The following is a 72,089-nucleotide window of genomic DNA, read 5'->3' on the forward strand; positions in this document are numbered from 1 at the left end:
GTTGGGTTGGTATGTTTGGTTATGTCATGGGCCAATTGGAGCCAGTGGTTAACTAGTAAGGATGACTTTAGTGTTGGACATGTGCGAAGCTTTAGTACTCAAGGAGCTATCGGGTGTTTCACCTTATACTGGATTAGGGTTGAGGGCTTTGTAACCGTTGTGTAAGTTTCGGCTAGCTCCTGCTATTACTGGTGTTGGTACTTGGTTGAGTTGATCGAATAAAAGGGATAATCGTGCGAATGGTTAGAGGTGTTCTGGTTCAACAATTGGGATGTTCGAAGCGGTAAATCAATGATGAGATTTGAATTAATTCGAGTTGTGGAGAACATTTCAGAATTTGATTTAAGGGAATTTGAGCAAAGGCACCTTGGTGGAGATATGTAGGGGCATTAGTAGGACTGTGTATGTGATACGCTGGATTTAAAAAATAATCAGTTTTAGAGTTGAGCGAGTTAAGGGAACTCTAGGGTGTAGAGTATGCGGCATACTACTGAGTGGGTTTGAGTAATGGTCAGATAATGGCAGTGTATGTGAACCGATAGAAATTAAGGAATTGAAGAGTCAAGAAATGGTATAGTTGATTGAGAATCGATAAGAATGAGGTACATCTTCGGGATTACTTAGGTCAGTATGGATTGTGGTGTTGTTTTCTTGCATATTTCAGATGGGGTGTGATTGTTAAGTACGCTTAAAGACGGAAGTCTACAGAAATGGACTAAGTGATATGACAGAGTTCGGTAAGGTTTTGTGATCAATGACTAGTGAGAAGCAAATTTCAGGTAATCAACATGTTAAGGTTTATGGAAGTGGCTTGTGTGGTACACAGTTGGAAAATTTTGTAACACTCTTTAGTGGATGAGTTAGTATGGTTTAAGGGAAATGAATTATGGAAATCCCTATTATGTGAAGGCTACAGTTATATCTTCGAGAGGAGACCATATGCGTGGTAGTGTATTATGTTGCAAGTAATATTGACTCGATAGCTTGGGTGAGCACTTTAGATATTAAGGACTTGGGAGTAGTTGCGTGAGGTTTAGAGCAGTAGTTGTAAGATTTGATACTTTTGGAATTGTTATGGGCATATGGGGGTGTTACAACGGGAGATTCTATGGTTAAAGGGGTATTATATGAGGCTACAAGTTTTGCGTCGAAAAGTTCGGGGTTGTATCGGATTTGCATATCGGGTAAAGGTTGAGAAACATGAAGATTGCAATCATAAGGTGTAGTTCTTCAGTACTAAGTTGACAACTTGGATAGGACTCAGTTTTTGGAGTCGAGAGTGACATACATGATTAATTGTGCGTGAGAAAAAGATTAGAATTGGCCGCTATAGATGTGTGATAGGACTGTGATTGGTTTCGGAAAGTTGGAGTCAATTCGAGTGACTATCGGTGGTATTCAGGGGTTGTGCATTCATTTCGGGTCAGGATTGTTAGGTTAGAGCTTGACGGACTATGTTTATATTCCCAGAAGGACATATGGGTTTCCTAGTAAATCACCCTCATAGATTCGATGAGTTTCTATTCAGATTTGAGGTATGACAGGTTTTACCGAGCTTTATCAGGGTTTTCCAAGTGGACTTGATGATAATTTACCGAGAGCAACTACTCAGACAGATGTAATGGTTTACGTCGGTACTTGGTAATGATTTTAGAAGGTACCAAGGTTACGAGAGGTCTTTAGAGTGATCAGATAGTTCCCTACGAACTTGGCTCGGCAAGGTATTCAGTGGTATGCTTCCTGTATTGTTATTTGAAGGTCTAAAAGACTTGAAACTAGCGAAGTCGGCTATGAGTAATATCAATTTGATGGAATTTCTTAGAGTTTCTCCGATAAAGCAAGAATTCTGTACTGACAAGAGTAAGTTATAGTTTTGGGCTTGTGTTTATGTGTTTCGAAGAACGGCTGTAGATGGGTGAAATAAAGGTTAGCATAATCATAATATTTTACCGGTTCAAAGTGGGCTATGATTGTGTCTATATCTAAAGGTTTGTGTTGTTTTGAGGAACGTTTGTGGGACCTATCAATCACGTGCAGAGGTATGGTTATATCGAATCAGAGAATTCCAGCAAAACCAGTTCTTATATGGGAATCATCGGTGAAAGAAATTTCGAGTATGGGAAATATGAAAAATTGGGTCTTTTAGCTAAGTTAGAGTAAGTTTTGAGTGATAAGATGAGCGGGCAGTGATTTTGGCGTACTTCGTGCTATGGAGGCTTCCTTGTTGTTATTTTAGAGATTCCTTGGTTGCCGTCAGCTTTCGTACTCTTCTTTATCGTTCGAAGACGAACGATTGTTTAATTCGTATCTGATGCAACGACCCGGTCGGTCGTTTAGAGAGCTGGTGCTTTAGTTTGCGTGTCTTCTATTCCAGAAGCTCCGTTATAATTATTTTGACTTGCTAGCCAAATTTAAAGTCAAACGAATATCATTTGGTTCACTTTGGGAGAAGGTTTCACTTTGTAAATTTCGGCATTCAATTATTTGAATAAATTGTTTATTGTGGGAAAAGGTGCTTTGATTGGCGATCTGGAGATTTCGTTAGATATGGAATATTATTTATGACCTTTAAAATTTGACGGAGCTAATTTTAGAGTTCGTCTGGTTGGTTTTGACAATTAAGTAGGGTTTAATATTTAATATGCCTATTTATGGTGAAAAGATGGTCAAGGGAAGAAATAAGACCTAGATATGAGATTTGTTGTTTATGTTAGCTTTGTTTTGATGTTTATGATTATGGGGATGGGTGGCGCCATTCCCGAGGTGATCGGATGAGAATTGAAGAAGAAAATCTAAGTTTTGAAATTTTGAAGGCTTAAGTTTGAGAAGTTTGATCAAAAGTTGACTTTTGGATAAATGTGCCCATAATAGAATTTTGACAGCTCCTTTAGGTCCAGGATGTGATTTATGACTTAGTCGAGTCGTTGGTTCGATTCCCGAGAGGTTCGGGTGTTTGGTTGAGAAACTAGCTTTTGAGATGATTTAGAGTTGAGCACGGTCAAAATCGGGTCAAGACGGTCCCGTTTGTGATGTTTTGAGAGTTCGAGCAGGTTCGTATGATGATTTTGGACTTGTCCACAAATTATGGTTAGATTCCAATGAGTTTCGGATGTGTTTGGGTTTCATGATGTTTGTTTTTTGTTTCGATGCTGTTTTAGCAAAAAGGGTACCATAATGTGGAAACGACCTTTATTTTGTGTTTCGATTGAACCGTTAGATCCGTATCGTAATTTCAGAGCTAGAGCAACAAGACTCATCGCATTTCGCCATCGTATGAGGGAGATATGGCCATTTTACTAAAGAAATTCATTGCTGATTTTCTGGTGTAATTTTGCTGAAAATTACGATTTTTCCCCTAAGTTCGCCCTTAAATATTCTGCATTCTTTCCACAACTTAAAAGCATCATATCTCTATCATTTTAAGGCCAAATGGGGTGATTCAAAAGGCTATCTTGAGTGGAATTTAGCGAGGATTTTATTTGGATTGTCAAAAGTGAGCTTCGTGATTATCTAGAACCTATTTTTGACGAAAACAACTGCTTTTTTTTTTTTTTTTTTTTTAATTTCCACTTGTTTCGGGATTTAGTTACTTTTCTCACAAGTTCTAGAGTTCGGTTTGGAGAGTTTCGAAGGGGTTTTTCTCATCTAAGCTTGGAGAAGTTAATTGTTCCAAGGCTCTCCGAAGAAGAAAGGCACGACTCAAGCGAATTTGTTCGAGGCTCCTGTTCGGCATTCTAGAGTTTGAGACAGGTTCCATTTCCACTCCTCAAGACTGATTTTCGAGGCCTGGCTTGCGAGTATCGAGGGTCAGTATCTAACGATTTACTGCCCGGAGGCTCATCTATCCTGTCCTTATATTCGATCATTCAGAAAACGTTTTATTTCACTTTCAGACTTGCAAGTTTAGACATTTACGTAGTTTCTCTTGTACGAGTCAGACTAGTTCCTGGGGGTTGTATTTATATTCCACACTTATGATTATGTATGATTCAGACTTCTACTTATTTTGCTTTAGTTACTTTATTGTGGTTGAATTTATGAATTAGGAAAAAGGTTGGCTCGCGCGACTTAACTGAATTTGGGTCATGACACTATCACTGGACTTCTGGTGGCCTACGGTGTAGTAAAACATACCAACCAATTCATGTGGCCTTAATATTCACTTCATAAACAGAGTAGCCTCATTCAATGACAGCTTAATGGATTCATCTGACTTCTAACACCATAACCTTTGAGGATGCCATGCTAGTGTCACTCATCATCCTTACACATCAAACAACTATAGTATATTCCACAAAATCATCAAGTTCTTGGCCCTAAAGGACCCCCTTTTGTTTCCATCTTCGAACTATCAAGTGAATCGGCAACACGCCTTTTACGGAAGGATTACAATCGCCTATTCCCATATGATTCAATTTCCATGGGTAACTTCCTCCACTTGGCCTAAATCCTATTGTCATTTCCTCAAAGAACCCCCAAATCAATCATTCTTATTCCACCACCACAATGCCATCATTTCGACACTCAAATTAATCTTTCATACTCCTACACAATGTTAGACTTAGAAAACTTTGTGTATCTCATTAACACCTTACCATCATGACTGTCGTGTCACCAATCTTAAACTACTCAAATTCTCTTCAGTGCACCTCAACTATATAGGACAGAAAGATAACTCTTCATACGAATCCTGTATCGAGTCCTGCCACCTTAGACCTCATCGCTAAGGATCACTTTTCATGTCTTTGTCCTTCCTCAACTCCTTCTTATAGTGTTACCATGGTCGCTACCTTCTCATCTGGTCAATCAATTTTTCCCAAGCTTGAACCTGTCTTCAAAATATCAACATATGTACCATTCCATTACTGAATTGTTGACTTGTCATTGGTACACTCATGTCATAAGATCATTGTAATAAATATGGACGACGTTGAAGCATTTCCATTTCTATCAGACCTCGAGTAAACCCTCCTTGCTATACAATAAATTCATTTCCTTAACTTCCGAGCAACTGACAGTTGAAAACATGGCGATCATGCAGTCCTTCGCACCATTACTCTTATTTCCTAGGGATATCATCGAACTAAAGAGTCTAAATCACAACCACACTCAACAGAGCCCTCAAGTCATAGCTTCAATCTGAACTTGGTCACACATCTTTATTACGGTAACACTTCTCATGCCATACTGCACAACGTCAATCTAATTGCTCGTGTGCGAACCCAAGAACAAGTCCTCACCATCAATGAGAGATTGAAAAAGAAGTTTAGACTTTAAACTGGATCACATACACTCGATAAGGAATGAACGAAATAATTTTTTTTAAATGTCCTATAGCATCTCGAAGATAGGCATGGAGCTCATCGTAGTGACCCGCAGACTGTACTAGACTTTGCTCTTGTACTCACGAGACCGAGGAACCTAGGGATTATCATGACCCATAATTCCATTAGTCATGATGGCACCTCTTCCAACCCAATAGGTCAGCCAAAAATAAAAAACAACCAATTCATATATTAAGTTAATCAAGCGGGAAATAAATGATACACAATAATAACCAAAGCGAAGTCTTTTATAAGAAGCAAGTGCGGAAATTAAAATCCAAGGCTGGTGTCATGTGTACAGAGCTACTAAGAGTACTACTTCAAGTCTGAATCGACCAAATACACTGTCTGAAATATAAAAGAGACAGAAATAAATAAAGTAGAAGGGGACTGACGCTGTATCAACCTGTTTCTTCAACCAGTTCCAAACATTCACAGCGAACGTAAATTTAATCACGTTAGAATATAAGTCATAAGGTGGTTAGCACAGTTCAATCTTCCCCTTTTTGGCATCATTAAAAAGTTAATCCCCAGATTATGGTTAGTAATATTTATTCAATATTCAACTCATGTCCACTGGGGCTATCACATATACACATATAAGAACATTTACTTGTTTAAGTCAAGAAAACATTCATGTCATATTTAGGCATAAATTAGTAAGATATGTAATAGTTTTTTGTCATTGATGTCAACAAGTAGGAATCTAGTCCCTTGGTTACAACCATATACAATAGATCAATGGAACTAGACTTCTAAGGTTTGTTTAAGGATAGGTTTTAGGGAGAGACTAATCACTTCAAGGTGAGTGTGACCAATGTGGAGGTCCTAATCCTATGGAGTTCTAGCTTAGGGGGTGGCTTCAGTTGGGAGGATATCTCTTCGTCGTCTCTTTTTCCTTCCCCTGGATAGATCTTCTTCTACGTCCACCTTTTTCCCTCAAGAGGACCCACCATCTTTTTCCACCGGTTTTTCTCATGAGGTCTAAGATCCGAAATGTTGTTCATTTCTTGATGGTGAGGGGTTCTTTCTCTAATTCAACCTTTCATACTTATCCTGAACCCTTATATCTCCATAGCTCATGTTCCGTAATAGTTCAGATAAATCCTTTTTAGATGAGCTTAGGGTATCAACCAACTTATTTTCTTGAAAAGTTGTTGTACCACTGGTTTCCTTCATTCTATCCCCTGTTTTGTGATTTTCACATATTCCCCCTATTTATGAGCTCCACTAAATTTTCTTTCCCCCTTCATCTTTCCAGTCGATAATATTATTTGGTCATCAGGGAAAGGTGTGTTTGTGTGGGTGATTTGAAGTATATTTTCTAATTTTGAGGGATCAAGGGAGTGTGAGGAGGTGGGAAATTGATCAGAATTTGTGAGTGAACCAAACAATTTTATTTCTTCATATTACTCTGAAGTGTAAGAGAGAGACGAGATGAAATTTGTGAGATGAGGATGAGTCTATATCGGTTTATGTAGTGGGTAGCAGAAAAGTCCCTTTTTGGGAAGAGCATGATTTGATTGTGGGTGTTTTTCAAGGCTATCATCATGACTCACTTTTTCTCCTCTCAATACACTCTTTAAGGCGGCTAGACATGACTAGGGTAGGTAAAATAGGTTGTCTAACATGTTCCATGATTTGAGTATACGATTGACTGTAGAGAAAAGAAAACATACCTGAAGCATATTTGCAACTTTGATCTGAGGCCTGCTTCTGTAACAATCATCATGTTTAGACTTTATAAGATCATAAACCTACCTTGTATAGGATGTACAAATTAATGTACAAGATTGATTGAAATATTTTAATTAATCTGTATACCATATAGGTCGTGACAACCTTTCTAGGCAATTTTGAGGGATACATGTGCAACTTTAATCGTTCCCAGTGCTAGCATAATCTTCCTTTGATACGCCCGGTGGGAACCCTTCTTTAATGTAGCACATATGCACGTTTTCATATGTTTTTTTTGTCATGAACCCGTCCTCCGGTTTTACTTCATGAATTTTAGCACTTGATCTCAGGAGTGTACAACACCTGTTCCTGTTTGACGGTCTGCTTTTAATAGAAGAAACAGGTTCTTGAACCTGTTTATCCTAGTTCCCCTTGTTTAATTGCCTTTTTGTTTGGATTAATTTCTTTTTGCAGTATCTTCTTCCTTCTATTTTGGAGTTAGCAGAATTATCAATGTTTTCTCTCTTCGTATCATGAGCAAGCACTATTCGTATATCATTATATCTTGCTCTTCTACTCCTCTTTCCTGCAAAAAAGTCAAGGGTTAGTTCTGGGAACCCATGCAAGCTTGGGTACCTTTCCTTCAATCATGGGATGTATCAATTCCCTTTTTGTCCATTCGGGCAGTGTCCACATGAACCTATTTCCAAAACCTATAGCTTTCTTCTTAACTGACTTGGTGTTCTTCTTTGCAATCTTTAGGTTCTCCATCTTATAGCTCATGTTCACTGGGCATTCAATTCTGCAATGCCCCATCTTTCCACACAAAGTGCACAATACCTCTTCTGACACTTTATGTTCAGTTGTTCTGTCAAATCCTAATCTTGTGGTTTTGTTGTGCATTTGACTTGTGAGATTTGCTAGTAGTTATGAGGCCTAAGTCCATCAATTATCTCTCTCAAGTTCATGCTCTGTTTTAAGCAGTTTTGAGCTAATATCTTTGGATTTTTCTCTTTCTAAGAAGAGCTCTCTTCTTACCCTTTTCAATTCAGACTCCGTCTCTAGTTGCTCATCATTTGCCTCATGCTTTCCCGATTTGAGTATCTACTTTAGAACTTCAGATTGAAGACCCAAAATGGATGAACCAAGTTGAGCAACCTGTTCTTTCAGTAACTGATTTTCCTTCTTCGTGTTGACTCTGCTTTCTTCACTCTTCAGTAGTTGATCCTCCACGCTTGTAACTTCAATGAGCGATTCATCTTTTCTTGGGCTCATCTTTTCATATTCATCAATCAGGTCTTCCATCAAGGATATTATTTTTTCTTTTGACAGCACATCCAATTTGTCCTTGAGCCTATATGTGCTTACCTTGATGTTTTGTTCCATGTCTGATTCTGAGTGGTCATCAGCCATGAGTGCAGTGTGGTCAGCCTCGTCTTCGGAGTCATCATCAAAGCACCAGGCTGCTACCATAGCCCTGGTTGTCTCCTTGTTCTAGCTTGCTTCTTCTTTCTCCTTTTCTATCATTCTCTTCTTCCATTCTATTTCCCATAGTGGGCAATCCTTGATCATGTGATCTATTTTATCACACTTAAAACCTCCACCAACTTGTCCTCTATCAAAATTCCTTCCTTTTTCAGAGTTTTTCCCCAACTGATTTTCCCTTCTGAGGAATTTTATAAAATTTCTTATAATTAGAGCCATGTCATTTTCATCTTCTTCGTCTGAGGATTTTAGTGCTAAAGACCTTCCTGAGCTTGCCTTTTCTACTCTAGCATTTTCCATATCTATCTCATAGGTCTTTAGGTTTCCCACTGACTCATCTAGGGAAATCTCCTCTATGTCATTTACTTCCCTGTTTGCTATGACTTTCATATGTAATTCTTTTGGCAGGATTCGCAATATCTTGTCTACTGAATCCTCCGCGGAGATAAATTTTCCAAGTGAGGTTAGTTCATTAACAATAGAGGTGTACCTGATAAACATCTCAACAATTGTCTCTCCTGGTTTCATTATGAAGTTTTCATTGTCGGTGGAGAGCATTGCTTTTTTGAACTTCCTTACTTGATTGGTTCCTTCATGCGCTCTCTTCAAGGTATCCCAGATCTACTTGGCTGTAGTGCACCCTGATATTCTATTATACTTTTCAGGTCTAAGACCACGGATTAACATATTCTTGTCCTTTGCATTCTTTTCCAGAATCTTGTAATCACTTTCTATGTACTAAGCCTTTTCTTTTCTTACTTCAGTCCCATCCTCAGCATTCTTCTTAGGATATTTAGGTCCTTTGATCACCCTGTCGCATAACTCATAATCTTCTACTTACAATAATATTCCATTCACGCCTTGCACCATTGGTAGTATTTCATTGAATAATGGTGGCCTTCTGGTGGACTGACCCTCCGAGTATCTTGTAGGAGCTGCAGCATTCATCATTATCTTCTCTAAGGTGTTAAACCTTTGAGGAGAACCTGGCTCTGATACCACTTATTAGCTTTGCACGACCTAGGTGTCTGTCCCCAAGTATACTTACTTCTCGCCTATGGATAGAATACGTTACCTAACCTGTTCTATGAACATGTTTGCAGAATAAAAACAAACAGGAATACAAAGGACATAGTATTTTTACCTGGAACCACCCGGCTCACAAGAGAGATAAAAACCTCCACCGATAGACCTGCAGGATTTACCCAAAACTCCACTACAACTGTGAGCCAACTGCAAATTAAGTTACAAATTCTGCAACCTAATTCCTAACTTCATCCTTGCTACCCAAACTCTGACTAGCAAGCTAACTTCAAGTAGCAAACTTCTACTTGAAGTTACAATGTTTTGTATCTACTTTTGTGCTTCTTAATAAGCTGATATAGATACAACTCGATAGCACAAACCTAATACAAGATTCTAGAGTTACGAACTAGAAAACATTATTCAGTAGATTAGCTCCCTCAATCCGTTTTCTTGCACTAGGGACACAACCCTGGATTCTTGAATATTCTGGATATGACTTTTCCCCGCTCAATATTCTGAAATTTCTTTTTTGGGTGTGCAAACTTCTTCTTGGTAAGACCTGGGTAATTATAACAATTGTAGCTCCGCAGGTCGGTGACAAAACCTTCTCATTGTTAGACCATAATAACCCGTAATAAGGTTTTGTGTTGTACTTGGATTCTTGCCTTGTTGAGTCGACTCCTTTTTCTTGTAGAAGGCTTACTAATCTCGACAAATATAGCAAGAAATCTTTCATACTTGACCGCCAAGCCTTTACCATAATTCTTCTACAAATCCTTGTTGCTGCAGGATTTGTTTGGAACATGTTCACAAATTTGTTTGATTCACCTGGTTCGTCCATCTCTGAAAATCTGCATTGTTGAGCTAGAACATGTTCATATACCTGTTCCACTAATCTCTTTCATCTGCATCTGCTTTTGAACTGCTTTTGAGATATTAGCTGGAACATGTTGTCAGACCTGTTTCATATATTTGTATGTCTACAACTGGTCATTCATCCACTGCACTTGATGAACTGTGATCATTCCTCCTCTGCATCTAAGACTCCTTCATATAGAACATGTCTGCATACTTGTTCTATTTCTTCATTGAACTGCTTCTTTCACTGTGTCTGCATGCGCATATAGATTCATTCATGCTATACACTGAACAACTCTGTGGCCAAGTCACATCATTCTCTCTCCATTTGGACTGTCCTTGTCTGTATCTGAGGGAACATGTTTGTAGACCTGATTCATGCGCATTGCTTGCAACTTTCTCTTTGCAATAGATCAGGTCGTTGGACTAGTTCCATGTGAATTGCATTCTTGCTCATTCTTTGTTTTGAACTTCTGCTAAATTCAACCAGATGTCTAGCTTTGTTCAGTTCATTCTTGTGCACTCTCACATGTATCTAGACCTGGTTTTTCTTCTTCATAGTATCAATCATTGTTCGTCTTTTGTTTATTATGAAACTTTTCCAATCATCAAAACTCACATACGCATTAGTCTAGCTAATGCCAACACCGTCCCAAACCCCGAAGATCAAAATGGTAATTTGTCACGAATTCGAGTCAACAAGGTCAAAATAACACTCTACGGGGTCAAACGAATCCAACAATACCCGTATTTCTATACTTTAGTCCAATATCCAAACCTGAGCCCCAAGGGAAAAACTGGAAATTAAACTTAAATTCATCTTACCCATAGTCTAGATACTCTAAATTAATCTTACCCATAGTCTAGATAATCCATAACCCAGAAATTAAATCATGAATTCTAATCCCAATTGAGCCTTTAATTTCACAAATCATGAATTCTAATCCCAATTGAGCCTTTAAATTAATCTTACCCATAGTCTAGATAATCCTCGGGAGCCGAACCAACTATCCTACCAAGTCAAAAATTTCATTTCGGACTTAACGAAACTATCATAATTCGATTCCTGACACGTTTACCCAATAGTCAACTATTGATCAAAGCTTTTCCCAAAACCAAACTTAAGAACTCAAAAGTAGGATTTTTTCTTTCCGATACTAATCCAATTGCCTTGATCACCGTGCCACCCATCCTTGCAAGTCAAAAACTCCAAACTAAAACTAAGGGAAAGGTCGTTTGGGACAAAATAGGGATCACCAATATGACCTAATAGGTAGTTACGTCTTCGTAATTGCGACCCCTAGATAGCATGCAAGCATCGAAAATGAAAAGTACCCGGACTACAGCCCCCATCGCAAATGTGATTAGTACTTTTCAAATGCGAGCCTCGCAATTGCGACCAAATCAACGCAAATGCGATGACACCAGATATAAGCTGAAGCCAAAAGCTCTCTGACATCTTGATTTTCGTATTTAACCCTCTGAATTCATTTGAAACCTTCAAGACTCAAACTAAATATGCATTTCAATCATAAAACACACTATGAACCTTTTGGCACACTCGAACAATGATCTGTGGTTGTCTTGACCAAATGTTGACCGTTGTCATTTCTAACTCATTAACTTAACTAGTTTCTCAATCAAAGGTCCAAATCACCCCTTATCCCATTAGGATTCATACTATCCACTCGAGTAAGTCATAAATCGTGACCTTATGGAATCGACGAAAATTCGATACGAGTTCGTTAACCTTCGATATTATTTGGTCAAACTTCCCTATTTCCTCAAGAACTTTTGAATTTATTAATTCTTCTCCGATACTCCCCTGATTGTCTCAAGAACCGCGCCACCTATCCCCACCTATCGAAAATATCATTTTAAAGCTACAGGAATGGTCTTATAGGGAAAACGAGCCCAAAATCTTAAAACGACCTTGCGGGTCTTTACATAATAAAGTCTCTCCTTTCTGGAGTGCCTCCTAACTTTCCCAACTTCTATCCAAGTGAAGCTTAAGTCTTCCCAAAGCTCTACCGCATCTGAATTTGATAAACGAGTTCAATCTAGTTAAAATATTACTCTATGAGGTTAAACAAGTCCAATGATACCCATATTGCTAAATAAAATAATTCTAACTAAAATGTCAAATAAAAAAGTAAACCCCGAGACCCAAGGTCTAAAAATCGGGTTACTAATTCCTTAGGGAACCAATATCTATGATTTCATCCTAAAATAACTTCAAAGAGACCTCCAATTCATAAATTTCACTTTCTCAACTTTAGTTCTCAAAACCCTAATTTTTCCCATCCAAAACATTGATAAAACGCTAAATAAATGATGCGAGTCATGGGGAAATACCAAAATAAAGATTAGAATCTCACCCCTAGGTCGAAATGAGAAGAATGCCGCGAAAATTGCCCACATTCGAGCTTTAGAACTCTTAAAATCGTGAAAATACACTTTTGGAAAAATGTCAATTTTATAATTGACTGGGTTGCTTTTGCGACAACCCTTCACGGTCGTGACGAAAGGCATCCACGGTCGTGAAATTTTTTTGCAGTCATGATGAAATGTCACGACCCAAAACGAGTGTCGAGCCGGCACCCACACACTTCCCCCAGTGGGCGAACCTTCCCTTGCCCAACATTCAATCTATCAATATGGAAGAATAATATAAATGCTAATAAGTCTCAAATATCATATAAAAGTAATAATTGTTGAAATACATAAACTACCCAAGGAATCTTGTCTGAATCATACAAGAGCTTCTAAGTATACAACTTGAATAAAAGTTACAACCACAACCTGAATACAACTTCTGTTTAGAAAAAGAATTTAATAGAAAAGTCTAGATGAACTCCGTGAGATCCTTGAAGGCTAACTGAATCTCACCAAGTACCTGGAAAAATTCTACACCCCAAAAAGGATGTAACAGGAGTAGTATCATTAGAAACAACACGTACTGGTAGGCATTATAGGCCGACAACAATTAGCTAACATATATAAAAGAAAGAAACTGAAAGATAGGCAGATAAGCAGTCCAAATGCAGTCACTAAGCTCAACTATGTAAATCTTGCAATAATGTAAACCGCACTAGATCACACTAGTCTACAGTCATAGCTTAGGCGTAACATCTAGCCCTCGAATCCATCAAGTGTCTAGGTAAGTTTTTTATAAGCACGCAACATCTCAAATAAATCAACAACCAAGTAATCATGGCTAAAACGCACCATGCAATACAACAAATGCAACAACCAGAATCAGAGATGTGAATGGATGTAATATGAATGTGTGTGCAGTGCAATGCAATACACTGGTGTCACGACCCAACTAGAGGGCCATGACGGGTACCCGGAGCTAGCTTATCGAGCACCACCTGCCAAACTTATCATCAAACTCAACCTGAACATACACCGTTCTCAACACAAAGCTTATTACGAAACGATCTTCGTTTACTCCTCAAACACATAAACATAGGCCCACAAGGCTGCAAAATGATGTACATCATACACACTAAAGAGATCACATAACATCTACTACCCACACATAAGTATCTACGAGCCTCTAACTGGAGTACTGAAATCATAAGGACGGGGAAGGACCCCGCCATGCCCCAAATATGTACACAAAAGAATATACCAATAAGCGGCAACTCCGGAGTAGTGGAGTGCTTCTGCAGATGTGCTGAGAAAGCGCCTAGGTGTCCGGACCGTCACTCTGTCTACCTGCGGCCATGAACGCAGCGTTCACAACAGAAAGGACGTCAGTTGAACAATGTACTGAGTATGTAAGGCATGCATAATAACATAATAAAGAAACAAGAGAGCATAAGATGAAGGATAACCTGTAACTGATTGCCTCTTAAGGCGGAGTCATGCATGCTACTTTTATTAAAAAAAAATCATATCATATATTCACACACACACACACAACATTAGCCCGCGTCCGGGGTAATCATCTCACGCCTCCCACTAGTTGCGATTGCTCGGTCAACTAGGCCCGATGTAATCATCATCATAAGCCGCCCACTACGCCTACCGTAGTGGTGTCTGCCCGGCCAACTAGGCCCTGTATAATATTACATATGCATAATATAAAGCATGCATAAGAGCTCAATTAAAAGCTACAACTCTATCGGAGTAACGTAAGGTCGGTAACCTCCGATTATATTATGGAACAATCTCCGTCGCTATATCTCACCTTGAAGGAACAAATATCATGAGGTGAGACTAAAACAAGAAATAACATCTATGAAATCATGAAATAAGATTGCCAACTCATAATAGCATCATCTCATAAGCTTCGGAATCTCTAGAAATAGTATCATCATCACCATCATTATTATAGAGCATAGCTTATCTCTAGCTCATAAGGAACTCTTAACATTCTTAGACTTTTAACTTTGGAATGTAAAAATATCATGAGAACATACATAGGAAATGGTTATAAGAGTCATGCCTTTTAAAAGAAAGGGACTAGCCTTACATACCTTTACGTCGTCTTAACGACTAACGTTCTTCTCCCAAGCTCACGATTCTACATTCAAGAGCATTCGTACCATGGTTAGGTCATTGGAAACATACTTAAGTTTGAACTAAAACAACTAAGAGCTTAACGAAAATTGGGCAGCATTTCCTTTGCTCCATCAACTTTCTCCATATAACTAAACAACTCCCAATATAAAAAATAACACCCATAATACTGTAATCAATAGACTTCTTCAAATTAAGCATTGATTAGTCCCCAAAATTCCTCTTCAAAGTCATCCATAACCATAGCTACAACATAATACCATATTCTTTCACATATAATACTTCTTCAACGCCTTAAGTATCATTCATAACAAAATTATACTAATAGCACACTAAGAATCATGATTTAAGTTAATTTACCACTCAAAATGTCATTATTTCCACATAAGCTTCATATTCTACTTTCTTCTCTCATCCATGTCATTTAACCACTCAAATACTCTTAATAACGAGAAATAATGTGAAACTCACCTTTGATCACGTAAGGATGAACTTTGGATGTATATACTTCACTTGAGAGAAATCCCAACTTCAATTCCAAAGGAAATCTTGCCTACCATAAACCTTAGTGAACTTCTCTACACTTGATTCTCTTGATTCTTGGTGTGTAATCTTTGATTTCTCTTGGATTTGTGTTGATATGGCGTGAAGAAATTTCTAGAACTCTGAAGAAGTGTGGAGAAGATGGGAAATGAGAAATAAGAGCTTGGGTCATCTATTTATAAGTGGAGAAAAATCTGACCCGATTGAGTTATACGGACACTTATACGGTCCGTATAATTTTATACGGTCCGTATAAGTGACCGTATAATACTACCAGGGACTGACCTTCTCTGGAAAGGTTATACGGACCCTTATACGGACCGTATAAAGTTATACGGACCATATAAGTGGTCGTATAACTCCTTTCTTTCGAAATTGATCTCATCGATTCATTTGATCTCAAATCCTTATGGAACCTTCTTTGCACTTGTATAACACTCCATTAACCATCTAAAGAGCCCTATAGCTTCGTCTCCAGACATTACTAAGTAGTCATTAGTTCGATAATTGCTAAACCTTCCCGAACACTTGTATTTCACTTCCTTCAACGAACTTAGTTTCACCGATTCATATGACTTCAAAATCTTGTAGTATACAATTAAAACTACCAATTACTCTCCTTCATGTCATAAGGATTTCATGTTCACCTTAAGCTTGCGTTAGTCTATTCACAGCACAACAAACTCGAAATTTCCGAGGTGTAGCAGCTGGCCAACTATCTCATCGTACACACATGTTACGGATGGAAGACCTCCATGTCTCGATAGTCATGACCGGCAGGGGACCCATGGCGTCCATGTATCACTCTCTCCAGAACAGACCTCGGATCACGGATTCATATCATACTTTCATCAAAAGTGTTATATTTTCTTTCATAGTTACCATAAATCTTTCATCAATCATTTCCGAACCATTTCCATCATGTATGAGTGAATGAATGCAATAATGCTTAATCAATGTAGGATGAAATACATGTATGAATGCCAATTTCAACAATAATCATGAGGGTGAATAAGCATAACAACCTCCGTAAATCAATTACCAATATGAACTTATTCCCTAATTTGTACAATGCCACGTCTGAAACAATTTCCCTTCGGACTACATAGGTAACACTAAATATATATGCAAGCGAGGCCATACGAAATATGCCTATAGCAAACACCATAATAAGAAGCCTCGGATGTTTTACTTTCCCTCTTAACATTATTAGTATCAAATCACAGCTCATGTCAATGAATCGTATAGAATATGTATAATTGATATGCATGTATAGATCTCAAGTGTAAATCACAATCACATCTCAATCGTGCCACACATGGACACATGTTATAATATCAATATCAAGTCAAGTCCTTTCCTCTATCCATGTTAATGTCAAGATGAATGGTAGCCAATCGTATCATAATCACATATGGCAACTAAGTACAAGTCTAAATACACACATGGTAACAAGCCAATAAACCACAAAGAGGCAACAAGCCCAAAAATCAGTCAACAATACTAATCCTAAGAATATCTATCCCAACTTCATACATGAAGGTTTAACATGCTTTCTTCGTCAATAACTAACTTCTACGTATGCTTCACTAACTGGAGACTAACCAAAAAGGTAAGCCGTAACCTACCTCGCTGCCCAGGTGCCACAAACTAATCCAGTTGAGCCTTGCCTTCCCTCTTCGGGGAGCTTCAGTACGATTAACATCTATCAAATATGAATTCTACATTAGAGAACTTACCCTTTCGAGAAATCTGCTTGAAACCTCTTCAAGGACTCTTAGAAATAATAAATGTAGGGATAGGAAATGAAGGGTTTTAACTAGGCATTAAATAGGATTCTGATCCACGTCGTTCGCTGCAGTGGTTGAGTGTCCGCTACAGCGGAATCGCGCCTGCAGTTCTACACCCGCCACAGCGAGTCCAGTATAGCGGAACCCTGTCCGCTGTAGCGCCACACTATAAATCCACATAACTCATCATAGCGGACGAGGCCTCGCCGAGGCGAGTCCGCTATAACGAAAAGGATGCCACTACAGCGGGTACCAGGCCCTTGAAAAATACTGGGTTTTCACTAACTCAATCCCAAAAACCGACAATCACTCGAGACCTTCCAGATACAAACTAGACATGTACTCATACATAACAATGCGCCACAGACTCACTCGTGGTCTTGGAATTCCCAATGGAGGTCTATTTGACCGGGTCAATACCCAATGGCCAAAGATCGACTTTGCAACCAATAGCCCAAGATGCTCCTATGTGCTTGGGGAACCGAACTGAATATCCTACCAAGTCATAATTGACCATCCGGACCCCTCGAAGTCGAAGGATTCCTGGAAAAGGTCCGTTTACCCAAAAGTCGACTATTGGTCCAACGTTTTTCAGTTTAAGGCTCTATTTCACAAAAGTCATCATAAATCTCCCCCATTACCTTAGGGACTGTGCCACCCATCCCTGGTGGTCAAAATCGTACTAATAGGCCTCGGGGAAGGGTTAACGAGGGTAAATGGGTCAAAAGTGTTATAACAATCAAATGGATCATTACATCAGATACCAATTAAACAATCGTTCAACCTCGAACGCAGAAAGAGAGTATGAAAGTTAACAGTTTTAATATAACAACATGGAAGTCTCCACGGCATGAAGTACGCCAAAACCACTGCCCGCGCATCTTATCAGTCAAATCTTCTTCTAATTTAGCTAAAAGACCCAATTTCCATATTTCCATGCTCGAGTTTCTGTCACAACTGATCCCCGAAATAAAGAACTTTTTTTTGCTAGAATTCTCTGATTCGATAAGACCATACCTCTATACGCAATCGATGGGTCCCACAAATATTTTCGAAAGAAACACAAACCTTTAGATATGGACACAACCATATCCCACTCTGAACCGGGAAGATATTCTGATTCCCTTAACCTTTCTTTCACACCTTCTAAGGTCGTTCTTTGCTCCATGATTTCTTAGAAAAATATATGTACAGGCCTGAAACCAAGACTTACTCTTTCCAGAAAAGAATCCTTGTTTTATCAGAGCAACTCTAAGTAATTCCATCAAACTGATCTTACTCACAGCCGACTTCGCTAGTCCCAAGTCTTCTTAAACCTTCAAATCACAACACAGGCATACCACTGCGTACCTCACCGGGCCAAGTCCATAGAAAACTATATAATCACTCTAAAGACCTCTCGCAACCATGGTGCCTCCTCAAATCATTACTAAGTATCAATGTAAACCATTATACCTGTTCGAATAGCTGCTCTCGGTAAAATATCATCAACTCCACTCGCAAACCCTGATAAAGCTCGGTACACCTGTTATACCTCAAATTTGAATTGAACTCATCTAATCCGTGAATGTGATTTACTGGGAACCCATAAGTCCTCTGGAAATATATCCATTGTCCATCAAGCTTTAATTGAACAATTCTGACCTTGAATCAATGCACAACCCCTGAATACCACCAATATTCACTCGAACTGACTCCAACTTTTCGAAACCAATCACAGTGATACCATCACGACCAATTCTAATCTTTTCATCATGCAAAATCGATCATGTGTGTTACCTTCGACTCCAAAAGATGAGTCCTATCCAAGCTGTCAACTTAGTACCGAAGAACTATACCTTATGATTGCAATCTTCATGTTTCTCAACCTTTACCCGATACGCAAATCTGATGCGATCCGAACATTTCAACGGAAAACCTGTAGCCTCATAAAATACCCATTTAACCATCAAATCTCCCATTGTAACACCTCGATACGTCTATCACCTTTCTGAAAGCATCAATCTCGCAATATCTTGGGCCAACCTCACATAACTATTCCCAAGCCCTTAATATCCAAAAGTGCTCACCCAAGCTATCCAGTCAATATTACTTACATCATAATACACTACCACGAATACGGTCTCATCTCGAAAATATAACTCTAGCCCTCACATAATAGGGTTTTTCATCATTCCTTTCCCTTAAACCACACTAAATCATCCGCTGAAGAGTGTTATGAAATTACCCAACTGTGTGCCACACAAGCCACTTCCATAAGCTTTAACATGTTGGTTACCTAAATTTTTCTCACTAGTCGCTAATCACGACACCTCATGGAACTTTGTCATATCACTTAATACATTATATCATTGAGTCCTTTTCTATAGACTCCCTTCTTTAAGCGTACTCACGATCACACCTCTTCTGATCTATGTAAGACAATATCTCCACAACCTATACTGACCCAAGTAATCCCAATGATGTACTTTTTTACTGATTCTCGATCAACTACACTTTCTACTGACTCTTCAATTCCCCAATTCCAATAAAATATCAATCATCATCACCGTTTAACCATTTATCGAACCACTTAATAGAATATCGCATAATCATAAGTTTTTCAAACTAGTCGAGTCAATCCTAGAGATAGAAGTATACCACACACTCTACACACTAGAGTTCCCTTAACTCACTCAACTCTAAAATTGAATACTCTCTAAATCCAGCGTATCACATACACATTCCTACTAATATCCCCACGTACCTCTACCAAGGTGACTTTGCTCAAATTTCCTTAACTCAAATTTTGAGATATTCTCCACAACTCGAATTAATTCAAACCTCATCATTGATTTACCACTTTGAACATCCCAATTGTCAAACCAGAACACCTCTAACAATTCGCACGATTATCCCTTTTATTCGATCAACTTAATCGAGTAGTAAGACTAGTAATAGCAGGAGCTAGCCGAAACTAACACAACCGGTACAAGCTCTCAACCTTAATCCAATATTATATGCAACATTCGATAGCTCCTTGAGTGCAAAATCTTTATACTTGTCCAACACTAGAGTCATTTCTATTGGTCAACCACTGGTTCCTATTGGCCCATAAGATAACCCCTCATACCAACTCAACACAGATCCTTTATATCTATTCTACCATGTATGATCGCATCATAACTCTCAAATGCACTAGCTCTTGATTCCACGATATCCTTACCATTCCTCTAAAAACAAAAACCCGATGAACACACCCTATAATGAAGGACCAGGACCACCATTGCCCAATATCTTAAATCTCTGCTCGTCCCAAGTAGCATTGCTTTCCGACCTAGGATTGATAACCACTTTCCTGAAAGAACCCACAACCATTACCATATAGTCACGTCGAAGTCTAACTTAACTTTTTACGACCGAAGATGAAATCCACTCTAGCACCAATTGCAACCTTATCCCTACAAAACACGTCAGATACCAATTTTTCCCTTCCTAAGAGCGGAGGTTAATCTATCCAAATCCTTTTCCTTAATCCCCCGTTCCATTAATACGAAGAGCACTCATACCACAATACCCTAAGACATCTTATTTCGCTACACATTTTCCACAAAAGTCGTTCTTCATGTCCATATTCTCAGCTTCTCTTCTTTATTACACGCGTTCACTACACTTTTTCCAAATCTGATGATCTTTACCAAACTTACACTTGTCCTCGCATATCAACATCTAATACCCTGCCGCTGATGAATTGTTGACCTGCTATTGATACACCCGTGCCACACACACCATCATAATGCCTTGACGAAGTTGAAACGTTTCCCAAAACTAATCATATCATCGAACAAATCACTCATGTTAAGCCACCAGTGTACTTTTGCCCTTTCCAAGCAACCCAACGCTGAAAATATGGAGATAATATAGCCCTATGTACCATATTTCCATTTCTCAAGAAAAAAACCCATAATAAATGAATCTTAACCACTATCCTACACAACTGAATCCTCAAGCCATAGCTAGAAACTGAACTTGGTCACGCATCCGAATCAGGATGACATATATCGTACCATGCTGCAACATGTCATATCAAAACAGTTTGCATAAGAATTTAAGGGTGAGTTTCCACTATTCATCATAGAATAAGACAAATATATTCAACTACCAATTGGATTCGACTAGATACCAATTCGAATGAAGTAGCACGAAGGAATGAAATAATTGGAAGTTTCCTAAATATCCTATAACCTCTCGCAGGTACGTACGGAGCTCATTGTACCGATCCACAAGACTTTACTAGACATGCTCTTATACTTATAGACTTGGTAACCGACGTGCCGTGAAGTTATGACACATTCGATATCTTTTTACGAGAAGTTTTACTTGTTTTTAAGTAAGTATGTGTCGTTTCGATGTATTTTGTTGTGTTTCAAGTAATCGAGGAGTTAAGGGACAAGAGCACGAAAATTGCATTATTTGGAACTGATATAAAGTTATACAGACCGTAGGTAACCCTAGTCTTAATCAGTGAAGAAGAGAAGTAGAATGTTGAAGTTGGAGGATGCTGTTATACGGGCAACGTTCATGGATTGTATAATATTACACATGCCCTATAGTTGATCGTATTTAGTGGAATTAACCGAGACAGAAACCTGAGTTTGAAGATGAAGTTCCACATTTAAGTTTCACGGACCGCATAAGTTTGTACGGGCCGTATAAGGCGATCGTGATTCCCTCTGAAGACTTGAAGAAATCTTAGTCGTATAAGGTGATACGGGGACCGTAACATGTGCCTTCAGGGACTTAATTGCAAATTTGTAATTTTATGTTTTTGGAACCTTATAAATAGTTCCTTGTAGGGTTTTATTTATTATCAGTTGTCAGTTTTAAACTATTATTCCCTAGCATTGAATACCAATAATTTTTGAAGCTTTTTGGAGAACAAACAATTGCAATTACTTTATTCAATTCCAATCAATCGAAAGTAAGCATTATGATTTCTATTATCTCTTCTAGTTCTTCTTCCACTTTGAGTAGCTGATTTATCTACTAAGGTTATGAACCCTAGGATGGGTGTTTTGTGATTGGGGATTGGCATTGATATACACATAATGGATTTTTAGGGTTTATTTATTCTTTGTTCTTAATTCATAATTGATGGTTGCAAACATTGAATAAAGCCATAAACTTTGCTTAACTTGGGAAAGTGAGTAGGGTTTGGTAGGAACAAATAACAAGAAATCAAGGCGTTAACCCTTGTTTAATAAATTCACTTTGGAATAAGAGGAATTTACTTGGCATGAATTAACTATTTTTCATATACACTCTTTTATATTTGGGAAAATCATAAAGAGAAATAATCTTTAACTGTTGGGAAACATTAGGGATTCAATTAGAGGTTAAGTGCATTCTAATAACGATCCTTTAGAAGTATATCATGATCAATTGCCATAGCATACACTTTATCTGAAGGGGGACACAACCTAGGGTTCTTTTACCATATATTACAATCCAAAGAAAATTAGTGACAATTAGTTATAAACAACCAATCTTCTATAAACTCAGTGGAATAAGAAATTAGACCTTAAGAAAGTACTCTACGACTTTAGTAACCTTTTCACACCATATTTCCTGTGGGATTCGACCCCAACCTAGTTAGGTTACTATATTTGACATCATCTGCTTTACATCATTTAATAGGTTTAATTTGAGTGTATCAAATTTTTGTGTCGTTGCCGGAGAAACAGTTTTGAAATTACTAAATAGTTTGTGCTTTGCTTAAAGTCTTGTTCTATTCCATCACACCGTGTTTGTTGTATACTGTGAACCAGGTGATCATGTAGAACAACAATAACAATAACAGACGTGGAGCTGCTGGTAATAACAAGGTGCACGAGGTTAATCAAGATCAACCACCAATCGAGGTTGAGAACCCATTTGATGATATGTTAGATGAGATGGAATATGCTTCTGCTATTGTTGCACCTCGGGTTACTGTGGTAAACTGCAAGATTGACTCAACCATTTACCAATTTCTCAAGCTTGACGGCCAATATCGGAACTCCACCGAGGATGACCCTCACCAATATTTGAAGAATTTTGTGGGCGTGTGTGCCCAACATATGCAGAATGCTGTGTCCGATTATGCTATTTGGCTAAGAGTTTTCAAATACTCTTTAGCCGGTGAAGCTAAAGTTTTGTTTGAAAAGCTATCCCATAACACTATTCATATACATGGGTAGAGCCGATTTCTGTGTTTCTTAAAAAGTGGTTCTTTCCGAGCAAGAGAACAGAAATTAGTGACAAGATTAATGACTTTAAGTAGCTACTGGCGGAACAACTATTTGAAGTATGTTAGAGGTTTAAAGAATATTTGCATAAGTATCCAAACCACGGTTTTTCGTATAATATATTGATGGAGAAGTTCTACAGAGGGCTAGATCCAATGACACAAGCTGTGGCTAACAGTGCAGCTAATGGGTGTTTTATGGACAGGACTTATGCTGGTATCACTCAATTTCTTGATAAGCTTACTACTCACAATCAGGCATGGTACTCGAGTGGTATTTGTGTGGCTTATGTAGATTCGGTGATCCAGAATTTTGTGAAGGAGAATCATGAGACTCAGCAGACTTTAGCTCAGATAGCGACCAATATTTCTTTGCTGACCAAGATACTTGATGAAAAAGAAGAAAAAAAGGTTAATTTTGTTGAAAAAATTTCGGGAATGCCCAAGGGAATGTACCAAGTTCAAGAGGGTCCATATCAAGAAAGGCCTCCTATGTAGTATGAGGATGCTAACTATGTCAATAACTCTCAAGGGGGTTATCAGTGGTAGAATTACCAAGAAGTCTATCAGAATCAGTATTAGAATCAATGGAGACCTCAATAGGGAAAAGGAAATTACAACAACTATGGTGGCTTAAACCAGGGAAACTACAACAATAATAATAGCTTTGGAAATAGGAGTTCCAATCCCTATATTCCACCAAAGGGTAGTTGAATAAACAAGAGAGTTCTAGGGTGGAGAGCATGCTTGAAAAGGTGCTAGCCAACCAAGACAAAACAGATAGAACATTGAAGAGGCTGACAGAAACAGTGGGATCTCACACGACTTCCATTCAGAAGCTCGAGTCGTAGATGCGAGATATTTTCAAAGAACAACACCCTCCACAGAAGGGAGGACTTCCTAGTGTGTCACGACCCAACCGGAGGGCCATGAAGGGTACCTGGTGCTAACCCACCCGGACACCTCTCATCGTACTCTCATATTCACATCTAGGTGAGCCACATGGCTTACTTATAATTTATATGCATCAATAGTACCAATCTCGTTAGGCAACAACACATTTATATCATTATCAGTATTAATGCCCACATCCATATACACAAGCCGACGAGGCTATCAAAATGACGTACAAAATATGAGCCGACAAGGCTAAGGATATCTAATCATATACAACTGTCTACGAGCCTCTAAAGAGAGTATTTCACATCATATAGGTGGGACAAGACCCCCCTTTCCCATGGGTATGTACACAAAAAAATAATACCAAAAGTTGTAGCTCCGGAATGAAATGGAGCTTCTCTATGTAGTCCCTGAGTTAGAAGTCTATGGATCAGTCCTGTCTCCCTGTCCACCTGCGTGCATGAAGCAGCGTCCACAAACAAAAGGACGTCAGTACGAATAATGTAATGAGTATGTAAAACATAATCAACATCATAATATGAGCATAAAAGACAGCACAAGAAATAGCATAGGATGGGGGAATCGGGGAGTAGTAAAGCCATCATCATAATTACTTACTTGTCTTTCATAGGGACCTTCCATTTCTAGTGCGTGCTCATGTACATACATATATACATATACAAATATCCATATCCGTATCCGTATACATATTCATATACATATTCGCATCCATATTCATATACATATTCGTATCCATAGCGTACCCGACCATGACAAGGCTCGGTGTCATACGTACCTGGCCCTACCAAGGCTCATTGTTATCCGTACCCAACTGCAGTGGTGTGCACGCGATAGGTGTCATACTCGGCCATATAAGCTCGGTGTTACATAATAGTCATACATACTTAAATACATATATATAGGAGTTCATGAGTATCATCGTCATCATTGACATCATCATTTTCGTTATATTTATCCTTAGAGGATCAACTATCATATAAAAGAGGCAATAGAATCGTAAGCTTTGGAAACCTTAGAGATAGAGTCATTTGGAGGACATTATGGAACTCATGAAAGGATACATATAGTAAGGGAACCATGCCTTAATGAAAGAAGGGTTAGCCTTACATACCTCTTTGTTTCCTTAACTATTTAACGTTCCCCGTTGAAGCTTGAATAATCTACATTTGGAAGGATTCATAACATGGTTAAGCCTTAATGAAACTCTTCAATCCAAACTAGGGTAATTCATGTCCTAATGAAAATTGGGCAGCATTTCCCCTATTTCGTCAACTTCCACTATATCACAAAACAACTCCCAAACAACCACAATAATATACACAATATCATAATCAAGTATTCACATTCGATTTAGCCTTCAAAACTCATCCTTGTGTTCAACTTATGCTAGCAACTTCATACCCATTTTAGCACATTTCATATAATGCTTCTTCATCACCATTATTACTTTCCATAGCAATATTATACCCATATTATACTAAGAATCATAACTCAAGTTAGCTTACTACTCAAAAGCCTTATAAAAACTACATTTAGAACTCATCTTCCACTTTTTCCTTCTACCTAAGTTGTTCAACAAATAAAAATTCTTGATAATACGTAATAAGTATGAAAACTAACCTTTTATCTCATAAGAATGAGCTTTGGAGCAAGCTATCAACTTATATGAAAACCCTAGCTTCAATATCCAAAAGATTCTTGGAGTTTATTAACCCTAGCAAGACCTCTAGCACATGGGTATCTTGATTCTTTCTTATTGATATTTAATCTCTCTTAGATTTTGGCTTTGATTAGTTTATGGAGTGGAAGAGAGGGTTTTTAGAGAGCCTTTGGATCTGGTTTGGTAAAATAATATGTCCAAATGAAGTGGAACGAAATATATAAAGCGGAACTTAAACTCTCGCCGGGCAATTCTGCGCCCATTTTGACGGGCTGTATAAATTCCTACGGACCGTCAAAATGGTCCGTAGAACTGCCCAGTCAAATATGGGTCACTGTGACCATTTGACGCTAGGCTGTGTCAATTTGACGGACCGCAGAATTTTCTGCGGGGCGTCAAAATTCCCGCGGGTCGTCAAATGGTCCGCAAACAATTTCTGCTCAGACAGTCTGTCGTAAAACATGCATAACGTTTTACTCAGACGTCACATTGACGAACGGTTTGTTGCGTTGGAAACTAGACTCGATGAAATTTAATTTGGAAAAAATAAACACACCAAAACTCCTCATATTCTAGGAGATATGCCCTCACCAATTTGGACCAAATTCTGTCCGAAAATTTTGCCAAGTTTTACCAAAGTTCCCACAAACTCAATTCCTTTATTTGTTTGTTCTTAAATCCTTCCATAGCTCATTTCATGGGCTTAAACCCTCCATAGCCATAATATGAGAAAATGTAATCTCATATAGCCTAATATAACTCCCATTTCCACGATTAGGACAACTAACGCCTAGCGAATCTCAACGGATGAAACTACGAGATAGAACATAGTGACACTACTTCAAATTCGAAGAGTGGGGGAGGTGGTGCTGACCGTGTATATGCTATCAGTACTCAGAGTGGTAAAATAGTCCAAAGTGCTGAAAAGAAGGTAATAAATCTCGAGCCAGTTGCTGAAGAAGAAGAGGCACAATCTGATGTGCCAACAATCGTTGATGAGGTCCAGAAAGAAGTTCCTATTGTTAAGCAGGTTGATGATGTTCTAGAAAGTTCTGAAAAGAAGAAGGGCAACAATGACACTAGTAAGTCAATGGTAAAATGGGATTTTCATCCTTTGACTCAATTATTTAAAGCCACACCTCCTTTTCCTTAAAGGTTGGCAAAGAAGACCGAAGATGCTAAATGTCTAAAGTTCTATGATCAGTTGAAGCAGCTTTCCATGAACATCCCTTTTATGGATGTTGTCAAAGAGATGCTCGGATATGCAAAGTATTTGAAAGATTTGCTGACAAAGAAGAGGTCTGTGAAGCATAACACTCTGAGTGTGATTCACCGCGTTAGTTCTATTATATCCACCACCAATGTTCAAAAAAAGGAATATACAAGGGCCTTCACTATTCTTTGTTCGGTTGGTCCGCATGATTTTGCTCGCGCTTTATGTGATAATAGGGCTAGCATAAATTTAATGCCACTTGCTATTTATAAGCAATTGGGATTGGGGATACCTAGACCGATGACTATGCGATTACAGATGGCTGAAAAATCTATTAAGATGTTGTTCTTGTGTGGGTTGGTGATTTTCTGTTACCCGCAGATTTTGGGAGTCTTGATTCTGCTGTTGATCTAGACATTCCTATTATTTTAGGGAGACCTTTCCTTGCTACGAGAAGGGCTCTTATGGATTCAGAAAAGAATGAAATAAAATTTTGAGTCAATGATAAGGAGGTGACTTTCCAGGTAAATAAAGCGATGAAGCTACCGAGTGCTTATGAGAGTATTTCGATGAATGATTCTTTTGATGTTGTTGATGAAGCAGTGGAATTCAAAATGGAAGATGAATGTTTAGGAGAGGCTCTTGCTGTTATTGTGGTAGATTTTGATACTGATGACATAGAGGGCTATGTAGAGACTGTGAATTCACTTGTGGGGTAGGGTTCTTATTCCTACCACCCAAAAAAGATAGATCTTGATCTTGAAAATAGAACGACCCCTCCAGCAAAACCATCCATTGTTGATATACCTAAGCTTGAGCTTAAGCAGCTGTCGGCACATCTGAAGTATGAGATTCTTGGCCCGGACAATATTTTGCCAGTTATTGTGTCTACATTGCTGAATAAAGAGTAGAAAAAGAAATTGTTGGAGATACTGAGAGAGTATAGGCGTGCTATAGGCTGGACTATCGTAGATATTCGGGGGATTCCCTCCAGCATATGTGAGCACAAAATTCAGCTTGAGGAAGATAGTTCACCAAGTGTTGAGCACTAACGGAGATTGAGAATTAAATGGTTAGATGCTGGAGTTGTATATCCTATAGCAGACAACATATGGGTAAGCTCGGTACGATGCGTTCCAAAGAAGGGAGGTATCACAGTGGTGCCTAATGCTGAAAATGAGTTAATTCTGACTCCTACTGTTACTGGGTTGCGTTTTTGCATGGAATATAGGAAGCTGAATTCTGCCACTTGCAAGGACCATTTCCTCATGCCTGTTATTGATCAGATGCTTGATCAGCTGGCTAGAAGGTCTTACTATTGCTCCCTAGATGGGTATTCTGGTTACAATCAAATTAATATTGCTCTTGAAGACTAGGAGAAAATGATATTCACTTGTCCTTATGGGATGCTCACTTTCAACAGGATGCCATTTGGTCTTTGCAATACACCGGCTACATTTCAGAGGTGCATGATGTTGATTTTCTCAGATATGACTGTGGGCTTCTTGGAGGTCTGCATGGATGATTTTTTTGTAGTTGGTGATTCGTTTGATGATTGTGTTGACCATCTGGGTTGAGTTTTGAAAAGATGCGTGGAGACCAATCTTGTGCTGAATTGGGAGAAGTGCCATTTTATGGTGAAGGAAGGGATCGTTCTCGGTCATAAAATTTCTGAAAAAGGGATTGAGGTCGATCAGGCTAAAATTAATGTGATTGCAAAGCTTCCTCTACCCATCTCAGCTAAAGGTGTCCGGAGTTTCTTGGGACATGCTGGTTTCTACCAGCGTTTTATTAAGGATTTCTACAAAATTACCGATTCCATGTGCAAGTTTCTTAACAAAGAGGCTAAGTTCGAGTTTGATGAGAAATGTCTGCAGGCGTTTGAAGAGTTAAAGAAGCGCCTTACTTCTGCTCCTATTATTTGATTTACTAGATTGGTCACTCCTTTTTGAGCTGATGTCTGATGCAAGTGGTTTTTGAATACTAATAGTTTTCGAAGCTTTTTGGAGAACAAACAATTGCAGTTACTTTATTTCAATTCCAATCAATCAAAAGTAGGCATCATGATTTCTGTTAGCTCTTCTTGTTCCTCTTCCACTATGAGTAGCTAATTTTTCTACTAAGGTTGTGAACCCTAGGATGGGTGTTTCGTGATTGAGGATTGGGATTGATATACGCATAACAAATTTTTAGGGTTTATTTATTCTTTGTTCTTAATATAATTGATGGTTGCAAATATTGATTAAAGCCATAAATTTTTCTTAAATTGGGAAAGTGAGTAGGGTTTGGTAGGAATAAATAACAAGAAGGCGTTAACCTTGTTTAATAAATTCACTTAGGAATAAGAGGGATTTACTTGGCACGAATTAATCATTTTTCATATACACTCTTTTATATTTGAGAAAATCATAAAGAGAAATAATCTTTAACTGTTGGGAAACATTAGGGATTCAATTAGAGGTTAAGTGCATTCTAATAACAATCCTTTAGAAGTATATCATGATCAATTACCATAGCATACACTTTATCTAAAGGGGGACACAACCTATGTTTTTTTTTACCATATATTACAATCCTAAGCAAATTAGTGACAATTAGTTATAAACAACCAATCTTCTATAAACACAGGGGAATAAGAAATTAGACCTTAAGAAAGTACTCTACGACTTTAGTAACCTTTTCACACCTTGTTTCCTGTGGGATTTGACCCCAACCTAGTTATGTTACTATATTTGACATCGTCTGCTTTACATCATTTAATAGGTTTAATTTGAGCGTATCAAATTTTGGCGCCATTGCCGGAGAATACAGTTTTGAAATGACTAAATAGTTTGTGCTTTGCTTAAAGTCTTATTCTATTCCATCATACCTTGTTTGTCGTATACTGTGAACCAGGTGATCATGCAGAACAACATTAACAATAACAAATGTGGAGCTGCTAGTAATAACAAGGTGCACGAAGTTAATCAAGATCAACCACTGGTCGAGGTAGAGAACCCGTTTGCTGATATGTTAGATGAGATGGAATATACTTCTACTATTGTTCCATCTCGGGTTACTGTGGTAAATTGCTAGATTGACTCAACCATTTACCAATTTCTCAAGCTTGAGGCCACTATCAGAACTCCACCAATGATGACCCTCACCAACATTTGAAGAATTTTGTGGGCGTGTGTGCCCAACATACGCAGAATGTTGTATCCGATGATGCTATTCAGCTAAGAGTTTTCAAATACTCTTTAACTGGTGAAGCTAAAGTTTTGTTTGAAAAGCTGTCCTATAACACTATTCATATACATGGGCAGAGCTGTTTTCTGTGTTTCTTAAAAAGTGGTTCTTTCCAAGCAAGAGAGCGGAAATTAGTGACAAGATTTATAACTTCAAGCAACTACCGATGGAACAACTATTTGAAGTATGGTAGAGGTTTAAAGACTATTTGCATAAGTATCCAAACCATGGTTTTTCAGATAATTTATTGATGGAGAAGTTCTACAGAGGGCTAGATCCAATGACACAAGTTGTGGCTAACAGTGCAGCTAATGGATGTTTTATGGAGAAGACTTATGCTGGTATCACTCAATTGTTTGATAAGCTTACTACTCACAATCAGGCATGTCACTCGAGTGGTACTGGTGTGGCTTATGTAGCTTCAATGATCTAGAATTTTGTGAAGGAGAATCAAGAGACTAAGTAGACTTTAGCTCAGATAGTGACCAATATTTATTTTTTGCCAAGAGACTTGATGAAAAAGAAGAGAAAAAGGTTCATGTTGAAGAAATTCCGGGAATGCCCAAGGGAATTTACCAAGTTCAAGAGGGTCCATATCAAGAAGGGCCTCATATGTAGTATGAGGATGCTAACAATGTCAATAACTCTCAAGGGGGTTATCAGCGGCAGAATTACCAGAGAGGCTATCATAATCAGTATCAGAATCAATGGAGACCTCAATAGGGAAAAGGAAATTACAACAACAACTATGGTGGCTCAAACCAAGGAAACTACAATAATAATAATAATAATAATAATAGCTTTGGAAATAGGAGTTCCAATCCCTATATTGCACCAAAGGGTAGTCGACGAAACAAGAGAGTTCTAGGGTGGAGAGCATGCTGGAAAAGGTGCTAGGCAACCAAGACAAAGCAGATAGAACATTGAAAGGGCTGACAGAAACAGTGGGATCTCACACGGCTTCTATTCAGAAGCTCGAGTGGCAGATGCGAGATATTTCCAGAGAACAACACCCTCCACAGAAGGGAGGACTTCCTAGTGACACTATTCTGAATCCGAAGAATGGAGAAGGTGGTTTAGACCGTGTATATGCCATCAATACTCGGAGTGGTAAAATAATCCAAAGTGCTGAAAAGAAGGTGATAAATCTTGAGCCAGTTGCTGAAGAAGAAGAGGCACAATATGATTTGCCAACAATCGTTGATGAGGTCCAGATAGAAGTTCCTATTATTAAGCAGGTTGATGATGTTCCAGAAAGTTTTGAAAAGCAGAAGTACAGCCATGACACTAGGAAGTCAATGGTAAAAGGGGATTTTCATCCTTTGACTCAGTTATTTAAAGCCACACCTCCCTTTCCTTAAAGGTTGTCAAAGAATACCGAAGATGCTAAATGTCAGAAGTTCTATGATCAGTTGAATTAGATTTCCATGAATATCCCTTTTATTGATGCTATCAAAGAGATGCCTAGATTTTCAAAGTATTTGAAAGATTTGCTGACAAAGAAGAGGTCTGTGAAGCATGAAACCATGAGTGTGACTCACCGTGTTAGTTCTATTATATCCATCACCAATGTTCAAAAGAAGGAAGATCTGGGGGCCTTCACTTTTCCTTTTTTGGTTGGTCAGCATGATTTTGCTCGCGCTTTATGTGGTAATGGGGCTAGCATAAATTTAATGCCACTTGCTATTTATAAGAAATCGGGATTGGGGATGCCTAGCCCAACGACTATGCGATTACAGATGGCTGACAACTCTATTAAGAGGCTGCTTGGTATGGTAGATGCTGTTCTTGTGCGGGTTGGTGATTTTTTGTTACCCGCGAATTTTGTGATTCTTGACTATGCTGTTGATCGGGACATTCCCATTATTTTGGCGAGACATTTCCTTGCTGCAGGAAGGGCTTTTATGGATTTGGAAAAGAATGAAATAAAATTCCGAGTCAATGATAAGGAGGTGAATTTCCAGGCAAGTAAAGGGATGAAGCTACCGAGTGCTTATGAGAGCATTTCGGTGATTGATTCTTTTGATGTTGTTGATAAAGCTGTGGAATTCAAAATAGAAGATAGATGTTTGGGAGAGGCTCTTGCTGTTATTGTGGTAGATTTTGATACTGATAATATGGAGGGCTATGTGGAGACTGTGAATTCACTTGTGGGGTTGGTACTTAATTTTAGCACCCAAAGAAGCTAGATCTTGATCTTGAAAATAGAACAACCCCTCTAGCAAAACCATCCATTGTTGATCTACCTAAGCTTGAGCTTAAGCAGCTGCCTGCACATTTAAAGTACGAGATTATTGGCCCCGCTAACATTTTGCAAGTTATTGTGTTTGCATTGCTGAATAAAGAGTAGACAAATAAATTGTTGGAGATATTGAGAGAGTGCCGGCGTGCTATAGGCTGGACTATTGAAGATATTCGGGGGATTCCCTCCGGCATATGTGAGCACAAAATTCAGCTTGAGAAAGATAGTTCACCAAGTATAGAGCACCAGCGGAGATTGAGAAATAAATGGTTAAATGTTGGCATTGTATATCCTATAGCAGACAACAAGTGGGTAAGCCCGGTATAATGCGTTCCAAAGAAGGGCGGTATCACAGTGGTGCCTAATGCTGAAAATGAGTTAATTCTGACTCGTACTGTTACTGGGTTGCGTGTTTGCATGGAATATAGGAAGCTGAATTCTGCCACTTGCAAGGACCATTTCCCCATGGGTATTGATCAGATGCTTGATCGGTTGGCTGGAAGGTCTTACTATTGCTCCCTAGATGGGTATTCTGGCTATAATTCAATTAATATTGCTCTTGAAGACCAGGAGAAGACGATATTCACTTGTCCTTATGGGACGCTCGCTTTCAGCAGGATGTCATTTGGTCTTTGCAATGCACCGACTACATTTCAGAGATGCATGATGTTGATTTCTCCGATATGATTGTGGACTTCTTGGAGGTCTTTATGGATGATTTTTTTGATGATTGTGTTGACCATCTGGGTTGAGTTTTGAAAAGATTTGAGAAGACCAATCTTATGCTAAATTGGGGAAAGTGCCATTTCATGGTGAAGAAAGGGATCGTTCTCTGTCAAAAAATCTCTGAAAAGGGGATTGAGGTCGATCAGGCTAAAATTGATGAGATTGCAAAGTTTCCTCCACCTATCTCAGCTAAAGGTGTCCGGAGTTTCTTTAGACATGATGGTTTCTATCGGCGTTTTATTAAGGATTTCTGCAAAATTGTGAATCCCATGTGCAAGTTTCTTGAAAAAAAGGCTAAGTTCGAGTTTGATGAGAAATGCCTGTAGGCGTTTGAAGAGTTGAAGAAGCGCCTTACTTCTGCTCCTATTATTTGGTTCACTAGATTGGTCACTCCCTTTTGAGCTGATGTGTGATGCGAGTGGTTTTGCTATTAGCGTTGTGCTTGGTCAGAGGCATAATAAGATCATGTACCAGATTTACTATGCCAGCAGGACACTCAATGGGGCACAGATGAATTACACTGTTACTGAGCAAGAGTTGTTTGCTATAGTATTTAAGTTCGAGAAATTCAGGGTCTATCTGTTAGGGTCCAAGGCAGTGGTATACACCGATCATGCAGCATTGAGGTATTTGATAGCGAAGAAAGATGCAAAACCACGATCGATTAGATGGGTCCTGCTGTTGCAAGAATTCGACTTCGAGGTGAAAGATCGCAAAGGGTCCGAAAATCAGGTAGTAGATCATCTTTCATGACTTGAGGGAGCTGGAAGACTGTCAGAGGATCTTGATATAGATGTTGTTTTCCCAGATGAGAGGGTTCTAGTGATGTCTTCTGAGATGGTACCATGGTATGCAGGCATCGCCAACTTTTTGGTGACAGGCATTATTCTAGAGGAAATCAAAGCATATCAAAAAAAAAAAAAAAATCTTGAGGGACTCTCATCAGTATTACTGGATGAACCATACCTATTTTTGGACATACACTGACAATATCATTTGGCATTGTGATTCGGAATTGGAAGTGATGGATATTCTGAAGGCTTGGCATGACTCTCCTGTTAGGGATCATCATAGTGGAAACCAGACTGCAATCAAAGTGCTTGAATGTGGATATTACTGGCCAACACTTTATCATGATGCTAACCTGATGGTGAAATCCTGTGATGAAGGCCAACGACAAGGGGCTATCTCTAAGAGGCATGAGATTCCTATGAACTATGTGATAGAAGTTTACCTCTTTAATGTGTGGGGCATTGACTTCATGAGGGTCTTTGTGAGTTCTGGAGGCATGAAATACATTCTAGTAGTTGCAGATTATATCTCGAAATGGGTAGAAGCAGTGGCTTTACCCAATAATGAAGGGAAGAGTGTCGTTAACTTTCTCAAGAAGAACATATTCACCCGATTTGGCACCCCAAGAGCTATTATTAGTGATGGCGGTTCGCAATTCTGCAACAAGGCGTTTGCAACACTTCTTGAAAAATATAGTGTTTATCACCGGGTGGCCACTCCTTATCATCTGCAAATGAGTGGCCTGGTGGAAGTCTCTAATCGGGAGATAAAGAGTATCTTGGCCAAGACGGTCAATATAAACAAAATAGACTGGGCTAGGAAACTTGATGATTTTATGTGGACGTACAGAACTGCATCTAAAACGCCCATTGGGACTTCTCCTTATAAGCTGGTTTTTGGAAAGGCGTGTCATCTGCTAGTGGAACTGGAACATAAAGCCTTATGGGCTCTAAAAAAGTTGAACATGGACTGGGAAGAAGCAACCAAGCTGAGGTTGTTTCGGATGAATAAAATGGATGAATTCCAGTTCCATGCCAATGAGAGTGCGGGTTTGTACAAGGAAAAGATGAAGTACTATCATGATGTCAAGATTCTCGAGCGGGATTTTCAGAAAGGTGACTCTGTTCTGCTGTATAATTCCCGGCTGAAGCTTTTTTGGGGGTAAGTTAAAATCCAGGTGGTCCAGACTTTTCGAATTGGTGAGTGTTTCACCCAATATCTCGATTGAATTGAAAACCATGGATGAATCTCGAACATTTTGGGCTAATGGCCAGAGGGTGAATCATTACCATTGGTGCACTAGTGGAGATATAATCGGGATAGGCACAGGCTAAAGCATGGATACACTCCTAACCCGGAGTAAAACGGTACCACCGTCGTGCCGCGACATTAAATCAAGCGCTTCTTGGGAGGCAACCCAAGTTTATTTTCATGTATTTTTGGTTTTTAGAGTAGTTTGATGTTTGCTTTGGTGTAGGATGAGAATGCAGGAAAAATTTAGGTTGAGAAGCAGAATACGGACCGTACTTTTTAATCGTAAAAGTGTTGCACAAAAGTAATCACTCACTGTTGGTGATATGCTTAAATATGATCGGGAAGCATGGGCCGTATTTCAAAATACAAACCGTATCTCCAGGCATGAAAGGTAAGGAAAATTTAAAGTGAACTCTATTTTGTTACATGCTTAAATACGGACCACATTCACGGACCGTATAAAATTTTACGGGTCGTGTAGTTGATCGTATTTAAGAAGGAAACCAAAACATTGAATCACCTAAAAAATAAAGTGATAAAATACGGCCAAAAAATACGGCCCGTATCTTTATTTCAAAAAAAATATATAAAAGAGACGAGTAGAGGGTTTTAAACAAAACCCCCATACGCTCCTTTTCTTCTTCCATTTCACACCCCACTGCAACACTACACACCCATGATCCCCACCATCAATCCACCATTATTCCACCTTCAACCTCTATAAAAACCTCACAATATTGGCCCTAATTCCCCAAAAATCCCCATTCCTTCACTCGACTACCCTTTGCTCCAATTTTAAAAAATTTTGCTTGCTTATTTTCTTCATCTCATCAAGTGTAGTCACGAATTCTTCATCACAATAGGTATGACTGCAAAACACTCAATAAAGAGAGGTACCGAGCCAAGAGGCTGAGGTCGAGGTCGTGACTGGGAGGATGTCACACATGAACTACATGACTCCCCCTCCCAGTCTGAAGAGAAGAAGGAGGTCATGCCTCAGAAGAAGTTTCAGGAGGGGGGGGGGGGGGGGCACAACATCCAACCCCAAACCATGACACCGTCTGATTCTAACTCCTCCCAGTCTGAAAAGGGGGAGGAAGGATCCTCTACATCTGCTTCAGGAGATACAGAAACTGAGGGTACTGAACAAGGCAGTGGAGCCGAAATCAAGGGAACTGAACAAGTGAGTGGCTCAAGCGAGGCTTTCTCTGACCCCTCTAGTCCTGCGGTTCCAGATAATAAAGCTGAAGACAGAAGGTTGGAGATCCGAACTAAGCAAATGGAGAAGGATAAATTGTTATTCCCAATCACGAGAGCAAAAAGACTATATGAGCAGGGGATTGTTCCAACAAAGAAAGGGGGCAAGCCCAAGAGAAGCATCTGAGAAAAGAGGCGACTGAACTTTGATGGCTTAGAAGCCTTTCCCGACACTACTGGGGCACTCTGGCTATATCGGCTTGCAGTTTTTGGTTACTCTAGGGGTGAGTATTGTCCAGTGCTTGTGCGAGAATTTTATGCCAACTATGGGGCCGCTTTGCATTTGATAAAATGACCTAGCGTGCCTACGCACATATTGCCATTCCTTGAAACTGTCACGGTCCGTAGTGCCAAGGTGGACATTTCCAGCAAGGCTATTAACAGGGTCTATTTTGATAATGACTTGGTGGAGCCGACCAATGAGACATAATTTATGGACAAACGTGACAGGAAAAATGAGAGGTCGGGGCTACAGTGGGATACTATTGTAATAGCTCGTGGTACTCCACCTTGGGCAACACAGCCGAATCAGAAAATTTTCAAAAATTCTATCACATTGCAAGCCAAGTTTTGGTGAAGTTTGATCCGATACAGGTTGTTCACTACGCAGAATGACAATACCCTTACGAATGCCTAGGCTATGATAGTTGCAGTAATGATGTCTCGATGTACAATAAATGTGGGTGATTGCGGAGGAGATTAGAATCAGAGCACTGCAACCACAGACCACCCTCATTTTTCCATGCATCATTACAGAGTTGTGTCGGAGAGCCCATGTGACGGGCATTCCTGAGTCGGGTCTTGGGGCCACGGGAGATGCCACTGAGGGGCTTGCCATTTTTATGTCGGTAACTGCTGACACTACTCAGGTACCGCTTCAACTGATGCTACTGTTCTGTAATGACCCATTTGGTCTTTATAGTATTTTGACCCATTTAACCTTGTTGACCCTTTCCCCGAGTCTTGTTAGTACGACCTATGACTTAGTGAAGCCATGGTTTGGGTCCCAAGGCATCCGGGGATGTTTTGAGTCTCGAGTGAAGGCTTAATTTCATAGTGTTGGGGTTGACTTGGTCAACATAGAGTTAAAATGATCTCTTTTGGGAATTTGGAGATCACGGTTGAGTCCGTAACGTTGTTTACAATCAAAACACATATATAGTTTGTGTTCGGGAGGTTCCGGATGAATTTCGAGGGCTAAAACGAAGTTTTGAATAAATTAGAAAATTGGACACCCGCTATAGCGGCACGGGCACACGCTATAGCGAAGGGTACATCCACTATAGCAAAGGGGGCACACGCTGCAGCGGGTGCACTGGGCAAAATTCCGTTTTAAGTGGTGTTTTTCAAGTCTTTCCCCTCATAAACCCAAAAACACTTCCCTAGAACATAAGGGGCTATTTTCCTAGGGCTAGATGAAGTTCCTCCTTGAAGGTAAGTGCAAACCCTTATGTGATTCATTATCGTTACTTCTTCAAATCCCATGACAAGCTTAAGCTCCATTAATGGTGGGTGAAAGATTAATACCCAAGAATTGATGAAACCTTCAATAGTTGGAGGGTTGGGAGATAACAATGGAAAAACATTCACAAGCACTTTGGGGTAAGATTCTAACCTAGTATTCTTTATTTATTTATCGATTATCATCATCTCATAGTCATCCCACACACTAATTGTAAAGAACTAATGGGTTAAGAACCCTAGGGCTAAAAATAGAAAAGATGAATTTGAATATCTTGTGATGAATAAAATTCCATAAAATTAAGACTGAGGGTTAACTAGATGATGGGTAACATAATTGTGCACGAAATTTCCCGTTTTACCCTCATGAACTCGGATTAACATTGTAGGGGTATTTTGGGTATTTTTCTAAAAGTATAGCAATATGGGTATCGTTGGACTCGTTTAGACTCGTAGAGTACTATTTTGACTATATTGTATCTGAATTGTTACACCTCAGAAAAAAATTCCTGCGTCATGTGCGTTGTGAGTAAACTAACGTAAGCTCGAAGAGGTCATGGAACCCTTATAAGGTTAATGAATACTCTTAACAAGTGTTAAGAAAACGTCTAAAGGTTTCAGAATCAAGCAAATCGAAGAAAATAAGTTTGTGAAAAATTTGGAAAAAGTTGACAGAATTTTGGGTCAACTTTGGAGGGGTATATCCCCTAGTATATTGGAGTTTTAAGGTGTTTCAAAAGCCTAAAGTGAAGTTCGTCAAGTCTAGTTTCCAACGCAACAACCGCTCATCGATACAACATCGGAGTAGAGAATTATGGACGTTACAAGTCAGGCTGACAGAGCAGAAACGCGTGCTACAGTAACTGCTACAGTACCGACGTGCTAAGTACTGCTACAGTAGTCGGTGTGAACAGTAAAAATCATAAAATTTAAAAACAAAAATCTGATTTTTCTCTCATTTTCTACCACCTTCTCTCCCTAAATTCTCTCTACACTTCTCCAAAACTCTTTCTACCAAATCCATGGAAGGTAATTGTTCTTGTTTCTTTTCAAGGTGGTGATGAACTTGGTCTTAGAAAGAGGTGAATAAAGTGAAGTTCTGCTACTATAAGGTATGTTCTTCCTATTATTTACATGATTGAGATGATGTAAAGGTTTAGCAATTCTTGGAGAGGAAAGAATCATAGGAGAAAAATCATGAAGTGTTGAATTGAGGTTGATGGGCATGAGGTGAATCTGAAAGGAGATTTTGGACTAATTTGAGATTAAATTAAATATAATTCCTTGATTATGGTATAGTGGATATGGTTATGGTTAGTTGAGAAATTTGGAAAACATCGTGTGGGATGTTTTATGGAACCTATTGGTGTTGATAATATTGCGGTTGATGTTGGTATTGTTATTATTGTTGTTGGTTGCTGGATTATAATTTCGGGCTAGGCATATAAACAGGGGAGATGCTGTCGAAATTTCGGCAGATTCTAGAAAGAGTTAGTTTGAGGGCTTAAGACAGGCCTACGAAGATGAGTCTAACAATAGTATAAATTTTCTTGAATATAGATTTACGAGCCTGGGAGGCCAAGCATTGAGTAGTTAAAGTTAAGGCGACCAAAAAGGTATGTTAAGGCTTTCCCTTTCTTTCTTTTTGGCATGATCCTATGATACAAGCAAACAACGAGTAATCAAGTCTCCATATTACTCTACGCTCAGGAGTATTAGGAGTATCTCAGTTCTTTATGATCCTGTACCCCTCTATTATGATTATTCCTTCTGTTCATGGGTCCTAATCGTTATATCATAATAATATTAGTTTATGTTTATGCATTACATTCATTTGCATACATGCATATTGACCCGTGACCAGAAGGCGTTATATACGCGTATATTATGTATATTATATATATATATGTATGGGGAATGGGAAAAGGGCGAGGTGTTATATACGCATTACCACCTGATCAGCTGGTGCACAGTGATGATGATTATGCCCGAAGGGGCCATTATGCTATTATGCCCGAAGGGGCCTATATGGGATAGGGATCGAGCTGAACGTTCCTCAGCACTATGACCTATGCATCACATATCATACGCCTTCAGAGGCATTTTTAGTAAGCAGAGATATACAGATATGTTCAGATAGTAAGACATACAGATGAATTCATACAGACATGTTCAGATAGTTAGACATACAGATGCATTCATACTGATGTATTCAGTTAGTCAGTTTAGTTTATGATTCTCAGATTTTCTTCATGACTCCTATGTGTATGTTACTCTTCTGCCTTACATACTCAGTACATTATCTGTACTGACTCTTCTATTGTGCAGGGGGGCTGCGTTCATGCCCGCAGGTTCAGATAGCCAGGAAGACAGGTCACATCCTTAGGCTGCTCCTTCAGCTTGATAGTGGAGCACTCCTCTCTAGTCGGAGTTTCCATCTAGATCGGGTATGTGTCCTGATGTTATGGGTAGGACGGAGGCCCTGTCCCGTCCGCAGCATGTCCAGTATGTCAGTAGAGGCTCGTAGACGCTTATATTCAGTCAGACAGTGTGGCCCGCTCAGCACATGTTTGGTTACATAGTTTTATCGGGTATCCTTGTTGGCTTGTACCCCGGTTCAGTTTAGTGATGCATGTATATATCCAAGTTCAGTTTCCAGTTGTGACTTGAAGTTTGGTTCTATTGAGTCCATTTGGGGGGGTGACGTAGGAAATTATACCTCCGTTGGGAATTCCGCGGCCATAGGTGAGTCTGTATGGTGTTTTTACATTAATATGCATGTTTTGGTTGTGTGTGTGAAGCCTCAGATGAAGTATTGGGTGATAAAGTGGAAAACTGGGCAAAAGTCGAGCTCACTGCCCAAATGGCACTGCTGCGACGACAGCTGTACTGCTGCAGCGGTACGGCTGTAGCGGTGGGTTCACCGCCGCCAGCGGTCTGCCATGATCCGTGTGTCCGCTATAGCGGGCCATGTACCACTATGGCAGTATCGCTATAGCGAAACATGGGCCGCCATAGAGATGATCAAGTTTCCATTGCAGCGGTGTTTAACCGCCGCAGCGGTCGACGGAAAACAGTAAACCGTGCTTTTAACTTGAATTTGTTTCTCCTGTGGGTGAGTTTACCTTGCCTTATCTTATGATTATCTATTCTCTTAGGATTGAATTAATGGTGCAAATGTATGGGGACTAGTGGATAAGATAAATTTCTACCTTAGCATTGAGAATTGAATAATAGCCTTTAAATATTAGTTTAATTGGTGAGTCTTGCCTCTAGTAAGATGGGATTTCATGAAGTAGTAAATCATAAGCTTGAATCTCTAATCTAGACTAAGATTGATTAAGGATAAAAAGGGGGAATCGTTCGAAACAAGAGCTAATAATTTGAGAGTTATGTTGAGGTTGTACAATGTGAAGTCAACTAGAGGGTATGTACGAATTAGTAAGTTCCAGTATGTCATAGGCTATAGGGGACATTGGTTGGGTAACAGAAATGGAGACTCTAGTGGTTATTGTGCTACTTATGGCTAGTGAGAGATGATATTATTTATTGTACTATATTTTCATATTTACATATGTGGTTATTGAGCGTACATATATGTTTGTTGGTTGGTGTTCCCGAGTTGTACGGCATCTTGCTAAGGTAAGGCTTAGTTCCAAAATCTCTGAGTTAAGTTCCGTCGTATTAAAGTAGTGGTGATCTAGTTAAATTAGTTGTCTAAGTCAGAAAAGGGTTAAGCATGAACTTAGTGAAGTAGGTGCCTGAGTCTTGGTAGTTGAGATATGTCTAAGAGTTGATATACTGTTGTGATTTCCTGATAAATAGTAAATTTTTTCATAATGTGAGAAATATAGGGATGTTAAACAGTTTCGATAGGAAGAGATGTTATGATAAGTGTCCTAATGAATTAGTCTCAAGGAAAAAGGATAAATGAGTTGGTAGAATAGATAAGGTTGTTGGGTTTCACGTGGTCCTTTTGTAGTATTAAGTGATAGAAACAGAGTGGTTCAGGTAAGTCCGTGATAAACTGTTACTTGGTTGAATGGTTGTTAGGTAAAAGGTTGACATAGTAGTATTAAACAAAGCGTGTCAAAATATGAAATCTTAGTTCACTGATCTAAGAAAGATTTGTTGTTTGCGATGGTGATCATAAGGTTCGAGAGAAGTTGTAACCGTTAGAAGTATAAATTGGGATTAGGATGATCAGACTTCAATGTATTAGATGACGACTATATGTTGTAGCAATTCCTGTGGTAGGTTCGAGTACGGAAATAAGGAAATTGGGTCTTTGAGCTAAAGTTAGAAAAAGCTTTGACTAATAAGATGAAACGAATAGTGATTAGTGCGCACTTCGTGTCGCTGAGTTTTCCGTGTGGTTATAATGCATGTCCTTGGGTTGTCGACAACCTTCGTACTCTCCTTCTTCGTTCGAGGACGAACAATGGGTAAATTGGTATCTGAGGTAACGATCCATTTGGTTGTTATGGTGTTTTGACCTATTTAACCTTGTTGACCCTTGTTATATCCCGTATTTTTGAACGTCAGATTATTTGCTGAGGTGGGACCCACACATCGAGATTTTTTTGGGACATCTGAAAATTCATATGAATCACATATGAGAAGTTAAACACGACTCAAGAAGGACCCTTGGGCCAAATCAAAGTGGAAGTCCTCCAAACGAATAATTTTAAGAACACGTTTTCGGGTGATCTGACTTCAAGGGGCAAAAACGGTATTATAAGTTTGGAATTTGGAAAAGTAACAAGAAATAGAAGTTGTAGATAATTGAATTAGCTTTCCAACCATAGGTCGTGGGTGCCCAGGTAACGTCGGTACAAGGAGATATGAACGTTTTAAGGTCGAAAGGTCAGTGGGCTAGGCCCAACTCGGGACCAAACCGAGTTGGCCCAAAAAAATCAAAAAAAATAATAAGGCCCAAATTTGTGAGGCCCAACCGGCCATGGTTATGGCCCAAGCCCATATTAAATAAAATTTGGTCAATAAATAAGATGACTAAGTCATCTTTATCACACAACCTCTAGAATATTCAAGAAGTTGAAGAACAAGAAAGAGAAGGAGAAAAGTTGAAGGCCATTTCGGCCAAGGGTAAATTTCGAAGGAAAAATTGATAAAAATTCTTCCAAAATCAATCCCTACCAAGTAAAGGGTGCTTAACAAGGTGGAGTTGTTGTTGGAGCAAGAAAGATTCAAAATCATACAAATTGCCAAGTTGTAGTCAAGTGAGAAGTTGAAGAAGAAAGGTGAGTTTTGATCTTTCTTTATGTGTTATGAATGGTTTATATGTGTTGTAGTATGTTAAAATGGATGAAATTCATGAAAGAGATAAAAATAGGGGTGTGGCCGTGAGGTATGGAACATGTATATGTGTGTAGAAATTGTGTTTTAATTAATTTATCTAGTGTTTGGTTGTTATTGTTGTGAATGATATGTGGAAAATGGAAGTGGAATAAATTTGGAGAGGTTGTAGTGTGTATGCTTGATGTTGGTCGTGTAGTTGTAGGGTAATATGGAAGAAAAGGAGTCAATTCTATTTAATGTTTTGGTTATAGTTGAATTGTGGATGCTAGATTGCTAATGAATGCATAATAATCTTGTGAAGTTGAAGTAGGTGGAGGTTTGTTTTAGAAGTTATGTGAATTGAATGTAATGTTCTTGCATGCATGGAAGGTAATGTGGTTAGTATGATGTTGTTGGAATATAGATCATGAGGTTGTGATTGTTTTCATTAAAGTTAGAAAGTTTTTGGAAGAAGTAGTAAGTTGATTGAATATGGAAGTTGTTAGTATTGTTGTTGTTGGAATTGTGGTTGATATTTTGGCCGGGTTTGAATTCCCGGGATTGTTGTTGATTGAAATTAGCCAAGTTGAACTTGGTGGGATGGAGTATTTATAGGGGAAGTGCTGCCGAAATTTCGGTAGCCAAATGTTTCCTTAAGAATTCAACTCTAAGTATCCTAATAAGAGTTTTGGTAAACATGACCAATTTGCAGATTTTGACGAGATTGCAACGTGAATTCGGAATAGCAAAAGAAGCGGAAAGAGGTATGTAAGGTTTCACCCTTCTTTCTATGGCATGTCTTAGACGGAATAAGTTGGGTACGCGCCTCGGGGACAACTCTCTTCACCGGAATCCGCATCCAAAGTTTTTCACTTTTTGTTCAATAGAATTGAACTAGAAAGTGTGCAAATGATGGAAAGACCTCTTAAACCCCTAGAACTTGCATAAGTGGGACCCGATTACCCTAGGACCCTCACAAGTAATGACATGACACGTAATATATGTAAATCATATACGTCACCCCATCCGGCCCGAGGTGGGCCCGCTACTCTCGGATTTTTCCTTACAGTCTTGCTTGACTTACTTGAAGTGAATCCAAAGGGAACCTTTGATCCCGATTTCGTTACCAAATGATAAATACTATGACTCCTCTAACGAGGGCACTTCCATGACAATAATGATAACAATGATGTTAGATAAGAGAATATGCCTATGATACGTACTACCGGAACGATTCTATGACTAAGATGACTAAGCTAAGTATCTTATGTAAACATGAAAATGATAAACTAATTTTTGAATCTTATTTATATTTCCTAGCTATGACTTTATTTTCTAAAAGATTTCAAAGTCTATGAACTGTCATCTATGATGCCCCGATTTCATTCTACGTTTACTTTAATATTATTCCCCGTTGGTAGTCTCACCTTAAAATACTCGTTCCTTCAAGGTGAGACAAAGCGATCACGAGTATTCTATAATATAATTGGAGGTCACCGACCTTACGTCACTCCGATGACTACATGATTCTTCTTTGGGCTTTCCTGCGTGCCTATGAGACATATGTATATAGGATACGTAAATGCATATAAGACATGTAAATGTATGTAAGAAATGTGTATATATTTTTAAAACATGCACATGACGAAAGAGCTAAAGCGCTATAGACGCTGATGTACCTACACGACACACGTATATGTATATGATAAAAGAGCTAGAGCACTATAGACGCTGATATATGTACATGATATATGCATGTGTATACGGGGAAAATGGAGGTAAGGGCAGAGCGTTATGAACGCATATCCACCTGATCAGTTGGCATTACATGATATGATATCGTCCCGGACGCGGGATGCCCGAACGCGGGATGTGTATATTTATGGTTAAATGGATCGGCTGCCGACGCCTCGGCAATATGAGATGTCCTATTTTATATGTATATGTATATGAACAAGGAAAGTTTCTTAAAGGAAAGCTAAGTACGCATAGCACCTGCCAAGGGTATATATATATACAGGTTATGTTTCTACCTCAGGACATGTGCTATTATTCTCTTATGTCGTTATTTCCGTTTTATACTTTCCGTATGCTACTATTCATGCCTTACATACTCGGTACACTATTCGTACTGACGTCCCTTCTTGTGGACGCTGCGTTTCATGCCGCGCAGGTCAGCAGACAGGCGGATTTGATCCTTAGAAGCTCTACCAGCAGTGTTGACAGTGCTCCAGTTATTCCGGAGCCTCACTTCCTTGGTACTATTTTGTGTATATATATTCGGGCACGGCAGTACTCAGCCCTTTCTATGTATAAACGTACTATGTCTAGAGGCTCGTAGACAGATATGTACAGTCAGTTAAGTATAGTTAGGTATATGGTGTTTTGGCATGCTAATGTTAATGTTCAAAAAAATAATGGCTCTGTTTACATGGCTTGCTAAGAGGTAAAGGTAAAACGATAGACAAGGGGTGCTCGGTACAAGTATCGGGTACTCGTCACGGCCCCTAGACGGGTCGTGACAACCCTTTCCTCGAGTCTCGTTAGTATGACCTATGACTTAGTGAAGAGTTTGGTTTGGGTCTCAAGGCATCCGGGGATGTTTTGAGTCTCGAGTAAAGGCTTAATTTCATAGTGTTGGGGTTGACTTGGTCAACACCGAGTTAAAATAATCTCTTTTTGGAATTATGAGGTCACGGTTGCGTCCGTAACATGGTTTACAATCAAAACGCATATATGGTTTGTGTTCGGGAGGTTCCAGATGAGTTGTGGGGGCTAAAACGAAGTTTTGAACAAATCAGAAAATTGGGCACCCGCTATAGCGACGCGAGCACCCGTTATAGCAGCACTGGGTAGAATTCCATTTTTTAAGTGGTTTTTTTCAAGTCTTTCCCCTCATAAACCCAAAAACACTTCCCTAGAATATAAGGGGCTATTTTCCTAGGGCTAGGATGAAGTTCCTCCTTGAAGGTAAGTGCAAACCCTTATGTGATTCATTATCATTCCTTCTTCAAATCCCATGACAAACTTAAGCTCCATTAATGGTAGGTGAAAGATTAATACCTAAGAATTGATGAAACCTTCAATAGTTGGAGGGTTGGGAGATAACTGTCACACCCTAATCTCGCTAGGGTGTGATGGGCACCCGACCCTTACTTAGGGCCGAGGGAACCCTCTGACTCTTATTACATACATAACCTTTTGGACTCCTTGACTCAAACAAAAATGAAATACATAGTAAGGCTTTCAGAAACTTTCTTCTTATCGTTCTCAAATCAAACAAAGTCTGTGATCATATGGAATCTGTAACATAATATATAAGGACACATCGGCTGGTGAAGCCGCTTACAAGACTGACATTCTATACCCACGACTCTGTCTGCAAAGTCTCTAACATTAATCAGAAATCATAACATATGTGCTCTGACTCGGCAACACTCCGAAAGGAAGTGGAGCTCGCCAATCCAGCAGAAGCATCTTCTAGCAATGTCCTTTACTCATCTGGGTTTACCTGCGTGGCATGAAACGCAGCGTCCACAAGAAGGGACGTCAGTACGAGTAATGTACCGAGTATGTAAGGCATGAATAATAACATACGAGGGATACATAGCATGAATAAAGACACGAAGGAAATGTAGAGCATATCGTGAGGTAAAAGAGCAACCTGTACATATGAGTGCCTTTTTGGCGGGTACCATGCATGCTTAGTGCTGTGGAACGTGCAGCCCGATATATATATATATATATATATATATATATATATATATATATATATATATATATATATATATATATATATATATATATATTATATTGCTGCGGAACGTGCAGCCCGATCCATTTATATATTATATTGCTACGGAACGTGCAGCCCGATCTATTTATCCAATTATCCCGCGTCCGGGCATCCCACGTCCGGGACGATATCATATTATACCAACTGATCAGGTGGCTATGCGTCTATAGAGCCTCACCTTTCCCCTTACCCCATATACATATACATATATCATGTTCATGTATCATATACATATATCATGTAAGCAGCATGCAGGAGAGCCCAAAGAATGTTATGTCTCTGTCGGAGTGACGTAAGGTCGGTAACCTCCGAATATATTATGGAATAATCATCATGGCTTTGTCTCACCTTGAAGGAGCAATTATTATAAGTTGAGACTAGCAACGAATAACAGCGTTAATATAACATAGAATAAGATCATAAATCTCATAAGGCATCGCTTCATATACATATGCACATAGAACAAATTTTTAAGACTCGATGGGTACGTACATAAATCGACACTTGAGAGTCATAAACACGTTTCAAGTCAATCCGAGTTAGTATGAAAAAGTTATGGATGTTTTAGTACAGAACCTTCTACGAACGTTTCAGAAGCCATTTTTGGAAAATCAAGGCAACAATCATGGTAGGTACCTTTCGAATATCGTTATGGATCAAATCAAATAGAGCTTTTGGAACCATATGTACGTATCAAAATATATCAAAGACTCAATGGAATAATCAAACGTGCTATCATTTGAAAATCAAGACATTAGTCATATCAATTATCTCTTGAATGCCCTTCGGAAACATATCAAATAGATCTTCGGACATCATAGATACGCATCAAAACCATATGAAATAGCTTATGCAAGTCAAGAATATTAGCCATCCTAGTGGCTCTAAGAATAGGAGTTTCTTTGAAATCATACATATACTTTGTCATGTTGGTTTCATAAAGATCATGCCAAAAGAAAGAAAGGGTAAGCCTTACATACCTGCTCCACGTCCTATTAGCTACGCTTAATTGTCCAAGCTCGCTATCGCTAGTCTACATTCAAGAAGGTTGACACAATCATTAGACTCATTATCATATACTTGTCTTAATCCTTCAAATGAGTTCATTTATAATCTGCCGAAATTTCGGCAGCATTTCCCCTGTAAATACACCATTCCCGAGAATCTAACTCGGCCAATTTATCAACAACAAACCCCAGAATGCAACTCGGCCAATTTATCAACAATAATCCGAGAATTCCACTCGGCCACATTATCAACAATAATCCGAAATCTTCCAAACTTAATAAGGACAACAACAACACATTGTTTTCTTCCAAATTCATGAACTACACCAACAATCTACACATTAACAACTTCATCAATCAATTCAAAATACATTCTAGCGTTAGTAATTTCTTTTACATAATTCGACAACATTTTACTTATGTTCAATTCAATCACAACAACCAACTTACAATCTTCCAAACTCAATAAAATCAACACATTTCTCACCTCCAAATTCATGCATTATATCTACAACCACACGTTGACAACATTATCTTCACAACACAAGAAACCATGCTAGTGTCATATTAATTCCTTCAATAATCCCACAATGATCACAACTTCATTTCAAGTTATCAAACCTTCATTTTCATCATGGAATCCACAACAACAACAATAAAAGCACTAAATAAAATCAATTCATCATATCTACACAACACAACACATATACGGCCAAGCACCCGCCTACACGGCTACAACATAGCATCCACACTTTCATGAATTTCATCCATTTCTTCACTCTACAACATATACAAACCATCCATAACATATAAAAGAGGATCAAACCTTACCTTTTCCACTTAGCTCTTCAACTTGGCTAGACTTGTGCCTTGCAAGAATGAATGGTTTTATTGCTCCAACAACCACTCCATGTTAATTAGGGCCTTCAAATTAGTTGGAATACTAGAAGAAAATAATTTTTCTTGATCAATTTCTATGGCTTCAATTTTTGGTGCCATGGCCGAACACCCTCTTCTTTTTTTTCTTTCTTTTTTCTTCTCCAAGCTTCTTGAATTTGTGGTGAGAAATATGACTAATAAGTCATATATATATGTATACATAATTCATCCATGTGGGCCCAAGCCCACCCCACTTGGACGGCCATGTGGCCCCTTTTAAGAACTTTCTTGAGCTTTTTTTTTTTGTGAAATTCCCATTTTGCCCCTAGTCTTCCTCAATATTACCATGAACCTCTTTGCGAATTTTCCTTTTTACCCTTAGCCTTTCTCAATATTTCCACATCAATAATTTTCATAAGCAACTTGTGTATTAAACAAGATCAAAATATGGCCTTGCCCTTAACTTCTGGCAATTATCTTAAATTATCCGAACGTACAAAATACGGGCTATAAAATCCTCCCCCCTTTAGAACATTCATCCTCGAATGTTCAACTGATCTTATGGGGTCTTATAACACTTCGGGGGGGGGGGGGGGGTTGGTATCTCTTATAGTTGTCCTTTTCTTCATGTCCATTCCTTATTTTTTACCCTATTTTCCTTATAATCGAACTCCTCGGTCTCTACATGAGTCCTTATTCTGTGTCATGGGTTTTCTAATCCACTGCACCAACTCATTATCCTTGTCCTTCCCAGGTCATATCTTCTCTGTTACTGTTTCGTCACAATGCCTTAATAGAAGTCATGTTTTGGTACGTAACCTTCTCATCTGACGATCCAATATGGCCACAGGCTGTTCCTTGCCCTCATTTTATCTACGGTATTGTAGTCTCGCTTACCATGATATAAGTATCCATCGGCCTTTGGTGTTCTCTTTTCTTCGCCCCCTGTTTCTTTATGTCTTTGTCACTATCCCTTTAATCTTTCATTCCAACTCTGTGCATAATAAATCCAAAACTTCTCACCATAAGTTTTTCTTTCATTTTGTGCCTATATCATCATTCTTGTCAACATTCCCATATCTTCCTATCCACTATTAGTCCTTTCACTCATTTAGCTCACTTACTCGTAATTCCTCTTAACTACGCGTTTGCGTTGCAGTTGTGCGTCCATATTTTTCGAGCATCCCGCTACTTTTGCCCTTAGCACAGAATCCTTACAGTTTACACCCTCTCTATCCTCACTCCTCGAACCTTTAACCATATTTATGATGTTATAACCGAGCGGCCTCCTATGTACGTTCCTTGCATTTCATTCCATTTCCTCTAAGATCAAATCTCTCAGACCGCACATGAATTCTTATTCCATACCACTAAGTTCCCAATCAGCAGTGTCGACTCATCATCCTTGTTCTTTCCTTGACGCGTAATTGGGTTCCTGCCGCTACCTCGTTAAAGTATTCTCCTTACTCTTATGGTTAAATATTTCCAATTGCCCTACGCCTGAATGCTCTCCTCTTCCTTCGACCAACCCTTAGGTTCCTTCCTCCTCGAACACCTTTCTCCTCTTGTTATTTGTGGCATCGGCTCTGAAGTTCGTGAAATTTTACCTTAAACGCGCAAATCCGTCCTATTCCCAAGTTATCCTTTCAGGAAGCATTTCCATGTCCGAGGCAACCACATTAATATAGCTACACATTTTATTCCTTTACATACCTTTCAAGGGCCTAAATCCCCTATCATCGTCGCAAGGCCTAATCATTATTTTCTTGCTTCACATCCCCTGTCATAGTCACTATTCCTTCAGACCCACTTATTGAAATTGGTTCTCGAACCTCACACATTCCTCTTTTGTTCCATATTACCGCACTTTATCCTTTTTACGTGCCTATCTTGGAATCTTTACCCAAGTAGTCCCATGTTTTGCTGGTAGTTCCTCTCGGGGCTTCCCCCACTGAGGTTTTTTACCTTTCACCTTTTTCCGACATTTTGATCTCCCTGCCTTCCATTTACTCACTCTCTTTCTTTTCCAAATATCATTGCATTAGAACTTTTCAGTCTTAACCTATAGTGAAAATGACATCAGCGTACCTTATAACATTTGTGTCGTTCATCCTTGTTGTCACTTGAACCTCGGTACCCTTACTTGATTAATGCCTTCTATACCGTAGCGTCGGTTGCTAGGGTACACATCACATGCCCGCCGATACAATCACAGGTGGGATATCGTACGCATTCATATATATATATATATATAATTACTATCAACTAGCCCACAACATACTTCCAAACGCTATTCAAGTCTATCCTAATTCCAGAGTTGTGATGCACTTTCTGTCTCTCCACCAGTCTGGTCTGTCTCGTCCTATGTGGCCTTTTATGGTCTCCAACCATCCCGTATATTCTAGTTTCCCTTAGGCTACTCAAACTTCTCATTTGTCTCTTATGTCTAAATCTATAGGATTTCTTGCATACTTCCCAGGGGGTCACCCATCCTAAGATATCTCTCACCCCAACATGCTTAACCTCGAAACTTTAATGAAATCCGGTGCCTTAATGCTGATATAATCGCGTCCACTTCCTCGCATGACCTTTATTACATGATCTGGAGCAAGTCGAAGTCTTACAGATTCCGAGACATTTCGTAACACGTCCTTCCCTTTACAATTACTATTTTGCCCTTTTCAATGCTCAATATTCACCTTTCATTTACGTGTATAGTTACCTTTCATCCTAGATTCCCAAATTCCCACTAGTAACGAATATACCTTCATCGCCATTACTTGTAAATGCTCGGGTATCAGCCTATTTGGGTTTCCACTCACCGCTCTTATATAATAATCTACAACAGAACTCATTTGGTCAACTTTCCTTGAATCGCCCAATAACCTCGAATGCAACCCATTTTAATCCTCTGGACTGCTAATCGTCTTTCTCGCTGTTATTTTTCACGCCATGTCCAAATCCGTAGCTCCTCTAAAATATTACATCCCACTTATTGTCTATGTACCTAACTAAATATCCTGATTAACAATTTCGGCAGAATCACTTTTACCATTCTTACTATTCAAAATCTGTACGCAGCAAATATCGACAATACCTCACAGAACATACGGTTATATGACACATTCCAGCCATCCAGAGCTTCCAGTTTCAGGTAACAGAACAGAATATCAATACTTACCCCTGTGACTTTCCATATCGCCACTCACCTTTTTCCGTCGTATGTAAGGCTTATATAAGGAATTTCATTTTCCTATGATTTAGCTCTATCGCACGATCTAAGACAGAAAGAAGGTCAACAATCCCTAGATGCCCTGTAGCCTCCTGTTTATAAATGTGGCCGGCTTCATACCCATAAACAGGACTCTACTGGACACGACTTTGCAGACAACCCCTAGGACGACCTGCTCTGAAACCACTTTGTCACACCCTAATCTCGCTAGGGTGTGATGGGCACCCGACCCTTACTTAGGGCCGAGCGAACCCTCTGACTCTTATTACATACATAACCTTTTGGACTCCTTGACGCAAACAAAAATGAAATACATAGTAAGGCTTTCAGAAACTTTCTTCTTATCATTCTCAAATCAAACAAAGTCTGTGATCATATGGAATCTGTAACATAATATATAAGGACACATCGGCTGGTGAAGCCGCTTACAAGACTGACATTCTATACCCACGACTCTGTCTGCAAAGTCTCTAACATTAATCAGAAATCATAACATATGTGCTCTGACTCGGCAACACTCCGAAAGGAAGTGGAGCTCGCCAATCTAGCTGAAGCATCTTCTAGCAATGTCCTTTACTCATCTGGGTGTACCTGCGTGGCATGAAACGCAGCGTCCACAAGAAGGGACGTCAGTACGAGTAATGTACCGAGTATGTAAGGCATGAATAATAACATACGAGGGATACATAGCATGAATAAAGACACGAAGGAAATGTAGAGCATATCGTGAGGTAAAAGAGCAACCTGTACATATGAGTGCCTTTTTGGCGGGTACCATGCATGCTTAGTGCTGCGGAACGTGCAGCCCGATCCATATGTATATTATATTGGTGCGGAACTTGCAGCCCGATCCATATATATATATATATATATATATATATATATATATATATATATATTATATTGCTACGGAACGTGCAGCCCGATCCATTTATATATTATATTGTTGCGGAACGTGCAACCCGATCCTTTTATATAAATTATATTGCTGCGGAACTTGCAGCCCGATCCATTTATCCATATATCCCGCGTCCGGGCATCCCGCGTCCGGGACGATATCATATTATACTAACTGATCAGGTGGCTATGCGTCTATAGCGCCTCACCTTTCCCCTTACCCTATATACATATACATATATCATGTTCATGTATCATATACATATATCATGTAAGCAGCATGCAGGAGAGCCCAAAGAATGTTATGTCTCTGTCGGAGTGACGTAAGGTCGGTAACGTCCGAATATATTATGGAATAATCATCATGGCTTTGTCTCACCTTGAAGGAGCAATTATTATAAGTTGAGACTAGCAACGAATAACAGCGTTAAGAGAACATAGAATAAGATCATAAATCTCATAAGGCGTCGCTTCATATACATATGCACATAGAACAAATTTTTAAGACTCGATGGGTATACCGTACATAAATCGACACTTGAGAGTCATAAACACGTTTCAAGTCAATCCGAGTTAGTATGAAAAAGTTATGGATGTTTTAGTACAGAACCTTCTACGAACGTTTCAGAAGCCATTTTTGGAAAATCAAGGCAACAATCATGTTAGTTACCTTTCGAATATCGTTATGGATCAAATCAAATAGAGCTTTTGGAACCATATGTACGTATCAAAATATATCAAAGACTCAATGGAATAATCAAACGTGCTATCATTTGAAAATCAAGACATTAGTCATATCAATTATCACTTGAATGCCCTTCGAAAACATATCAAATAGATCTTCGGACATCATAGATACGCATCAATACCATATGAAATAGCTTATGGAAGTCAAGAATATTAGCCATCCTAGTGGCTCTAAGAATAGGAGTTTCTTTGAAATCATACATATACTTTGTCATGTTGGTTTCATAAAGATCATGCCAAAAAGAAAGAAAGGGTAAGCCTTACATACCTGCTCCACGTCCTATTAGCTACACTTAATTGTCCAAGCTCGCTATCGCTAGTCCACATTCAAGAAGGTTGACACAATCATTAGACTCATTATCATATACTTGTCTTAATCCTTCAAATGAGTTCATTTATAATCTGCCGAAATTTCGGCAGCATTTCCCCTGTAAATACACCATCCCCGAGAATCTAACTCGGCCAATTTATCAACAACAAACCCCAGAATGCAACTCGGCCAATTTATCAACAATAATCCGAGAATTCCACTCAGCCACATTATCAACAATAATCCGAAATCTTCCAAACTTAATAAGGACAACAACAACACATTGCTTTCTTCCAAATTCGTGAACTACACCAACAATCTACACATTAACAACTTCATCAATCAATTCAAAATACATTCTAACGTTAGTAATTTCTTTTACATAATTCGACAACATTTTACTTATGTTCAATTCAATCACAACAACCAACTTACAATCTTCCAAACTCAATAAAATCAACACATTTCTCACCTCCAAATTCATGCATTATATCTACAACCACACGTTGACAACATTATCTTCACAACACAAGAAACCATGCTAGTGTCTTATTAATTCCTTCAATAATCCCACAATGATCACAACTTCATTTCAAGTTATCAAACCTTCATTTTCATCATGGAATCCACAACAACAACAATCAAAGCACTAAATAAAATCAATTTATCATATCTACACAACACAACACATATACGGCCAAGCACCCGCCTACACGGCTACAACATAGCATCCACACTTTCATGAATTTCATCCATTTCTTCACTCTAAAACATATACAAACCATCCATAACATATAAAAGAGGATCAAACCTTACCTTTTCCACTTAGCTCTTCAACTTGGCTAGAGTTGTGCCTTGCAAGAATGAATGGTTTTATTGCTCCAACAACCACTCCATGTTAATTAGGGCCTTCAAATTAGTTGGAATACTAGAAGAAAATAATTTTTCTTGATCAATTTCTATGGCTTCAATTTTTGGTGCCATGGCAGAACACCCTCTTCTTTTTTTTCTTTCTTTTTTCTTCTCCAAGCTTCTTGAATTTGTGGTGAGAAATATGACTAATAATTCATATATATATGTATACATAATTCATCCATGTGGGCCCAAGCCCACCCCACTTGGACGGCCATGTGGCCCCTTTCAAGAACTTTCTTGAGCTGTTTTTTTGTGAAATTCTCATTTTGCCCCTAGTCTTCCTCAATATTACCATGAACCTCTTTGCGAATTTTCCTTTTTACCCTTAGCCTTTCTCAATATTTCCACATCAATAATTTTCATAAGCAACTTTTGTATTAAACAAGATCAAAATATGGCCTTGCCCTTAACTTCTGGCAATTATCTTGAATTATCCGAACGTACAAAATACGGGCTATAACAATATCAATGGAAAAACATTCACAAGCACTTTGGGCTAAGATTATAACCTAGTATTCTTTATTTATTTGTCGGTTATCATCATCTCATAGTCATCCTACACACTAATTGTGAAGAACTAATGGGTTAAGAACCCTGGGTTAAAAATAGAAAAGATGAATTTGAATATCTTGTGATGAATAGAATTTCATGAAATTAAGACTGAAGGTTAACTAGATGATGGGTAACATAATTTGCACTAAATTTCCCGTTTTAGCCTCATGAACCCTTATTCACATTGTAGGGGTATTTTGGGTGTTTTTCTAAAAGTATAGCAATATAGGTATCTTGGACTCGTTTAGACTCGTAGAGTACTATTTTAACTATATTGTATCTGAATTTTCAATAAAATCACGATTTGGCCCTGGTGGGTCGGGTTTGGCTATTTTGGGTCCACTTTTGGGTTTTGGGTAAAACTATGACAATATGGGTATCCTTAGATTCGTATTTTGACATAGAATTCACATTTGATAGACGTTAATTGTTTTGAGGTTATCCAAAGAGGAAGGCAAGGCTAAGGTTTGGCGATTCGAGACTGTTGTTCGGCATTCTATGTGGGTTATTGCTTACTTTAGTTAGACTTTGATTAGCAAAACGTATGTATTCTGCAGAATTGACGGGATAAAGCATGATTAGGTCTTCAGACATATGTTTTGGTTGGATATTAGCTAGGTTTGTATGACTTGTGATTTTGTGGGCTCGTCGCCATTACTTTATGTACTGAAATATGAGGTATAGTTGTATTCATGTTGTGGCGATTCAGGATGGATTTTTATTAGGTTGATTGTTATTGATGGTGGCTCGTTGCCCTGTCATTGTGATTAGGTTTATTACCTAAATTGTCGTGTTGTACTCAATTCTCTCTTATTGTGACACATATCATTGAAGAAAGGAAGGATATTGAGTCTAGACCTGAATTGTGATTTATATATTTATGATAGTACGTAGATGAACACTTGATGTATGATTTACTGTTGATGATAATATATAGAATAGTGGAGCTTCTTGGTGATACAAGACTTAGTTGTGAGGCGTACTTGCTATATGAGGAAGTAAAGAGGGACATAGACTCTTATGTTGGTTGAGACGGTTTGTATGATTTATTTCATGGTTGAGTTGATCCAAGTCTTGATATGACTTGTGACTTGTACCTTCACTTTTGCTTTATTGGTTTGCATTGATTTACCATGTTTACACTCATTTATGCGTTCATACACTCATGCATGACAGAAATGGTTTGGAAGACTTTTGGCATGATGCCTTATGTTTTGCAATATTAATGTCACGACCCAAACCGATAGGCCATGACCAGTGCTTGAACTGGACATCCCTATGCGAACTTGCTCGATATGATCGGACCGAAACTTGAAACAATATGGCAATCTGTAACAGCACGCTGTAAACTCATCATATCATACATCAAAAAGAACCTGTCTCTTAAGAAGCCACAGCTAACCGAACATAACAAAATATGCAAGCCAATAAGGCTGCCACTATGCACGGGAATATTCCAAACGAACTACATTTGAATAGTTGATCAAACCGTACATACGCAACCCACATATGTCTACAGACCTCTAAGAGTATAAGAAAGCCTATGTCAAAGGATCTGTACCAAAACGACTCGAGCTCCGAAACACTAGAGCCCTCCAAGTAGCTGAGCTGAAGTCCTAAACCGGAGGATCACCAAACTGAGTGTCTGTACCTACGGGCATGAAACGCAGCCCCCGAAGAAAGGGGGTCAGTACGAATAGTGTACTGAGCATGTAAGGCATGAAATCAACATGTACATAAAATCCTAGAAAACATTTGAGACATGTCAATGAATGGGCAAAATAAATGCATCAGTACAGCTATATCAAAGAAACACATATATCCATAGAATATCACAACAAAGGCCACAGCGTCACCCCCTGTCAACAGTACCATATATATACACACCACAAGAAAGGTCACAATATCACCCCTTGTCAACTGTGCCATACATATACACATCACAACAAAGGCCACAACGTCACCCCCTGTAAACTGTGCCATACATATACACATCACAACAAAGGCCACAGCGTGATGTTACACCTCGTATCTTCGAAGAAGCATTTATCAAATTTGAAACATAAGTACGTTGAGTTATGGTTAAGTAAAACCACTTCGAAATATAAGCAAGCATTATCAAGTATATTTAATGAGTGAAGGATATATATAAGGTATACCGGAAGGTTTTATAAGGAAATGAGTGGAAGAAATGGAGTAGTATGACTTTGGAGAAAGGATGGGTAAAGTTTCGTGTGAAAATTTTAGTCCATATTGAGGGACGAATATATCTTAGCATATGAAGTGTTTTGAAGTGAAACAAAATCCTAAAATGAAGTTCGTCGAGTCTAGTTTCCAACGCAATAAACCGCTCATTGATAGGACATCGGAGTAGAGCATTATGGATGTTACAAGTTTTGCTGACAGAGCAGAAACACGTGCTACAGTACTGCTATAGTACTGCTTGCTACAGTACTGCTACAGTGAACCCGACCCAAATTTGACCCCTATATAAAGGGTAATAACCCCTTTTTTCATCAGATTTGCCCAGAAACTCCAGAAATTTGAAGAGAGAGGGTGAGGGAATAAAAAATTGAGCAATTTTCAAGTAGCGGAGTAGTGGTTTAGGTCCAGGTAATGCATGGTTATGATTCTAGTGTTGTTTTGCGGTGGATTTTAGCGTGGATATTGAGGATATTGCTATCTTAACAAGAAAAAAGGTATGGATCTTTCTCTTTTGGTATTATTTAAGGCTTATTCTCGGAGATAAAGTCGTTAAATAATTGTGTAGTAAGTTGGTTAGTTATGGAAGTTGAAAAACAGCATGTAGACTGTTTATGGTACATATTGGTGTTGGAAATGATGTTATTGATGTTGGTATTATTGTTGTTGTTGTTGTTGGTTGTTGAATGAGATTCCGAGCTAAGCATATAAACAGGGGAGATGCTGCCCGATTTTCAGCAGGATATAAAATGGTTTGACTTGAAAGCTTCGCACAAATATACTACGATGAGTCTAACAATCGTGTGAATCCTCTTAATTGTAGACTTGCGAGCTCGGACGAATAAGTGTATATAATTGGAGGCTGAACAGGTATGTTAAGGCTCGTCCCTTTCTTTCAAAGGCATGATTCCATAAGTGTTTCCATAACCTCCTTGATTTCAAAAGCTAGAAGTTATGACTCTTAAAGATTCTTGTGATGTTAAAAATGAGAATGTTTTTATGAGGATTACATTGGGGATGATTTTATGCTTAAAGGTCTCAAATATGATTTCAACGATGATGTAAAAATGTTAAGCTATTTCATGATTTTCTCGATTAATTTCATTGTTGTTGATCTCGCCTTATAAATTGTTCCTTCAAGGTGGGATAGAGCGATAGTTTCTATTTTAACTCCTATGAATGCCATGAGTATAATATATGTATATAGCTATTTTGTGACATTACAGAGTTCTATTATTTCATTTTGATTGTGCACTGCACTCATTTTTATTCTTCATGTATATATAAGGCACAGTTGACGGGGGTGACGCTGTGACCTTTGTTGTATATATATAAGGCACAGTTGACAGGGGGTGACGATGTGGCCTTTGTTGTAATGTGTATATGTATGGCACCGTTGACATGGGGTGACGCTGTGGCCTTTGTTGTGATGTGTATATGTATGGCACAGTTGGCAGGGGGTGACGCTGTGGCCTTTGTTGTGGTGTGCATATATATGGCACAGTTGATAGAGGGTGACGCTGTGGCCTTTGTTGTGATATTTCTATGGATATATGTGTTTCTTTGATATAGCTGTACTGATGCATTTATTTTGGCCATTCATTGACATGTCTCAAATGTTTTCTAGGATTTATGTACATGTTGATTTCATGCCTTACATACTCAGTACACTATTCGTACTGACCCCCTTTCTTCAGGGGCTGCGTTTCATGCCCGCAGGTACAGACACTCAGTTTGGTGATCCTCCGGTTTAGGACTTCAGCTTAGCTGCTTGGAGGGCTCTAGTATTTCGGAGCTCGAGTCGTTTTGGTACAGATCCTTTGACATAGGCTTTCTTATACTCTTAGAGGTCTGTAGACATATGTGGGTTGCGTATATATGGTTTGATCAGCTATGCAGATGTAGTTCGTTTTGAATATTCCCGAGCATAGTGGTAGCCTTATCGGCTTGCATATATTGTTATGTTCGGTTAGCTGTGACTTCTCAGGAGACAGGTTCTTTTTGATGTATGATATAATGAGTTTACATCATGCTATTACAGATTGCCATATTGTTTCAAGTTTCGGTCCGATCATATCGAGCAAGTTCACATAGGGGTGTCCAGTTCGGGCACTGGTCATGGCCCATCGGTTTGGGTCGTGACATTAATATTGCTAATTGTTCATAGTCCATACATACTAATGAACTAGAATACGCTAAGACATACATTTGTATGTGAAATTAGTGAAGAAGTTAATATAATCTTCTTGTTGAACTTGTGATACTATTTGATACATGGTACTTGATGATTTGAGCATAGATAATAAGAGGGCCGTAAATACCGTTACGTACAGATATATATATATATATATATATATATATATATATATATGGAAAGGCACATATGTGACCTAGATTATGGCTCGTGGTCCGAGGCTTGGTCTGAAAATGAGAGGTACATTGATATGGCGGTACATTGATATGGCCCGCATCCAAGGTTCGTTCCAGAGCGGTGGTTTATGCTCGGGTCCGAGGAGTGAATTCGGAACGGGTGGTACATGGACGCCATGGGTCCCCTGCAGGTTATGACTACTGAGTAATGACATCAGTTAGCATGTGTGTATAGTTCGAGTGATTGGCCAGTGCATTGCATTGCACATTATCATATATTGCGTTGCACATTATCATATTTTGCATTGCACATCATTACGTTTTATTTTGAATTATTATATGCTTGTTTGTTTCTGATTTTGGTATGGATGTTGAATGCCTATTGTGATATAATTATGACCATTGACTGAGTTAAATTATGGATTAGTGACTCTACCTAGGGAAGGAACTTGGACTTGTGATTATCAGGTGAGATTATTGAAACTTGACAGACTTGTGGTTTAAAAGCTTCATCTTAGACTGTGACTCCGTTATGGGATATTCTGTGACTTGGATTTGAGTGTTAAGTGCCTATCTGTTTATCTTCGTGATTTTATACTTATATGTGTGAACTAATCTTAGTCGTCCTATGATGCTTACCCGTACATAGTGTTTGTAGTGATACTACCTTGCTGCACCCTTTTTGAGTGCAGATTGTGTTCCAGAGATTTCATCCAGATTACATCTCTATCTTGAAGCTGGTTATATTGAATGGATCCGAGGGTGAAATCCTATCCATTCCATGCCACCTGAAGATATCTCTTCCCAGATGTCTACTTTCATGCCAGACATTGTTTGTTATATTTACGATATCCTTCATTCTTTTGACATCACTGGTTAGAGTCCTTGTACGATGACTTTCATATTTTGGGGGTGTAATAGTTAGACTTCCGCACTTATATTATCTATTTATTATGATTTGTTTTATTTATTCATTCATTCACTTATCTATTGACTGTTAATAAATGACTAAAGAAGTTGAAATTGGCTAATGATTAATGGGTTAACGGGTAAGGGTTCGCCTACCTGTGATAATAAGGCAGGTGCCTGCACGATCGGTAGTTAGGGTCGTGACATGTTCCTACCTTGGTATCTGTCTCTGATCCTGTTGGTACTGTTTCTACTGCTGCTACCACTGCTACTACTCCTACTGCTAGAGACCACTGACCACATCTTCACCCGTTTCTTCGGCGGGTGTCACTAGTGCATTTAGACCTCCACCGGTAGCACAGTGAGAGACAGATCCCTTGGCATTGACTAGAGAAAACTTCAGGGAAGTTGCCATCCAAGATGAAAAGGCTAACAAGCAGGTTAGTATTATTATGGCATAGTTCAAACCTTACGTGAAGAAACAGATGAAGCTTGCCACTGAATCGATCTTGGCTAAGACTGAGCAGTCTCATACCGTCCTCCGCACTCGGCTTGATGGTTTTGAGACGAGATGGTTATGGCAGAGAGGGAAGCTCCTGTGGTTGATTTGGTGTTATTGAGGGCAGAGCTTGCCAAGCTGCGAGGGGAAGTTGAGGCACTAAAAGCGCAAGAGCAGGTGGTACTGGAGGATCCCGCTCCAGAATCACATGTTGACTTAGACGCATTGATCCAGGTCAATTTTTTTTTGTTGATGATGAGGTGGAGGATGAGTCCAGAGCCCTGAAGGGAAAAAGGAAATGGGATGCTTTAGACCCATCCCCTGAGGACCCGGCAGAGATGACTCAGAGATTGTGCCGCCCGGAGGAGAAGGGGTTCCAAATTGCTGTGCATAATTCTCTAAAGGAGAATTACCTTGATCATGTTGGTGCTTCAACTAGCAGCACTCCGGACAATGTTCCGACTGCTAGAGAGACTGTTACTACTGAGGCTGATGTTGCAGCTTTGCCTGTGGAGGCGGCACCAACCCGAGATGATCGCAGTGCCTAGTGCGCCCAGGTACCCCTTACCCTTTCTTATGCTGACATTGATGCAATGGGGATAGTTCATAATTTTTTAAGTGGGGGTGGGGTCTGTGTATATGTAAATATGTGTTTAGGACCCCCTCAACTTTTCTTTGCCAGAATTCTTTTCCCGAGGGGTTTATTTCGATTGAAACTTGCATGTTTAGGTTGTTTAGGTAGAATAGAGTAGGTATGACTTATATGGTAGTGGTTTTGAATTTATGGCATATTTGTATACTGAAAATGTGAACCTCTAAATTTGGATGATTCATACTTAGGAATAGCTAGTATTGTCGTGATTGGTTATTTCTCTGACATCGTAATTATTAGGGTATTATGGATGATGAATAATCACTAGGAGTTGTATTTGCATTAACAAAAGGTCCTGATGCCATTGTGTGTGAGAGTTCTTAGTTGTGTTCATACTTTGTACGTGCAAACTAAAACTTTCCCGGTTTTTCATGCTTGAATGCTTAGGATAGTTTGATTGTTGAAATGATCTTAGGCTTTCTTTGTATAAATTAGTCACTTTGCCTTATAAGCCATACCTAAAATGTAAATAATCCCTAGTTTTCCCTTTTCAGCCTTTGACCTTTTTCTTGACTAGCCGCTAACAAACCCGTACTCTTTTTGAACGGATTCCATCTTTGCACCCGTTCCTTCCTTGACGCTCGTAGAGAAAAGAGGCTAAACGCCTAAGTTGGGGGTGGTGTGAATTATCTAGTTGAGTATCGATGTGGTTGCTGTAAATAATCTTACCAAAAAGTACAGCAGAAGAAAAATGTGAAAGAAAAAAAATTAGAAAATCGTGGCGCAAAAAACAAGTCAGGTTACATTAGGTGCAAACCACATCGAGGTTGAAGAAATGAAAAGAGGGAGAAAAGAAAAGGCTAATAATGTGAAGAATAGTTTAGTGTTCAAGGAGGATGACTCACTAATACCTAAATGTTTATCCTACCCATCCCTAAGCCTACATTATAAGCCGAGAAAAAGTCCTACTGTGATCACAACTGAACCGTCCAAAGGTGAAGGCATTAAAAATAAGGGCAATCATATGGTATTTGCATTAGCAGTGTATGAACGTCTTTGTGAGTGTGAGTGTTTTCTCTTCTCTTTAGTCTTCATCCCCGTTCGTTGTATATATATGTGTGGGACATTCTTTGGTCTATGTGAGGGCGTAAGGACTAACGTGTGAAATGTGAAACAACCATCCAAGGCAACGTTTGTGGGTCCATTAATAGTTCTGGAAATATGATGTCATAGATTGAAACGCCATTGTTAGTCTTAGCATTCTCGAGTTTATGTTGTGTTGTTGATTGTGAAAATGAGGTGGTTATCTGTGGAAAACTTGCATGCCGGTAGTTCGGAGTCAAAATCGTAGACATTGTAATTCTATTGTATCTAAGTTTAGCTGAGTCATTTTTGTGTATTACTTTCTTGAGGACAAGCAAAGACTTCAAGTTGGGGGTGTTGATGTGCCGTAAAATTATGGCACATTTGATATCTTTTTACGAGAAGTTTTACTTATTTTTAAGCAAGTATGTGTTGTTTCGCTGTGTTTTGTTGGGTTTCAGGTAAATCGAGGATTTAAAGGACAAGAGCATGGAAATTGCATGATTTGGCACTAATGCGAAGTTATACGGGCAGTATATAATTATACGGACCATAACTCTGGCCGTAATCAGCGGAGAAGAGAAGCACAATGTTGAAGTTGGAGGATACCGTTATACGGGCAACTTTCACTGACCGTATAATATTATACGACCCATATAATTGATCGTATTTAGTGGAATTAAATGAGACAAAAAGCTGAGTTTGAAGATGAAGTTTCACGGACCGTATAAGTTCAAGTTTCATGAACTGTATAAGTTTATATAGGCCATATAAGGCGATCGTGATTCCCACTGAAGACTTGAAGAAATCTTGGTCATATAATGTGATATGGTCCATATTTTATTATACGGACCGTAACATGTGCCATCAGGGACTTAATTGCAAATTTATAATTTCATGTATTTGGAACCTTATAAATAGTTCCTTGTAGGGTTTTATTTAGTGTCAGTTGTCAGTTTTAAACTAATATTGCCTAGCATTGAATACTCATAGGTTTTGAAGCTTTTTGGAGAACAAACAATTTCGATTACTTTATTTCAATTCCAATCAATCGAAAGTAAGCATTATGATTTCTATTATCTCTTCTTGTTCTTCTTCCACTATGAGTAGCTAATTTCTCTACTAAGGTTGTGAACCCTAGGATGGGTGTTTTGTGATTGAGGATTGGGATTGATATATACATAATGGATTGTTAGGGTTTATTTATTCTTTGTTCTTAATTCATAATTGATGGTTGCAAACATTGATTAAAGCCATAAACTTTGCTTAACTTGGGAAAGTGAGTAGGGTTTGCTAGGAATAAATAACAAGAACTCAAGGAGTTAACCCTTGTTTAATAAATTCACTTAGCAATAAGAGGAATTTACTTGACACAAATTAACCGTTCTTCATATACACTCTTTTATATTTGGGAAAATCATAAAGAGAAATAGTCTTTAACTGTTGGGAAACATTAGGGATTCAATTAGAGATTAAGTGCATTCTGATAACGATCCATTAGAAGTATATCATGATCAATTACCATAGCATACACTTTATCTAAAGGGTCACACAACCTTGGTTTCTTTTACTATATATTACAATCCAAAGCAAATTAGTACCAATTAGTTATAAACAACCAATCTTCTATAAACTCAACGCAATAAGAAATTAGACCTTAAGAAAGTGCTCTACGACTTTAGTAACCTTTTCACACCGTATTCCCTGTGGGATTCGGCCCCAACCTAGCCGGGTTACTATATTTGACATCGTCCGCTTTACATAATTTAATAGGTGTAATTTGAGCATATCAGTAACCTAGGGCTCTAATACCAACTTGTTACGACCCAAAACGAGGGTTTAGTGGGCACCCACACACTCTCCCTAATGGGCGAACCCTTCTCTTACCCAACATACAATCTATCAATGCGGAACAATCATATAAATGCTAATAAGACTCAAATATCATATAAAAGTAATAATTGTGGAAATACATAAACTACCTAAGGAATCTGGTCTGAATCGTGGAAGATCTTCTAAGTATACAACTTGAATAAAAGTTACAACCACAACCTAAATACAACTTCTATTTGGAATTAGAATTTAACAGAAAAGTCTAGATGAACTCCGTGAGATCCTTGAAGGATAACTGAATCTCGCTCAAGTACCTGGAACAACTCTACACCCCGAAAAGGATGTAGCAAGAGTAGTATCAATACAAAAAATACTTACTGGTAGACATCATAGGCCGACAACAATTAGCTAACATATATAAAAGAAAGAAATTGAAAGATAGGCAGATAAGCAGTCCATATGCAATCACTAAGCACATCTACGTAAGTCTTGCAATTATGTGAACCACACTAGATCTTAGTAGTCTAGAGTCAGAGCCTAGGCGGAACCTCTAGCCCTCAAATCCATCAAGTGTCTAGCTAAGTGATAAACAAGTACAAAGCATCTCAAATATATCAACAACCAAGGAATCAAGGCTAAAACGCACCATGCAATACAACAGATACACTACAACATGAATCAGAGATGTGAATTTATGTAATATGAATGCGTGTGAGATGTAATGCAATGCTCTGGCCAACTATCTCATATCATACACACATGTTACGGATGAAATACCTCCACGTCTCGATAGTCATAACCCCCGGGAGACTCATGAAGTCCATATACCACTCGCTCTGGAACAAACCTTGGATCACGGATTCATACATTCTTTCATCAAAAGTGTCACATTTTCTTTCATAGTGGCCATAAATCTTTCATCAATCGTTTTTTAACCATTTCTATCATGTATGAGTGAATGAATGCAATAATGCTAAATCAATGCAGGATGAAATGCATGTATAAATGCCAATTTCAACAATAATCATGAGGGTGAATAAGCATAACAACCTCCGTAAATCAATTACCAATATTAACTTATTCCCTAATCTGTACTATGCCACATCCAAAACAATTTCCCTTCGGACCACATAGATAATACCAAATATATATGCAAGAGAGGCCATACGAAATATGCCCATAGCAAACACCATAATAAGAAGCCTCAGATGTTTCACTTTCCCTCTTAGCATTATTTATATCAAATCACAGCTCACGTCAATGAATCATGTAGAATGTGTATGAATGATATGAATGTATCAATCTCAAGTGTAAACCATAATCAAATCTCAATCGTGCCACATATGGATACATATCACAAAATTAATATCAAGACAAGTCCTTTCCTCTATCCATGTTAATGTCAAGATAAATGAGAGACAATCGTTTCATAATTACAATATGGCAACTAAGTACAAGTCCAATATCACACACATGGCAACAAGCCAATAAACCACAAAGAGGCAACAAACCCACAAATTAGTACAATACCAATCCTAAAAATATCCATCCCCACTTCATACACGAAGGCTTAACATGCTTTCTCCGTCAATAATTAACTTCCACATATTCTTCGCTAACTGGAGTCTAACAAAAAAGGTAAGCCGTAACCTACCTCGATGCTGAGCAGGTGCTGCGAACTAATCCAGTTGATCCTTGCCTTCCCTTATCTGAGAGCCTCAGAACGATTAACGTCTATCAAATATGAATTTTATGTTAGAGAACTTACCCTCAAGAGAAATCAGCTTGAAACCTCTTCAATTCGCCTCATGACTCTTAGAAATGATAAATGTAAGGAAAGGAAATGTAAGGGTTTTAACTAGGCACTAAATAGGATTCTGATTCACGTCATTCGCTGCAGCGATCGAGTGTCCGCTATAGCGAAACCGCGCCCGCGGTTTTACACCTGCCATAGCGAGTCCACTATAGGGAAACCTTGTCCGTTATTGCACCTCACTAGAAGTCCATACAACTCGCCATAGCAGACCAGACCTAGCCGCGGGGGGTCCGCTACAGCAAAAATGATGTCGTTATAGCGAGCACCAAGGACTAGAAAAATACTGGTTTTTCACTAACTCAATCACCAAACCTGACAATCACCCAAGACCTCCCAGATACAAACCAGACATGCAACCATACATAAAAACACGCCACAGACTCACTCGTGGTCTCGAAATTCCCAACAGAAGTCTATTTGACCGGGTCAACACCCAATGGCCAAAGGTCAACTTTCCAACCGATAACCCAAGACGCTCCTGAGTGCCTACGAAACTAAACTGAACATCCCACCAAGTCATAATCGACCATCCGGACCACTCAGAATTGACGGATTTTCGAAAAAGGTCCGTTTACCTAAAAGTCAACTATTGGTCAAATGTTTTTCACTTTAAGGCTCTATGTCACAAACGTAATCATAAATCTCCTCGGATTACCTCGGGGACCTTGCCACCCATCCCCGCTGGTCAAAATCATACTAATAGGCCTCAGCGAAGGGTTAACGGGTGTAAATGGGTCAAAAGTGTTATAATGACCAAACGGGTCATTACATGAAAGGCCTTGCGATCACGACTAAAGCCTCACAATTGCCGCTATAGCTACACCAACACCAGATATTTATGCTAAAATTGCCATAAATTTTTCATACAACCTCAGAATTTCACGATTCTTATTGCTATAGTTCTGAAATTAAGATACATATATAGTGATTCAACCAAAACACAAATTAGATCTCATTTTCTTAATGTGGTACCATTTATCCTGAAAAAACGGCGTCGAAACATCAAAAAGGGAGCGACACAAACTAAACCTATCCAAAACTCATCAAAATTTTAGTAACACTTATGTACAAGTCAAAAATCATCATACAAACCTGCTGATACCTTTGGAATCATGAATCTGAGCTCATTTAGCCAACTCCTTTATCATGATCAACTCTTAACTTCCTAGTCAAAATCATTCCCAAGCCCCTCAGAGTTCGTCAAAACCATCCAGCTTTGGCCTCATTCATTTTTATTAAGATTAAAACGTCTGAATCTAAATGCACATATGAATGATTATGATATTGTCTCTTGATCTGAACATCAAATGATTCATACTGTTTGTTTGTCACCATCTGAATGTGCATAATGATAAAGAAATGAAACATTTATGTTCCCTAGTGATGGCGCAGATGCTTTGTAGTGGTAGCTGTGGCGATAGTTATGATAGTGGAGGTAGTTGGTGTTGTAATGACTAGTGCTATTGTGGCAGTTGGTAGTGATGGATGTGATGGTGGAGTTGGTTGGTATTAGTTAGTAGCGGTGTTAGTGGAGGTGGTTAAAGAATATGTGGCCATTAACAATGGTCTTGGTGGTAGTTGGTGGCAGTGCTAGTTATGATAGTAGTTGTGATAGTGGTGATTGTGATGGAAAAGATGTTTAGTTGTGGTGGGTGAGGATCAGGTTGGCGAGGCGTAGTGGGGTGGGGGTGGAAAGTAGGTGGATGGTAGGTGAGTAGGGGTAGGTAAGTGGGTGGGTATTAGGGCGTAGTAGGGTGGGGGTGGAGAGTGGGTGGGTGGTTGGTGAGTAGGGGTAGGTAGGTGGTGGGGGTGGGGTTGGAGGTATGGGGCGTGAGGTCGGAAGGGTGGGGGAGGAGCTTGTGGTTGTGGATAGAGTGGTGGTAATTAAGACTTTATTCAAGATTTTAATGATTAAGACCTATTTAGACCAAATAAGTGCTTAGAAATAAATGCACTTAATGGCCTAAGGTCTGAACCATTCAGATTCAAACCTCCATTAAGTGTAAACAAATGAGGCCTAAGTCATAAATCATGTTCAGGATCTAACAGAACTTTCAAAACTCGAATCCGAGTTCGTTAAGCCCCGATGTTGACTTTGGTCAACCTTTTCCTTATTTCAACTTAGGAACTTCCAAATTTTAGATTTTCTTCTCTGATACTCACCCAATTACCTTGAGAACTGCCCTAACCATCCCCGCGAGTACTAGTTAAAACTATAGGAAGGGTCATTTTAGGGAAACGATTACAAAAGCAAAGGCATAAAAGTACCAACAGAATTTGCAATAATCTTTAGTTTATCCTTGCATTACCTTTTGTATTTGTTACAATAGAAAGAACTTCTATGACTGGAAAATAGGCTAAATCAAAAATTTTAGATTTTTATTTCTCCGGAGAGTACAACTCTTGAAAGAGAAAAGCACTTAAATAAAATGAAAAATCAACAGTTTTTATGGAAATATTCTAAAAAACTGGGACTTGAACAATGTAGCTGAAAAAATAAATCAACATGTAAAAAAAAAAAAAAAAAAAAAAAAAAAAAAAAAAAAAAGAAGAAATAAAGATTCCATCCACCAGGCATGAATATCTTTGACTTCAAAGCTTTAAGTCTAAATTCCAACTCATAATTTGTTTCATTGTCAACATTAATCAACTGGGATCCATTGTATGTATTTTGAATAGGAATATTCCATTGAGGACTTGTAGACTCATAAGGTGTTTTATTTAGGTCTATATCCATTGAATTAACATGCACGCTTCTGCCACTGTCGTTACCTCTAATTGGGCATGAACGATGTGGTAGTGGCTGCGGCGGCAGTGGTGTTTGCGGCATTGCTCTCTCTTCTCTCATGGATTTTGTTTGCTGCTCTTGTTGTAAAAATCTTGTTGATGTTACACCTAATATGCTAAATAATCGTGCTAGGTACGTCGCTTGTAGGTTCATTGAATGAGATTGAAAATGACTCATGAATTCTTCATGAGTGTGACCGATTTGATTACATATAAGACAACAGAGAAGTGTAGGGTGAGAACTCAAGCTTTTGAAGAACATAATAGTATAAGCATCATTGTTAGACATTCTAATATTTGAAGTGAAAAAAAAAAAAAACTTCTAAAAGTTTCTAAAGAGAGATCAAGTTCACCTTTTGATTTATTCAGAAAGCGACAATGATATTGAGTGATGCACATCAATTCTACGGAATGTATGAAGAATTTATAGGTTAGTGCGACTCTCAACTGCACGTAGATATGGACCTCATTCATGTCAAAATATTTCTTATATTAAAATAATATTATTGAAGTTAGATGACCGATTCACAAATAAAATCAAGAAAAATAGTGATGTCTTTGCTATCCGAAGATTTTTTTTTCCTTTTTCCTTTTTCATGTTTTTCTATCTAAATAGTTTTAAAAATAATATGTACTAAAAAGGAACAAAGAAAAATCAGATAGAACTAAAAAAATTAAATCATTAGTGTAATAAATATTTTATATTAATAGAATTGTTAACACAGATCAAATGCAATTTTGGAATAGTTATCATAATTGTATTATTATGGTCAGTCTTTTATTATCCTTCTGTAAGAAGAAAATTAGATTCTTGAAGACAGGTTACAAACTATTTAATTTTGTAATAATGTACGAAACTTAGATTAAAGTAAGGGCTGAAATTTAGAACTAAGAACTAGATCATAATACTATAGTATTATGATCGTTCTATTACTCTTTGTATAAAAAGAAAATACTTTATATCTTGATTCTTGAAGGTAGATCTCAAACTATTAATTTGTAAAAATGTACCAAACTTGACTTAAAGTAAGGAATCTAGAACTACATAAATCATAACACAGTATATTATAGCCAGTCTTTTATTTTCCTTCCCAAAGAGGAAATAGATACTGTACCTAGATCTCAAGCTATTTAATTTTGTAAAAATGTACCAAGCATTACTTAAAGTAAGGAACTGAATTTAATTTTTTACTAAATAATCCTATTATAGTATATTATGTTCAGTGTTTTATTTTCATTCCCTAAGATAAATATTTTATAGTTTGAAGCTAGATAACAAATTATTTGTTTATGTAACAAATAATTTACCATACTTGGCTTAAAGCAAGGAACTGAATATAAAATTTTCCATAGTATGGTCACTCTTTTATTTTCTTTCCGTTAGAGGAAATCATTTTAGATCTTGAAGCTAGATAACAAGCTATTTTTTTCTAACAATTAATTAATTTACCAAACTTGGCTCTATCACAACCCAATTTACATAAGTCGTGAAGGCACTAACTCCCCTAAGTCAGTGAGCCATCCACAACCCAAACTAAAACAAATAAAGTAATAAATAGTGCCGAATAAACACACAAGTCAACTTTTAAGTCTTTAATGCCTTATAATAATAAACTACGGAATTAACGGTACAAACCTCTGCGTATCTGGTGTCACTAGTATAAGAACGAATTGAAATGGAATACAAGTCTGGGATTACATCCCAAAAATACAAGACTGTCTGTAAATGAATGACAGGAAATAAAGGATAGATGAGAGTCCGGTGCTACGGGTCTGCTAGTAGCTCACCCCGAAGTCTCGAAATGACCTCCTCAGCGACCGACGAAGTCTCGAGCATCAAAAAGAGTGCAACAAGTGTATCGTGAGTACAGAGAACAATGGGTAGTCAGCAGCATCCTCGACTGACCCCAACAAAAACAGAGATGAGGGATGGCCTACGATTACCACTTCTACACTTAACCGCTATTAGTCCACACTAATAATAATCACAATAAATCACAAGAATCTCAGGTAATAAGCCTACGTGAAGCTTCTAATCCACAAGTCTGTCATGTCTTCAAGTAAGCAATTAAGGTAAATCAGGCAAACAACTCAACAGACCACAATCATTTAA

General features: G+C 38.6%; 1 protein-coding gene and 1 non-coding gene across 2 annotated transcripts; one reads left to right on the forward strand and one right to left on the reverse strand.

Moving 5' to 3' along the window:
- Positions 1 to 30,647: 30,647 nt before the first annotated feature.
- LOC132643071 (small nucleolar RNA R71) lies at positions 30,648 to 30,754 on the reverse strand. The gene has a single exon (XR_009583522.1). It is a non-coding gene; the product is annotated as a small nucleolar RNA R71 (small nucleolar RNA).
- A 644-nt stretch (positions 30,755 to 31,398) lies between these two features.
- LOC132639415 (uncharacterized) lies at positions 31,399 to 32,870 on the forward strand. The gene is made up of 3 exons (XM_060355862.1): positions 31,399 to 31,821; positions 31,942 to 32,484; positions 32,694 to 32,870. The coding sequence occupies exons 1-3, from the start codon at positions 31,399 to 31,401 to the stop codon at positions 32,868 to 32,870; spliced, it is 1,143 nt and encodes a 380-aa protein (XP_060211845.1).
- Positions 32,871 to 72,089: the final 39,219 nt, after the last annotated feature.

This window comes from Lycium barbarum, chromosome 5, assembly GCF_019175385.1.
Source record: "Lycium barbarum isolate Lr01 chromosome 5, ASM1917538v2, whole genome shotgun sequence".
NCBI lineage: Eukaryota > Viridiplantae > Streptophyta > Magnoliopsida > Solanales > Solanaceae > Lycium > Lycium barbarum.

Bases quoted from the DNA above. Each gene is read 5' to 3' on its own strand.
- LOC132639415 (XM_060355862.1), top strand. From the start codon at position 31,399: ATGCTGGAAAAGGTGCTAGGCAACCAAGACAAAGCAGATAGAACATTG. The intron at 31,822-31,941 runs GTAAAAGGGGAT...CAGTTGAATTAG, and splicing joins ATGACACTAGGAAGTCAATG to ATTTCCATGAATATCCCTTT. The intron at 32,485-32,693 runs GCAAGTAAAGGG...ACTTAATTTTAG, and splicing joins ATAAGGAGGTGAATTTCCAG to CACCCAAAGAAGCTAGATCT.